At 36.5% G+C, this 72089-nt stretch overlaps 4 protein-coding genes and 1 pseudogene across 5 annotated transcripts in view; all 5 read right to left on the reverse strand.

Annotated features, from left to right (window-relative positions):
- Window positions 1-23707: 23707 nt before the first annotated feature.
- Window positions 23708-27225, reverse strand: LOC143550545 (aspartyl protease family protein At5g10770-like). Its single transcript, XM_077041171.1, has 2 exons — window positions 26902-27225; window positions 23708-25052 (listed from the first exon to the last, which is right to left on the reverse strand). The coding sequence occupies exons 1-2, from the start codon at window positions 27083-27085 to the stop codon at window positions 23794-23796; spliced, it is 1443 nt and encodes a 480-aa protein (XP_076897286.1). The 5' UTR covers window positions 27086-27225; the 3' UTR covers window positions 23708-23793.
- A 6465-nt stretch (window positions 27226-33690) lies between these two features.
- On the reverse strand, window positions 33691-37101 carry LOC143550525 (U-box domain-containing protein 14-like). The gene is made up of 4 exons (XM_077041156.1): window positions 36826-37101; window positions 35988-36104; window positions 35499-35915; window positions 33691-34822 (listed from the first exon to the last, which is right to left on the reverse strand). The coding sequence occupies exons 1-4, from the start codon at window positions 37099-37101 to the stop codon at window positions 33746-33748; spliced, it is 1887 nt and encodes a 628-aa protein (XP_076897271.1). The 3' UTR covers window positions 33691-33745.
- Window positions 37102-38415: 1314 nt separating this feature from the next.
- Window positions 38416-39213, reverse strand: LOC143550537 (F-box/kelch-repeat protein At3g06240-like). The gene has a single exon (XM_077041164.1). It carries the CDS (start codon window positions 39211-39213, stop codon window positions 38416-38418), a length of 798 nt encoding a protein of 265 aa, XP_076897279.1.
- An 8973-nt stretch (window positions 39214-48186) lies between these two features.
- Window positions 48187-54268, reverse strand: LOC143550546 (vacuolar protein-sorting-associated protein 33 homolog). The gene is made up of 22 exons (XM_077041172.1): window positions 54187-54268; window positions 54036-54075; window positions 53880-53960; window positions 53619-53813; window positions 53437-53547; window positions 52885-52950; window positions 52696-52803; window positions 52566-52610; window positions 52406-52462; window positions 51701-51798; window positions 51076-51127; window positions 50888-50944; window positions 50219-50281; window positions 50037-50143; window positions 49822-49944; window positions 49657-49738; window positions 49499-49569; window positions 49138-49218; window positions 48996-49053; window positions 48854-48912; window positions 48670-48763; window positions 48187-48562 (listed from the first exon to the last, which is right to left on the reverse strand). Exons 1-22 carry the CDS (start codon window positions 54237-54239, stop codon window positions 48473-48475), a joined length of 1791 nt encoding a protein of 596 aa, XP_076897287.1. The 5' UTR covers window positions 54240-54268; the 3' UTR covers window positions 48187-48472.
- A 14351-nt stretch (window positions 54269-68619) lies between these two features.
- The window catches only part of LOC143550548 (serine carboxypeptidase-like), a 5916-nt pseudogene continuing 2446 nt past the window's right edge, over window positions 68620-72089 (reverse strand). Inside the window, exons 2-8 of the transcript XR_013138338.1 lie at window positions 70893-71061; window positions 70392-70511; window positions 70163-70306; window positions 69928-70072; window positions 69296-69384; window positions 68968-69226; window positions 68620-68883 (exon numbers count right to left, since the gene is read on the reverse strand). The product of XR_013138338.1 is annotated as a serine carboxypeptidase-like (transcript). The remainder of the gene's footprint in view (window positions 68884-68967; window positions 69227-69295; window positions 69385-69927; window positions 70073-70162; window positions 70307-70391; window positions 70512-70892; window positions 71062-72089) is intronic.

The raw sequence follows: 72089 nt of genomic DNA on the forward strand, positions 1-72089 counted from the left end.
TCCCCATGCCTCTTGGAAGCTTTGATGTCATTATTGGTATGGACTGGCTTACGCATAATCGCGCCGAAGTTATTTGCGCCAAGAAGATGATTCGCATACCTCGAGAAAATGGTGATCTTCATATCTACGGCGAAAAACCCTCCAGTGGTCTTAAACTTATGTCTTGCGCCGAAGCCCAAAGACTCATGCGGAAGAAGTGTGTTGCATTCTTAGCCCATGTGGTTAAACCTGCTGAAGAGAAGAAGCTTCGCGATATCCCTGTTGTGCGTGATTTCCCTGAAGTTTTTCCTGATGATCTTCCTGGTATCCCTCCCGCTCGTGAAGTCGAGTTCCGTATTGATCTTGTCCCTGGTGCTTCCCCCGTGGCTAAATCTCCTTACCGTCTTGCGCCCGCTGAGATGCAAGAATTGGCAAGTCAACTTCAAGAGTTGACCGCTAAAGGATTCATTCGCCCTAGCTCTTCGCCCTGGGGTGCTCCGGTGTTGTTCGTTAAAAAAGAAAGATGGATCGTTTCGCATGTGTATTGATTACCGCGAGTTGAACAAACTCACCATTAAAAACCGGTATCCTTTACCGCGTATTGACGACCTCTTTGATCAACTCCAAGGTGCCTCTTGTTTTTCCAAGATCGATCTCCGCTCTGGCTATCACCAGTTGCGCATCCGCGATGAAGATGTTCCGAAGACTGCTTTTCGAACTCGTTATGGCCATTTTGAATTCTTGGTCATGTCCTTCGGTCTAACCAATGCACCCGCCGTTTTCATGGATCTAATGAATCGGGTGTGTAGGCCTTTCTTGGATAAATTCGTGATTGTGTTTATCGATGATGTTCTGGTGTATTCTAAGACCAAGGCCGAGCATGAGCAACATCTCCGATTGGTATTGCAAAAGCTCCGAACCGAGCAGCTCTATGCTAAGCTTTCCAAGTGTAATTCTGGTCTGATGAAGTACAGTTTCTTGGTCATGTTGTAAACAAGATGGGTATTCATGTCGACCCATCCAAGATTGAAGCAATCAAGAACTGGATTACGCCATCCTCTCCTTCTGAGATCCGTTCCTTTCTGGGCTTAGCTGGTTACTACCGGCGATTCATTTCGAACTTCTCGAAGATCGCTTTGCCTTTAACAGCTCTAACGCACAAAGGTAAACCGTATATTTGGGGCTCGAAGCAAGAAGAAGCCTTTCTAACGCTCAAGCGTTTGTTGTGTGAAGCTCCTGTTCTTGCGCTACCTGAGGGTAATGATGATTTTGTCGTGTATTGCGATGCATCCAACCAAGGTCTCGGTTGTGTTCTTATGCAACGAGGCAAGGTTATCGCTTACGCATCAAGGCAACTCAAGGTTCATGAAAAGAATTATACAACTCACGATCTCGAACTTGGTGCAGTTGTATTTGCCTTGAAGATCTGGAGACACTACCTTTATGGTACTAAGTGTATCCTCTACACTGACCATAAAAGCCTTCAGCATATCTTTGATCAAAAGGAACTTAACATGAGACAACGCCGATGGAACGAACTCATCAGCGATTACGATTGTGAGATCCGGTATCATCCTGGTAAGGCTAATGTGGTAGCCGATGCGCTCAGCCGAAAACCCTGCCAGCTTAACTGTATTTTGCCGCGCACGCAGCTTCACTTCGCGCCGATTCAAAGCAACCTTGAATCGCGTATTCGTGACGCGCAGCGCGCATCCATCAGTAATGGTAACCTTCGCGCCGAGTTAGCGTGTGGCGCGGAAGCACTTTTTGTCCCTAATCTGAGTGGAATTCTCTGCTATCTCAATCGCATCTGGATTCCCTTTGATAAGAATCTTCGCGCTGATATCCTGAGTGAAGCGCACAAATCTCGGTATTCTATTCATCCTGGCGCTGATAAGATGTACAAGGATTTGCGCATAACTTATTGGTGGCCCGGTATGAAGAAGGATATTGCTGTGTTCGTAGCTAGATGTCTGACTTGTTCTAAAGTGAAAGCTGAACACCAACGCCCATCTGGTTTGCTCGAACAACCAGAAATTCCTACGTGGAAATGGGAATGTGTAGCAATGGACTTTATTACCAAGTTACCTTTGACAACAAGTAAACATGATAGCATTTGGGTAATAGTGGATCGTTTGACTAAGTCTGCTCACTTCCTGCCCATTCGTGAAAACTACCGTGTTGAGCAACTCGCGCAGCTGTATGTCAAGGAAATTGTTTGCCGTCATGGTACTCCTTTGAGCATCATATCCGATCGCGATGGCCGTTTTATATCTCGCTTTTGGAAATCTCTCCAATCTGCGCTAGGAACTCGCTTGGACATGAGTACGGCATATCATCCTCAGACTGACGGTCAGTCTGAGCGAACTATTCAAACTCTTGAGGATATGCTCCGATCTTGTGTTCTTGATTTTGGAGGTAATTGGGATTCGCACCTGCCTTTGATCGAGTTCTCTTATAATAACAGCTATCATTCCAGTATCGGTATGGCCCCATTTGAAGCACTTTACGGTCGTAAGTGCCGCTCCCCGATTTGTTGGAGCGGAGTGGGTGAAACTCAAATCACAGGACCCGAACTTGTTCAAGAGACAACAGATAAAATCGCCAAGATCCGTGATCATCTGCTGACTGCCAGAAGCCGACAGAAGAGTTACGCAGATCGCAGGCGAAAGCCTCTCGAATTTCAAGTTGGTGATCTTGTTCTCCTCAAAGTGTCGCCCTGGAAAGGTGTTGTCCGCTTTGGGAAGAAAGGTAAGCTTGCTCCTCGATATGTTGGACCATTCAAGATTCTCGCGCGTGTGGGAAAAGTTGCCTACAGACTTGACCTGCCGCCCGCGCTCAGTAATGTGCATCCAACGTTCCATGTATCCAATCTCAAGAAGTGTTTAGCCGACGAGAACCTTCACATTCCACTTGATGAAGTTCAAGTTGATGAATCTATGCATTTCGTTGAGAAGCCTGTTGAGATTATGGATCGCGAGGTAAAGCAAACCAAGCGCAGTCGTATCCCTATCGTGAAAATTCGCTGGGAGTCCAAGCGCGGAGCCGAGTTTACATGGGAAAGGGAAGATCAAATGAAGATCAAGTACCCGCACCTGTTCTCTGCGCAACCTACTTCGAGATAAATTTCGGGACGAAATTTCTTAAAGTAGGGGAGACTGTGACATCTGCCCCGATCCGACCCGACCCAGGTACCCGTTTCTCTTATCCGATCTCTTTCTTTTATGATTTAATATTTATTTATACTTATATTTTACTTTTAATAATAATAATATACTTTTTCCTTCCCGCCTCTCTCTCTTTCTTTCCGCCCTTACGCCTTGTTTCCCTCTTTTTCTTCTAACTCTTTGCTTGTCCTTTGTTCCTTCCCGCCTAAGGTTGTCTGCGCAGCTCCACGCGCCAGACTCCCTTACAAGGAATCCTGCGTGAAGACCACCTGTTTCAGCGATACGCGAGACGAACTCTTCTCGCAGCGCGTTAAGAATTGAAATTCTTCTCGCAGCGCGCTAAGAACGGAAGTTCTTCCCGCGACGCGCTAAGGATTTGTAGTTCTCGCAGCGCGCTAAGAATCGTAGTTCATCCCTCGACGCGCGAAGAATTATAGTTCTTCCCGCGGCGCGCTAGGAATTTTAGTTCCTCCCGCGGCGCGCTAAGAAATGTGATTCTTCCCGCGGCACGCTTAGAAATGTAGTTCTTTCCGCGACGCGTTAAGGTTGGTTCTGTCTGCCTTCGCGCTCGCGCTCTCTTGACCTTCTGTGTCAGCCTTCGCGCCTTAGCCTTCTCGCGCTGAATCCTTCGAGTTTTCTGTTTAAATCTAGCCGTTTGCTTTTGTGTTGTCTTATCTTTTGAGCTGTTGACCTAATCTGCTTTATGTCTGAAAAGTTACTTTCGGAGCAGCATGCGCACCAACCCCATTGGTTGACAGAAAAAGTGACTGACATAATCTTTTGAGAATCTGCTTTTGCCATGCTTGACCAGTACTTTATCTGTCCTCTCCCATGCCTTTTTCTGAATCCTGTCAGCCTTTTTCTCTTTTTCCCTGCTACCATATCTTTTGATATCTTTACTTTTCAGAACTTTTTACTGTTGATATCTTTTCTTTTACTTTTGGAGATCTTTTCTAGGGTTTGTGTCCCCTAGGGTTTACCTATATATAGTACTATTTTCATAACACTACACACACAAAACACTTACACTCTCCTGTTCTCTCTTGCTCCTTGCCGTTGTTTTTCCTCTGCCGCCTCCTCTCTTGCCTCCGTCTTCCTCCCTGTTCTGCTCTGTTTTCTGGTAATATATATATATAAAATAATTTACTTATTAATTATGCTAACTTATAATCAAGACTTGAAACAAATCATTAAAACAATAATCTTATTTATAGGTTAACTTGTGCTTGTTTAAAGTTGGTTCTTGCTTTATCTTACACCGCATCGTTTATCAAGTGAGTAATCTCGTACCTAATCCCTTTTTGCTTTTAATGTTTTGGGATGTTCATGTGTTCATACAAACTTAGAGTCTTAAACTTGTTTATGAACTTTAGTCGCGCAGTATCCCATGTGTTGAGGACGTAGACTTGGCTGTTATTTGTATGTGTGGATCATTAACCGTCTTGTCGGTCTATTCCGCAGTTTTCATGGTACCATTAGATGAACACGGGAGAACATTCGTTTATGATTTTCTCTTTTGTTTACACATGCACAGTTAGTCTTGTTTGTGAGCTCAATTGTGAGCACTGGCAGTCTTATGAATCTTAGAGTTGGTCCCAATCAGATTACACCCTTGTTGAAAACCAGACATACACATGTTGCGCGCAGATTTATGATTATCTATGTATTGTATTAAACTTGATTTCTCACCAACACGCAAGTGTTTGACGTTTATTTTAACACATGTTCAGGTTTGCAGTAGCTGTTTTGGAGATTGTGGACACATAGGACGTTTTTACTTTTGGACCTAGATTAAAATGTATCAAGACAAGTTATTGCTGTTCGAATATTTTGATTTATAATATATTGATTTATGTTGGTTTATTTATATCTTATGTATACGTTGCGCATGCGTGAATGAATATATTTATTAAATATTGACACCCAATAGTGTCACGAGTAATGAAACAATATGTGGCGCCCCGATGTATAATCCGCCTTTGGTCGGGGTGTTACAATTGAAGACTGATAATCACTTGTTGGAGGATATGGAAAAAAAATGCATAATTTATTTATTATTTAAAGTTGAAATAATCTAAAGCAACCAAACGATTTACAATGAAGCGGCAGGTAAGGGGCAACAAGCTGCGTCGCAACCCCCTTTTGGATAGCAAACCCAATCCTACTAAAAATAAAGTTTTGATTCTTATGGTCCAATAAATTGGGAAAATCCCCAAAATAGCCCATCTACAAAATGATATTCCAACTTTGTCCCCTAAATTTAATATTTTCAAAAATGGCCCTCTCTAACTCATCTTTGACCATGTATTAGGAAATCTAACGCATCTTTGACGACATGTTAGCATAACACGTCGTCAAAGACGCGTTGGATTTCCTAACACATAGTTAAAGACGCCAACACGTCGTCAAAGACGCATTAGATTTCCTAACAATTGGTTAAAGATGAGTTAGGCCTCCAAACACGTAGTCAAAGATATATTAGCATCAAACGCGTAGTCAAAGATATGTTAGCTTTTTTGTTTGTTTTTTTAATATTATATTTTTATAACTAGTTTTACTTATATTTGTTTTTCTTTTATAACTTTTAATATATAAAATTTTATATTATTTCGAATATACCGACGAGAAATGGTTACTTTTATCTACGGACCGACATAAATTTTATTTAAAACCGAGCGGGGTCAAATTTTATTGAATATTTCGATATTGATTTGGCACGGCTCGAGTTTGAGTTAGTTTATGTCGGTCAGTAGGTAAAACTAAGCATGTCTTGTCGGTATATTCGAAATAATATAAAATTTTATATATTAAAAGTTATAAAAGAAAAACACATATAAGTTAAACTAGTTATAAAAATATAATATTAAAAAAACAAACAAAAAAGCTAACATATCTTCGACTACGCGTTTGATGCTAACATATCTTTGACTACGTGTTTAGAGGCCTAACTTGTCTTTAACCATGTGTTAGGAAATCTAACGCGTCTTTGACGACGTGTTAGCATCTTTAACCATGTGTTAGGAAATCCAACGCGTCTTTGACGACGTGTTATGCTAACATGTCGTCAAAGACGCACTAGATTTCCTAATACATGGTCAAAGATGAGTTATAGAGGGCCATTTTTGGAAATATTAAATTTAGGGGACAAAATTGGAATCACATTTTGTAGATTGGCTATTTTGGGGATTTTCCCCGATAAATTGCTATGCATGACTTTCAGAACTCTGTTCAGAAGGTCCACGGCATCTGGAGCTAAGTAACCAAAAGTGTCAAAGGCAAAGGGGATAAACATGTATTGATTCTCCAAACAAGCTTTCTCGTGTTTAACAATCTTCCGTCTTCAATGCTGCCTGACAAGCTACAAACCCATTGTTCCTTAACCCAACAAGAGAGGACACTCCTGCGAGATCCACACAAGCGTGGAAAGCAAGGAACGAGAAACTTTTTGATGATAAATAAGTCAAAACTGAAGAGATAATCAACGACATTAGGCGTTGGGGGGTTTTGTGGTATAAAAATAGGTCGAAGAATTGATCAATTGAGTGGTCGAATTTGTGTAACTTTTGCCTAATGTAAGCATTGTGGGTGTTGACTGTCTCCTCTTGTCCTAGTTTGTTTTTTTTTTGTATATGGTAATAAAATTCACTGTTCAAATAATTTAAAAAAAAAAGTTAAAACTTAATGTTGTGACTAGCCGGCGTCTTTTACAAGCATTTCTAACCGTGGTAGTATTAACATATAATATTATTATACATCATTAATATTTTGGAAATTTTTATCTTGAGTTCAATCAGTTGCTATAAGAAAAAAAAAAGCAAAAATGATATGGTTATGATTGAGGTGAATTTAAACGTAACAAAAGAAGCAAAACGCTAATCCAAGTTAATGTGACATCAATTCTAAAAAATGAAAATTGATTATATGCCACGGGTTTATGAAGAGCTTGGGATATTGATGATCCCTCTAGATCTTGATTTCAAGCTCGTTTTTATGGTTGTGACTTGTGAGCCAAACAATCAAACACAAACGACAAAATAGACAGATAATAATAATAATAGATCGAAAGCTAATTCCCCTACGAACCAAATTTAAATCAAGTCGTATCACCTAAAAAGCTATAAGAAATACATTAGTAACTAAACAACAAACTTTGGGGTTTCTTCAGTATCATTTTCAAATCCTATCTAAATCCCTTGTGATTTTGGCTATCTTTTTAAAGGAGTAGCTTTCTGATTGTGACTAACTACAGTTTAAAGATTGGGTTTGATTGAAGTTAATAATGCAATAACAAAAGGTTTAGACTTTAAAACCAAGACATGACTCAAAGCTAGGGCCATTCAGGGGTAAGGTTCATGTGGGTTTGTCCCACTACAAGAGAAAGAGAAAGTTTGTTAGTCCAATCTATTAAACCAAATCCAACCTAAATGTGTCGGTATTACCAAATGCAATATCATATTTGCTTTGCTATTTATATAATATGAGAATAATAAAATATCTTGTTTACATACATCTCCTTTTTTTTTAAATTAATAAAGGACGTATACAACTGAATGATTTGATTTATCATAACTCAGGTAGTATAGTAACTGTCTTAACTAGGAATGCAAGCAAACTGAACGATTAACAAACAGTTCGTAAACCGTTTACTGAGAAATTTGTTTATGTTCATTCGTTTAATAAACGAACAAACATGAACAAGAAATTTTATTCATTTTGTTATATGGACGAATATGAATAGAGGTTGTGTTGGTAGACGCTCGGTGTTGTGTTCATTTATGTTCGTTTACTTTCATTTGGTTATGTTTGTTAGTTAAAAGAATTGTTTTATATTTTTATAATCTTTTATTTCTAATAGCCAGCCTAACATTTAAATTTTATAATTGTATTGTTTGTGTTAAGTTTGTTTCGTTATTAGTTTGTTTTATAAAGTTTTGCTTTAACTAACATCAAATTTAACTCGTGTTTCATTGATTTTATCAGAATAAACCGTCGATTGTAGGATGATTTTGTTTTTATTTCTTATTTTATCTTTTATTTTTTTAACAACCAAATGAAGATATAATTAACACCAAAACATGTCCAAAAGAAGCTAGAGCTACACCCACACAAAAACAAGACACCAAAACAAAAAACACCTCAAACAATATTATATATAGAATAGAATATATGCATGGATCCATAACTCTCACATGTATGATCATAGGACCTAACTCTCACATTAGAAACACGAAAAGGCCCCAATTACTTCGTATTCATTCTGTTTCACGTGAGTTTGGGACCATCCTTATTAGTTCAAAATTGGCCACGTAACCTACTTCCACGTTCACATGTATCTTTTCAAAATAGGCTGTGGTCTATCTACACACTTTATGTTTGTTATGCACATTATTGACAAGATGATGATTTTTGTTTGTGAATTTATTAAAATAACCGAGTGATGCATGCTATTATATTAATCATACCTACCCAAGTACTTTAATTTACATATTGATCTCTTTAATCACAAATCCATATACGCAAAATACTTACATTTGTACTTTACTAAATCGTTTACACGCTTAGATATACGTTCGAAACAACAAAGTCGTATGTTCTTCTCCATGATACATATAGATAGTTGAGTTTGTAGGCATATACTTGTCCATTTATAAAATTTGACAAGAGCAAAAGAGTCGACACACATTAGACTTGTTAACAAATCACATCTCCCACAAGGGTACAATGACGTATTCTTGAAGTTGTTTAATTAAAATAAATGTTTTAAGTAAAAATATGATTATGTATTTTACTTAATTGTTGTAATGCTTTTATAGAATCTAATTTTTAGTTTATAAAGTTGTTTGGGACAATAATAAACTTTAGTTTGTTAGTATCAAGATTTAAAAGTACGGAATCGCGCCTTGAGGCGTTTTCCCATAGCCTATCGAGGCGTAAGCCTCGGGGCGACACGAGGCGTAAGCTCGAGGCGGAACTTAAAAATGATATATCTTATTAAAAAATATATTTAACATCAAACAAAGAACTTTCCAAAATAATTTCATCATCAGATTCACTAGTCATGAGAAACACGCGAAGTCTAAACCATAATAAAAGACATAAGTTTGAAACTGACACCAAAAGTCTAAAATATTAAAACACACAAAAAAAGTTAAGGTTTCCCGCCTCTTTAACGCCTCAGCCGTTTTTTTTCCGCCTCGGCCATGAAGAGGCGTACGTTTATTTCTATCCCCTGAGGCGCCACCTCAAATTTGCTTTGCAACCTCCTCGTACCGAGGCGCGCCTCGAGGCACCGCCTCACAACGTTTTTTTAAACCATGGTTAGCATCAAAAACAAAGCTTAAGTCTAGTACGTTTTAGTTTATAAAATATGAAACTACAAGGGCTAAACTGAAAATATATTAAAAGGCCTATTTCTGTATCGTTTAGACTGTACCAATTTCTTTTCTTCCATTTAATTTCTTTTCTATCCTCAAATGAACTCGGAGCACAGTATAAATGAGGTGGAAGAGATCAGGTAATAACATGTATGTTGCGGAAAAACCTCTATGAGTGTGTGTGTGTGTGGGTGATGCGATTTGGACGATAAAAGAAGAGAAAGGAGAAGAATTGGGATGAACCACTTCAAATTGAAATTGCAAATAAAATGTATAACCTTTAATCATATTCCCGTTAACAAGAAGAATTTGGTAAGCTCTTCTTTTGTCTAAGAAGCCTAAAATATGTTGCTTAAACTTAGACCATGTGTAGCGGAGCGTGTTTTCTTCAAAACTTCCCTTACCCACCTACCCCCAAGAGTTTTGGGCCAAGTTTTGGGTTGGAGAATTTTGTACCCAACGCTCGTTTGTGAGAGAGGAGAAAGAGTTTTGAGGTTTTTTATCACTACACAAATTTTTGGAAAAACTCTCGATTGCTGATTGAGACGTTACATGTCGCACATGCCCTAGGTGGATAGTTTTGACTACAAATGGTTTTATAAACCTCCATTGTTGATGAATGGGTTTGTATGTATGTTGGGGTTTTTAAGTTTTGTGTAAGTTACTCATTAAATCTAGATTTTATGGTTTTAAGATGACGAATGAACTTGTTATGGCTTTCATATTTTGTCAATTGTTGTTTACATTCCTGAGTGATGAAATAGGTCACAATGTGTAAGATGATGCATTAGAGGCTTTTAGTCTAGCTTGACAACATGAGGTTTTTGCTTGAAATTATTAGAAATTACATGAAAACTTATGACCTATTTTAAATTCAAATGAAAATTTATACGAATTATTCTAAAACTTATTTGAAATAAACCGTTACAATAATATTCAATCTTTCATTTTGTTCCAGCTAATTGTGGGTTCACAAATAGGATATAAAAATGTTCATATGATCCCCTTTAGGTGGCAACCCAACATTTTTAACTATGATAAGTTAGTGGTTTTGCAACACCATTGCTGTTTGGATGGCCCAAATTTGCTTCAATATAGCTCCATGTTCTCCAAGGGAATATATTAAATTCTAAGTTATTAATTTATTATTATTGTTGTTGAAAATATCAACGAAAATGCCAAATAGAACATGAATGTAATTAGAGGTGATAATATAAATGGGTTGGTTGGATTTGGGTGATAAGTTAGAATAGGTTTGGGTCAGGATAAATTTTTAAAATAGAGGATTATGATGGGTATGGGTCAAGATGGATAAAGTTAATCCATCTTGACCCAAATAAATGTTAAAATACAAAGGGTTTCAAAAACCACTTAAAAAAATATACAAAAAAAATTAATAACTCAAAATATAAATCGAAAACGCAAAAAATAAAATAACTAAAATGTTTCCCTCGTAGTCCTCATTCATAAAAGAATAATAACAAAAACTCGGTTTTGTCTCGGTTCAGGTTCAGTTTTTTCGGTTCAGTTTTGCTTTTTTCTGTTTCGGTATTTATTCGGATTCAATGTTTCGGTTTCGATTTCTCGGTTTTTATTCGGTTTCGTGGGTTTTGTTTGAAATGAAATTGGATGGAGGTTTTTTAATATAGTCCATTCTAACCCATAAACAAACCCATTCTAACATATAACCAAAAAGTCACTGGCATTTTCTCAACTCATCTTGTAAAATTCTTTTGATCCATACTGACTCATTTCAATTTTAAAGTTATCCAAATTGACCCAAAACAACCCATTTGTATTTGTTTTGCCACCCTTAAGTGTAATGAAATATTTCGAGCGATATAAATATGGAAACATGATCGAATACATTTTATTCTTAACGTGAAAACAGTGAGAACCAATTTGTTGTTATTAATAGGTTTATTTTTATAAGTGTTTGTTGTTATTTTTTGTTCGTATTTGCTAATTTTCGATTATGACACGTTATAAGTATTTGCTTATTTATATTTTATTGTTATTATTAGATTTTTTCTTTTGCTGATATAAGTATTTGCTAGTATTTGCTGTTATTATTTTGTTCTTTATTTTGATTCTTTTGTTGTAATTTTTAGGTTTTTTTCTTTGTTATTATAAATAATTGTTTATATAGATTGATATTGTAGTTGGTATTGTTTCTTACGTTCTCATTTTTTATAAATTGGTATTATTTTTTACGTTCTCATGTTAAGACTAAAATGTATATGAACCTTCCCCTATAAATATGAATATAATTATATTCACATGTTATTACACTACATCAACTCTTTGGTAAGCACGTATCTATTTATCCATGATTCCTATCAAGTCTGGACCTTAAATTTCAGAAAGTTATTAGACGTTTTTTATCACTAGATCTGTCTCTGTCATGCTGAACCCGAAAAAATCCAACTGGACTAGCCCGTGAAACCCATAATAACGAAATGTTTGAATACAAAACATTTCGGATCAAAGAATATTACTATGTACTATGTGTATGTTTAACATTAGATCAGTCAACGGGGTTGAACACGAGTGATAAATTATTAAAAAAGCGATTCGTGTTAAACATAATATAGCAACTAATAACTTAATTTTGACAAACATTATATATAACGAGTAAATTAGAGAAAGATTCACACTATGAGAAGTACGATCATAAGAAAATAGAATTGTCAACTTAAACAACACGTTGAGCGACGAGTCATGATATGAAGTACCAGTAGATAATAAAACAAGTAAAATAATTAAACAGATAAGCTGACTGACCTATGTTCTCATAAAAACAAATTTTGCACCATCTTAAGAACTCCCATTGATGTGTAATCTCACATGGACTGTCTCTTAGTTAGTCAAATCATTGCTACATCAAACATGGACTCAAATAAAATCAACTTTTTATCCATTATCCAACCATGCATATTATGTATGTGACAGTTTTATTTTGCTAAAAAATAATTACAATATTATGATTCATATATACAATATATATACATCTCTAACATATAATTTAACATAAGATAACACCATTAATCATATACATATGTTGGTAGTGGATACATCATTTCCTAAGTAAGCATTAAACATGTATATTTCAAAGATTAATGTTGAATTAACCCAATTACCACTTGTTACTATTTTATAAAATAAGTCATTTAGTTTTTAGTAGTTTGATCACGATAATTTTTATTTTATTTTAAGTTATACCGAAACTATTAAAATATTTTAATTTGGCACATGAACTTGAATAGGCTAATCACAAAATTAAATTTAAAAAAATATATATTTTTGTTTTACGTTAGAATTAAAAAAACAAGAGTTCATAAGTAAAGCATGCTCGACCTTTAAAAAACAGCATGATATATCATGCATAAAACATGATTTACTAATTTAACCTATTTTTGATTATGCAAATATCATTTTATTTCTAAATATCAATTTCATAAAAAAAATCCGATAAATTGATGTATACTAGCATATCCAGCATCTTTGAAACCAATCGGGGCCTTTCGAGGTAAAAAGAAGAAAATGTATATTGCTTTTGATCCTAAATTGTGCCTTTAATTCTAAAAACTAGTTACAATATTGTAAGAGTGAGAGAGATGGTGATATGTAGTAAACGAACAATTAAGTTAGAATTAAGATGATGAGTATTACAGTAAAATAAAACATTTTTTTATATGAATGATACATGTAAAATGTAAATATGATAGTGAACAAGTGGTGTATCCACAACATAAGTTCAGTTGCTCTAGTTTTGAGCTCAACATGGTGTATCCACGACGCAAAATCAAGGGTAACGTAAATGTTACTATGAACTCATATTAATTTGAGCTTGTTAAAAAAAAATTAAGATACAACCATAGAAGCATGTAGTTATAACTTGCTAAACAAGGCCCATTTGTTTGCCTAAGTTCTTATGCATATGATGATTCATGTAACATCAACAACTTAAACATATGATAGATTCAACAATTTCAATTCATAAGTTGGTTTCAAATAAGTATAAAGATTCATGAGCAAACTGACATAAATAAGACAAGTATTTTTAATTTTTATACTAATGAAAAATAAAGATACGCCTAAAGAAAAACTTACACCATTTAATCAGGCAACACATTTCATTGAGATGTTCATACAAGTTACAAAGTGCTTATGGACTTTCGATATTGAATCGGAATGATGATGAATATTTAGTGATGTCAGTTTCATTGAGATCGGGCTTCATGGACTCAGTTAATGTCTTAACTCCTAAGCCCTGTTTAGCACATGTGTAAACATTTGGGCCATAGAAAAATAGGGACCCAAAGGCCGAAGCAATGGCTTTAATTGTCCTGCTATTTGTTATTGGGCCGGCCCTGAAATTAGGTCATGATTTTAGCGTAGATATGCCAGTGGCCTAGAGGTAGAGGTGTACAAAACCGGTTTTAAACCCAAACCGAACCGGTTTGGTCAATGGCTGGTCAAAACCGGTTTGACTCAAACCGGTTCGGTTTATAAACCGGTTTAGACACAAGTTAGGCCGACCTGGTCACGTCGGTTCGGTTCTGTTTATCAACCGGTTTTAGCCGGTTTTTCTCAAACCGGTTCGGTTTTAAAACTGGTTTGGTAGATCTTAAGGGGAACCGGTCCCGAAACTGACGGTTTGGGTCGGGTTGGGAACCGGTTTGGGTGAAACCGGTTTAAACCAAAACCGGTTCGGTTCGGTTTGCCTAGAACCGGTCCCAAACCGGTTTTTTTGTACACCTCTACCTAGAGGTGCACAAAAATACCCGGAACTGGTTTTTTTGTACCCGGGTTTTTAATATCCGAATCCGTACCCGACCCTACCCGTAGGGTACGGATAGGGTATGCATTTTAGTACCAATACCCGGTAATACCTGAAAACCGGAACCGGTTCCATACCAGGAACCGGGTTTTTCCAATACCCGAAACCGGTTTTTTCAAATACCCGAAATTACCCCAAAAATACCTTAAAAATACCCCTAAAAATTGTAACCCCTTAAAAAAATCCAATCTATACCTGAAAAAAGCCCGAAAAAGCCCAAAAAAAACCCAAAAATAGGGTTTTTTCAATACCCGAAGATAGGGTATTCAAATACCTGGTTTTAGAATACGGTTCGATACCCGACCCGAACCCGATTCATAGGGTATGGTTTTTAGAGAGAATACCCAGACCCGAACCCGACCCGGGTATTACCAATACCCGATTTTCCAATACCCGGTTATACCCGTATCAGGTTCCATACCCGAATCCGGGTATTTGAAAAACCCGATTTGTGCACCTCTAAGTATGCCACCGGTGCTTTACTATAGGTTGGAATGGGTGAATACTTTGAATTTGATTCGTACTTATAAATTTGGACACTCAGATTTACAACATAATGGAACAAATATATTCCAATTTGCAGCATTAGTTAACCTCACCTGTAAGCAAACATGGTTTAAGAATTGGATTAAGTGTAATTTTTATAAACTATGTGAAATTACCACTCAAGTGGCGAGGTCGACGATTACCAAGATGGCAGTGGCATGCGCAACTATTGAGGTGGCCAGTGGAGCAATGGCGGGGTGGCAAGGTGAATGCATAGACCATGGTGGCGGTGCATGGTGGTCAAGGCGGCAACAACGTGGGCCGTGGCAGTGATGAGGCGGGAGTGGTGGTGGTACATGGTAGATGTGACGACAATTAGTCATTCGTTAAAGTGATGCATGAGCATCAGATCCATTAAGTCGGCCCGGCCCAAATATTTATTTACATTTATAAATAAGGTTGTTAGGTTTTTTTAGTCAGCTTTTGAATTTTGAATAAACAATTTTACTTTAGAACCTATTGGTTTCAAGCTTTTGACTAGTAATCATACGAGTTTCTTAATTGCCATTTGATTAGGAATGGCAACGGGGCGGGTTTGGGGCGGGTTTTGCTTAACCCGAACCCGAACCCGAAACCAAAAACCATCCCCGTACCCGCCCCATTACCCGTCGGGTTTAATTCGGGGATTCCCCGTTTGGTTTTCCCCCCCCCCCCCGACCCGCCCCGTCCCCGAACCCCGTCCCCGAACCCGAAACCCGAAATAGCTAGCTAGCAGAAATCAATAAGAGAATTAGGGATCTTACAGGTGGTAGGATGAGAACGAGGAGGAGGAGGGTGGTCCGGTGGTGCAGACGGTGGTGCAGTCTGCAGACGGCGGTGCAGTCTGCAGACGGCGAGGCGATTGACCGATTGTGTGGCTGCGGTGGCGGAGTCTGCAGACGGCGAGGCGATTGTGTGGCTGCGGTGGTAGTCTGGATGAAAGATTGAGATTGTAAACCTACACTGCAGACGGCGAGGCGATTGTGTGGCTGCGGCGGCCGCCGGCGGTGGTAGTCTGGATGAAAGATTCAATCTTTCAGTAGGTTTAGGTTTGAGACTTTCAGTAGGTTTAGGTTTTTAATAATATATATATATATATATATATTATTTATATTTATATTTATATATTATATCGGGGCGGGTCGGGGCGGGGGTACCCAAACCCGAACCCGAACCCGAACCCGAAACAATCCCCGAAACAATCTCCGAAACCCGACCCGAAACCGAAAAAACAAAACCCGACCCGACCCGAAATAAGCCGGTTTTCGGGTTTCCCCGTCGGATTCGGGGATTTTTGCCATCCCTACATTTGATATGATGATGCAGTTAGAAACCAAAAGGTTCTAAACTTCAAGGTTTACAATGTTTATTCAAAATCTAAAAAGTGACTAAACAAAAAACTTAACAACCTTATCTATAAATGAAAATAAATATTTGGGTCGGGCCGACTTAATGAACCAGACGCTCCTGCATCACAGAGATTCATTTACTTTAGTTGAATCCTTCACATTCTAGAAGGATTGTTTGTAACACCTATGCATTTTCATGCATGAAATCACTAGTCTTTTATACTCGTATTTAATAAGGTCCGTGTATTAGTTCACCATCTATATTCTTATGGAATCATATATTATTTATTTCTAGTTATTAACATTATTTTCATATGCACAATTACATGTTTCTATGTACATTTAGTTATACATGGTTAATTGTTAACGTGACACGTTTAACCGGGAATGCCTAGATTTAATATTTGTCATTGTCAATTTTATCCTAAAGTAATTTTATTTATATCCTTAAATTCAAATTAAGAATAACCTTCTAGAATATTCTATTCTTGATCTCCAAGATTAGCCTTATCCAAATTTGAATTCAAGTCCTAGTCAAATTCTATCTCTAATTCATCATAATCTCTTCTCTAAACACCCCTATAAATAGAACTCCCTAGCACCCCTAAAATTCATTCCAAACCTGCATATTCCAAAGCCCCAAGGTTGAAAATTCGTGATCATCATCCTCTCAAAGATTCACAACTCGTTTCCTTCCTAGTAAGTTCTATTTTCCGTTTAATGTTTTGTTCTTTCATTCTGCAGAAAAACCTTTTATTTCAACGCTTAGATCTCGGTCATACTATAACCAAATCACGAATTTCAAAAGCCTAAATTGGTTCTTTATGTGTCTAGTATCTCTGTAATTTTTGGTGTAAAATTTTATAAACTTTAAAACGTTTTTATTATTTTTCTTTAACAAAGGGTCTTGCTGAAAATCCTAACAGATAACTTTAGCCTCAAAACAAATGTCATAACTCACTCATGTTTACGAATTATGACCCAATTTTTGGATATATTGTAGACCTTCTAATTATAAAAATTATCCAACTGGAATCTCCTCAATTTGTTAAATTATCGATTTGTAGTTATTTTTCTACTAAACTGACTCAGAATCAGACCCCTCGGTAGTCTATGAATTTTATATTTTTTTTTATAAACACTTAAATCTTATAAAAAATATCCAAGTTAAAAAACTCATTCGGTTACAAGATATAAAATTTTCGTAATCTAACTCAAAAGTTTACTATTTTTAAAAATTCGTGTCTTGAACAGTAAACAACCTATTCTTTTATAGAAAAGATAATCTAAAACCCTAAACCATAAAGTATCACTTGAAACCCTAAAATCCAATTGTACTTCCAAACAAACACCAAGTCTATAGATATTCAACCAAGGGTTCTGTCACCAAGGCTACGGCCTAAGGAAAAACCAAGTGGCGTGTCCGGGCGTGAATGGACCCACTTACCTTTTCCTGGGAACCTGAGGTCGGAGATTCTATTCCACCGAAATAGGGTCACATTCTAACAACTTTCTTGATCATTAGGGCTCTAAACAAAAGCGTTACAAGTCTCAATTCATCAACGAAGGTGAGTTCATAGCCCCTTTTACATGCTTTTAAACGTTTTATACTTCGGGGTGGAAACATGCATAATCAATTTGTTTTACATGTTATTGGATTCAAGCTTTATTCATGATATTCATTGTGTGATTATTACAAGTGTATACTTAATCGCATGTACAACCATTAACTTGTTAAAGCCCGTGGTAGTATGATGATAGATCTATTGGCCCGACCCGCCCACGCAGGCCTTAGGTAGAGGCTTGTGTGTTCAGAATCCGACGATCGTTAAACATTAAACATAATAGTCTAATCGTGGATTAGACGACTCGCTAAACGTGTCAGAGGTTTGGTTGTAATCACAAAGTATACAGAGTAACTTAACACATATGGATTGCTTTCAACTTAAAACTTATTTTATTAAAACATATGTTCTCACCAACTATTTTTAGTTGACACTCTCGCATGTTTTTCAGGTATTGGAAATTTGTTCGTTGAAGATTACTTGATGCAAGATATAGGATTGCATGATTGGACCTAGATGACTATAAAACAATTCATTGTATCTCTGTATTGCTTGATATTAAATTAAATTTAACGACTATTGTAACACGTAGTATCATGTGCTATGAACAATCACCGTCTCACCTCGACGTATTCCGCCGTCGGTTGGGGTGTGACATTGTTGAATTCATTTAAATCGCATGCAAGAATTTGGTAGAATAAATTTCAACTGGGACTCATATGCCAATTGAACAAACTATCAAGGACAATGAGGTTGCTTCGAAGATACCCCGTCCAAATCCCAACAATTATCATCGCAACAAACACATTAACAAGAATTAAAATTCCCATTACATTAAATTCAATTGAATTCCGCAAACTAAATGACCCAAGAATTTATTTTAGTACATCTGTATTAAATATTATGGTTTAAGTTTGATTTATAATTTCAGAAAGTGTTGATTAGCAAAGGATCATAAAATTAGGATAGACTATCCAAGATGGAACACACTTGAAAGATGCAAAGATCATTAAACTTAGGCTCCTCATATGTTTTCAAACTTCCTATCAAAATTTTGGTATTTTATTCTATTGTTTTTTTTTCAAAGCTTGCATACTTTTATGAATTGTAGAAAATTTAAGTTTGACCGGTTAATTTTGTATTTTATGAAGGGCAAATAACATAAAAGGCTAATGTTTTCGCAAACCAATTAAAAATCAAGTCGTCAAAATCAATTTTTTATGAATCGCGGTTGAAAATGGACCACAAATGGCTGGTTATCTAACAGCGGGACTGTATTTAAAGTTCTCCTCTATTGTAACAGTGATAGCCTAATTGGTACTATTAAGTGCTCATGGAGGTTTAGGTTTTGTTTTATTTAATAAATATTTGACATAAAGAAGGTTTACAATAATTGTAATTGACATAAAGAAGGTTTTGGTTGGCTCATGATGTAACATGATTGAGGATTTGGATGCATATAAAAATCAATGATGGAAGTAGAGGTTAAAGATAACGTGTCAACGATTTAAAACACAATGAAATGTCATGCATGTCACATTACTTATAGGTATAATTTAAATAGGATACAAACAAGTAGGTAATATATCAAATACCATCATATCAAAAACTTAAATCTACTTTCTAGAGCATTTTATTATATAAGTTTTAAAAAATTAGCATGTCAATTCTCATATCATTATCCGTTAATCTTTTTACATTTACACCATTTTATTATATACATTAAAAGCAAATAAATAAATAAATGAACACGTGTTAAATTAATATTAATATTTCTCTTATTATATTGCTTTTCTAGCTAGCCACATATACAAACCCAATTCGTATGGATGAATACCTTACAACGTTCTTTACAAAACTTTAATTGTGTCGGTTGGGTGTTTAATATTTCAATCAGACTCGAAAACACTAAATTGAAACTGAAATGACCCGAATAACCAGAATTAGAATAATAAACGTTTTCCTTTGTAATAAATTTTAAGTATTTCTTGTTTTTTCTATTCTTGTCAAATTCCAAGTAACCCAAATTAGAATAATTATTCTTTTTATAACTTTGAAGCTTTTCAAAATTTTCTAATTTTGTATTATTTTTCCTTATTGGATTTGTTAGAATGAGTTTGAATCAAATACAACTTAAATTAGTGTGCTAATTGTGTAAATTAAGTAGTGCAATTAAATAATTACAACATAGTGTAATTATAGGTAGCGTAATTTAGAGGTGGTCAAAAAAACCGGTCCTCGAACCGGTTTGACGGTTTAAACCGGAAACCGGTTTTTAAGAAAACCGGTTTTTTGTAAACCGGTTTGACCGGTTTACAAACCGGCGGTTTATATATCGGTTACACAATTTGGAGCCAAAACCGGTTTTATAACCGGTTATAAAAAAAACCGGTTTTTTTTAATAACCGGTTATTAAAAAACCGGTTTTTTTAATAACCGGTTTTTTTAAAAACCGGTTAACCGGTTTTTTTATAAACCGGTTTTTGACCGTTATAAAAAAACCGGTTAACCGGTTAAAAACCGGTTTTTTCCCGTTGATTAACGGCCATATAGCCGTTTTTTATAAGTTTTGACCGTTTTTTTTTCCCCCATTTTACCCCCACAAACATCTATATATAGCTTAGGTTGGGTATTGGTTAGATCACACTCGATTATACAACTCCAAACGCTCTAAACGTTTATTACATACGCGATTATTTTGTTATCTCACGCTCAATTATACCACATTACCACTCCATACGCTCTTATTTCGTAGTCGATTATCATGGTCTCCCAAAGTGCTGCTTCATCCGTCAACATGGGTGCCTCGAACACGGGAGAAACGGTCGTTCGGGTCATCCCCACGAAACGAAACCAAGATGTTTGGCAACATTTCGACCTACGCGAAATGTCTAACGGTACCCAAAAAGCTCGATGCAAACATTGTTTGAAGTTTTATGGCAAAGATGCAAACTCCACTTTAAGAGCGCATGTACAAAGGCCCTTTTGCAAGGCCTTGAAGGACGAATCGGGAAGTAGTTCGCAGCCGGAGATGACGAATCAAGGAACGGTGTTTACGTACGACCTTGAAGCGGTACGTCAAAAGTTTTCAAACTTTGTGATTCAAAATACACTTCCTTTCAACCACTTCGACAACCCTCAATTCACGGAGATGATGCAAAAGTATGTTCAACCACGCTACCAACACGTAAGTCGTTCGACCCTTAGAAGAGATTGTCTTAAAGCTTGGAAAAACGCTAAATCCGAACTAATTTCATACTTTTCAAACTTACAAACTGGTGTAAACTTAACAACGGATGTGTGGTCGGTACCTAATGGTTCGCCCGACTCATACATTTGTGTGACGGCTCATTGGGTTGACCCCGGGTCGTGGCAAATGATGAAACGAACCGTTGCGTTTCAATTGTTTGATTACCCGCACACGGGTAGAAATATTTTTAAACTCTTGGATAAAGTCATTCGACAATACAAGATTGAAGATAAAATCTTTTCAATTTCGTTTGATAACGCGTCCAACAATACGGCCGCGGTTGGCCATTTAAAATTAAAGTATAAACCTATTTGTGATGGAGCGTTTTTTCATAGCCGATGCATTGCACATATTATCAACTTGGCCGTGCAAGATGGGTTAAACGTGATCGAAACGCAAAGAAACAATTTTAAAAGAATGTTACGAGATGTTTTTAGCAACAATAAAACATTTTCAAGATACAAAAAATTTTGTGATGAAGCTAATTGTCAATGGTTGGGGCCCAATTGGGATTGTCCAACAAGATGGAACTCGACTTGTGATATGTTTGAGAAAGCCATCCAACAAAAGGAATCACTAATTGCGTTTCATCAAATAATGTCAAGTAGGGGTAAATGTGCACCGTACGATCCTAGAAACTGGTTATTGATTGAGATCGTTACGGAGGTCCTTCAAATTTTTAAATCTTGCACAACTAGTTTATCCGGGGTTTACTATCCAACAAGCCCCATTGCTTTACCAAAAATTGCTGTCATGTGCACAAAGTTGAGTGAACTTCATTGTAGGGGTGCACCTTATTTTGATATGGGTGTAAAAATGAAAGAAAAATTTAGAAAATATTTTCAACAACTACCCGCTGTTTTGACATGTGCTGCTGCGTTAAACCCTTGCATAAATGTTGGTGGTGTTGAAGCTTTAATAGAAAAAATTTGTGATGAGCTAGAGTTAAACGACGATCAAAACCCCTATTATAACCAAACTTTAAAGAATGCTTTCAACACCACCTTGTCTAACATGTATGATGTTTACCTTACAAAATACGGGTCGTCTTCCCAAATTCATGACTCGTTAAGAGCTGTTGCCCAATCCCAATCCCAAACCGACCTTGAAATGGGGATGTACTACATGATTTGGGAAGACGCCGGTAAACGTCAAAAGGTAAACACCCCAAGCAGTGAACTTGGAAGGTATGGTGGTACCAACTTTGTGAAACACATGACTCCAGATGAATTTAGAAGTCTTGATTTGCTGGCTTGGTGGAGAGGTAAGGAGGATGAGTTTCCGATCCTCGCCGCCATGGCCAAAGATTTACTAACGGTCCAAGCTTCCACGGTAGCTTCGGAGTCTGCTTTTTCTGTTTCTGGCAGGGTTATATCGATTAGGAGGACTCGACTCACTCCACCAGCTGTAGAGATGTCTATTTGCTACAAGGATTACTTGGACGCTTTAGATAGGGCACAACATCAACGCTCACTCGAGGGGGAAATGGACTATGAGGCGGGCTTGTATGAAGACGAGGTCAATCAAGGACACACTCAACCAATGACCGATGAAGAAGCCGCGTACGACGATTACCTAAGGAATAGCTCGGGATCGGGTAGCGATGAAAATAATGAGTAAGAAACAGCAAGTTGTTAATGTAATCGTGTCTAAGCATTCTTTAATGTTTGTATTTTTGAGTTACGAATATGCGATAACGATTTAATGTTTGTATTTTTAATGTAAAAGCTATAAATGAAAGTTATGTATTTTTGAGTTACGAATATGCGATAACGATTTAATACTTGTAGTTACCGGTTTGCCTTGTAGTTACCGGTTTGTTTATACTGTGAAAAAATAATGGTTATTTTAAAAAAAAAAAAAAAAAAAAACCGGTTAACCGGTTAGACCGGTTATTAAAAAACCGGTTAATAAAAAAACCGGTTTATTAACCGGTTCTAACCGGTTCACAAACCGGTCGTAACCGGTTTGACCGGTTATGGTTTTCATGCACAAAAACCGGTTATTAACCGGTCCGGTTATTAACCGAACCGGTTTTTTTCCAGGACGAAAAAAACCGGTCCGGTTAATAACCGAACCGGTTTTTTTAAAAAAACCGATTTGTGCACCTCTAGCGTAATTACAGCATAGTGTAATTACATTGCTTATATATATAATTACACTATTTTATTCGCATAATTAACATGTTAATTTAATTTGTACATTAACTTTCATATATTAGAATAGACACATATTCATATAAGCTTATTCAAATTCGAATTCAGTTTTAAAACTTTTAAATTTAAATAACCCAATTTGAATCACAAGAATACACCGAAAACCGAACCGACAAACCTCATTTGAGGTTGTTGTTTTTTTCTCACACAAGTTCAATCTAATATCATTCTCGGGTAAGATAGAACTTCGTGAATTGAAATTTTTTGGTTGTATTGTTCAAAACAAAATTTTGCTACGGAAGGTGTTTGATGTTACAAATTACAATTTTGCAATCTTTCTATGTGGACAAAATACCTTTGTCATCATGCATTGAATTTAAAAGCAATCAAATTTACATTTTGTTGCATATATATAAATATAAATCCCAATATCAAACAATGCAGGTAATCAATATTAATAACCAAAACCTGCATCAACATTCAACACATTATTCAAGCAATCTTTTTTTCTAAAGTGATCCTATAAAGCCTTTAAATATAACATTGTATCACTGTGACATTATCCTTCAAATGGTATATATTCATTCAAGCACACCCTCCGGGACCGAACCCTACCTTCCCGCCCGCCACGTCATACACGACCGCCAACGTCTTCTGTTGAACATTCCCAAATATCCCAATATCCGAATCGTCCCCATTGGCGGCAAACGCTAAGCACACTTGACTAAGTCCATTTGCATAAAGAATACCTTGTGGTGCAATATTCACAATTGTATTCCCACCCCACACCACACTTATTTTTGGTATTGCAACTGTTTGATATTTACTCAAATCGTAACACGTGTCAAGTATAGATAGCGGTTTGGTTAACGGGTATTTCGACATTTGTGCTCTAAACGCCTTACTTAGAGCTGAGTAGGCGGTAGGAGGGAGCCGAGTGATCACGGTTCCCGAGTCTATAATAATCCCTGATGTCTTAAACAATGTTGGACTTATAGGTAGTTTGGCCCCACCAACGGTTATAGCCGTTAGTGTAAGCCCATAGAACGAACCGCCTCGTGAGCTAGTTGAGAGTGGCGTGTATTTAATATTGCGAGCCAGACTACTTCCAAAACTTAAGTAACCCGTTGAGCTAGACCGCGACGGGAGACAATAAGAGAAAACCTTTCTATACTTGTTTGCGGTTTGTGAGATGATAGATAGCTTCTCGCGGCCAAGCCCAAGTAGGCCCGCGGATTGACCAAAGAGCCCTTGGTTGTTTTGACCGCACCCGAAATAGAAGTCATTGACTACATCTTTTGGAGTCAATGTGAGTTTCTCTTTTCCCAAGAAACCAACCGAGTATGACGAGTCACCGTATTGGATACCGTACACGCACGTGGACACACTGCAACCGGGGGTGTTCCCGGTTGCAGGAATGAGGTCAGAACACGTGGTTGCACCACATGAAATGTTGGTGTATGTGGTGGACCCGGAGGGGGTGAATATGGGGTCTAGTTGGTCATAACATGATCTTGCACAAGGTTGGCATTGGGTCCATGTTAGGTCGCTACCCGTGTCGAATATGAGTGAGAGTTTCTTGGGTGGCGTGCCTAGCCCGACTGTGACAAAGTAGTTACCCGAGCCGATGGTGGTACCGGATTTTGCGGGGATGGTGGCCTTGGAGCCAAGTATGTCTTTGTTTCCATTGTTGATGGCTAGCCTAGCTCTTATTGAGTTTACTCTAGATTGGTCATGGGTTAATATTTCTTCCACTGTTAAGAGTTTAGCCGTGTCTTCACTTAATGTAGAGCATGGTCCATGTTTGTGAACCACTTCCAGTGACCCCTTTGCTCTCTTGTTACCTAGTTCATAGAGTTAGACAAGAAAGTTTGAGAATTTATGTGTTTCATATGTTACGTTATTACGTTACATGACCTGGCCATAAACCTTAAACCCTATGCCCCTGTCAGTATAGTCGCACTTGTGTAAAACTAGCTTAGGCACCGAAACAACCCCGAAAGTTGATTATTTTCATGTCATGGTCGTGTCATATCGGACATTGACACTCATAACATAATTTGATGTTGATTATAAGCTAAACCTAATTAGATTCCAAACAAAACCAACCCAACAAAAACCATATTATATGAATAAAAGGAAGGCCCCCTTTCCATGTGAATCTTCAATAAAACTAGCATACAAAACAAAAAACATTTTTGTCATACTTTAGTGGTGACAATATATTATTGTCCATGTGCTTATGATATTTTTATGCTATATAATTTATTAAAAAAACTTAAATTTTATGCATCGTAGACTAATTTAGTTAAATTGTATTTTAAGTATAGAAAACATTTTCAAATTAGAATTAGACGGTTGATGAATCATGGTTAAAATCTTATCATTTACGCTTAAAAAATCATCTTTAATCATTAAAACCCTAAATAATCTATTACTATACATTATTTAAGAAGGAAGATCTATAATAGCCATAAAATTTTGACTCAACTTTTGAGAATTTATATCATTTTCATACTGGTTGGGACTCATGTATCTTAAGCTACAAGTATCGCACTGTATAATAACTACACACTCTATATATGATTAGTCATTCGTAATCAGTTAACACTTCAATATATATATAATATACATGATAAATCAACATTTTTTGGTCCATTAAAATAAGATATATGACCGTAAATAATAAAAATAAATAAAACATTATTATTTTGTATGTATTTTTTAAAATAAAAAAAGTATATTTATTAACATTTATTTCTCAATCTCTCACCAAATAATAATATTAATAATATTAACAACAATAATAATGAAGAAATAATAATAAACTTGATAATAATGGTGGTTCATGAAAGTGTGTTGGCAAAGAATTAGTGATGATCGAATAATCTACTAGTGGTGGTTGTTTAATTACCTATCTAGGGGTCCATTTCTTTCTTTCATTTCGTGCAAAAAGGTTACATTGAAAGAGACTAATAATATTTTATAGAAAAATAAAGTCATATTCATCGATGTTTAGAAAAGTAAGTAATTTTTACTAGCCATGTTTTTTATTTTGTTAGATACAACAAAACAGAAGCTACATAAGTGGATAAAAATGGAGGCCTTCCATGGTTGTTATGTGCCTTTTATTTGACCATTGGGCAATTTTTAGTTAAATCAAGCGATCTTTTTTCCCCCTCAAATTTATGTTTATAAAATTTACATAAACATCTTCAAATTACAAAATGAAAAAATAAAGTTACATCTTAATAACTTTAACATGTTTCAAGTTTTCCAAATTACAACATGGTATTAGCAAGGGCATATATGAGGTAATTCATAAACCTAGAAGTATGTTAAACGATATACATAATTAATAATTAATAAACGATAATTATAGACAGTGGGACACGGATCAATGCACTGTGTCATATCTGTCTTCTATACCACATTCAAACCCATACGCACAAATACATTATGCCGTTCTTGTGGTTCTAAAAATATACTTGGTTTCGAATCAGCGTACGCGTGTCTATATATATATATCCAAGTGGTATTTGCTAACAAAACATAGATGGCTTACATTAATTATGTCTGATATCACTAGGTTCATGTACTTACAAAGTCACTAAAATTGTCACTACTAAATCTATTTAACTTTGGAAAAGATTCTCATATATTCATAACATATTTAAAGAAACTAAAACCAACCTGCAGGAGATGAGTTACAAACAGATGATGGTAAAAGAGAGGTTAGTTTGAGGGTATGATAATGGTGGCCGGCTTCGTCTTCTTCGCTTGTCTTCAAAGCAGATTCTGTTGTTGCTGCAGGGAAAACAAAGTAGAGGTAGCAAAAAGAAAGAAGTAAGATGAGAGATAAGTGGGATGACGCCATTTCTACTCTCTCAATAATGCCTTCTCATACTCCTTTGCTCACCTTTATTTATAACCATTTAATACCACCTCATATTTTTAAACTTCCAACCTCTTTTAATTTGCAAGATTTAATATTTTTAAAAACTTATAATTCACGTCATATAATAAATAAAATACGTAAAGAGGACACTTTTTATAATCTTCCACACTAATATTCATTACTGTGAAAAAATCCTCTTAAGTTAGGTTGAGACTATAAGATTTATAGTTTTAACTATAACCCTTATGCCATTAAACTAGGAGCTCAGTCGCACGTAAAGGTGATACTATATTAGGTACATAAGGATTGAATTAAAACACCTTCAAGATTAATGTTTTGGGCTATTATAGTAGGTATCAAAAAATAGTAAATTTTAAAAATAAAAGCAAATTACATGTAGATGTGCCTAACTCATAGTGGTGCATCTTTATGCGAACAACATTTGGTTGTCTTTCAACCATCCACATCACATCCACTAGGATAAACCCATCATTTGGATATTTACATTCTTTATCATATATATGTAAACAAAAATAAATGTAATAAAAAGACCTAATTTCATGTGAAGTGTGAAAAGCATATTGGGATTGGCATGCGATGCATACATGTATACAAAAACATAAGTGATGAAAGAAACAAGAAGTTTTTTAATGAGAGTAATTATTATGTTTATTATGTTATTGATTTCGACCACGAATATGTTTTTCTTCTTTGTTTTCTTAATCCTTGCATATTGTTTCGTATCTTCTCTATTGTTGTTTGGTGTTGTTTGTTATTACATGAGTTTATACTTTTATCGTTTCAATGTTACATCGTTATAATATGATGTATTATTGTGAGTACAACGTTGCTTTAGGCAAGCATTATTATCATGTGTTTAGTTATCGTATTATGTGTGGATTAATTGGCTATAATTGAGTGTAAATGTTAGGATTTCAATGAGTGAAACTATGTTTTTTTTTGGCAAGCATGCTTGGTCATTTGTTTAATTATAACTTATAATACGCGTGGGTTCAATCGGCAACACTTGCCTATATTTGTGTGGGTTAGGATTTCAATTAAAGCGTTAGGCTTAAAATTGTTTTTCAATATGTTTTGTTCCCTATGAAGGTTTTTATGTGTGTGATTGTTGTTGTATCATTGGTTTGTTTGTTTACAAGATATGTGAAATGTTGTTAATTAAACACACGTATGATGCTACACTCGCCCGTCGGACTATTAGGAAGTGAATACTGATGTACCAAGTAGGTAAATACCGAAAATAAAGATTGTTACCGAAGAAAGCAAGTATGTTGGAGTTATTTTGTGTGCATTTATTAAGAATATTGACTAGTTATCAAATAGTCATATTTTATATATCCTAGCTTATAAATAAGTTCTAACATTTGTATGTGATTCTCACTAGGTTAACTAAGTCCGAAAGGTCCGATAAGTTAGTCAATTAATTGCAACAACCGTAGAGCTTTGGAGCTCAATTTGGAAGTTGCAATCACATTATTGTGAATCATCTTGGTCAATGGTCGATCCTAACAAGTAGTTGCAGAGCTTTGATGCTCAGTTTGATGATCTAACATATCACTAATCTTCGTGTGTGGTTCAAAGATAGGTGTGAGATTTATTTTGCAATCTTAAATCTATCATCATGTCTGGATTTGACCACATCAGCCTGCTAGAAATATGATGTGGGAATGCGGTTCGAACTTAATAAGCTGTTATCTTCTCATACTTGTTTGATTCTACTAATTAGTCAACTGTTCAGACCATTTCATACCTTTTTCTCTCACAAAACTTACCTTTTATTTGGTTGGTGTGTATGAGTGGTTGACTCATGAGTACGTGATGGGTGTGTTTTCTTATTTATAGAAACACGGTTGTGCATAGACTAGCATTAATAATTGCCTCGCTAGTGCAACACAACCCCTACCTACTAAAAGTATTCCCAAAGGAAGGGCTTGCCTAGCCTTTGACTTTCATAAATGTACGGTTTAAGACCGGTGTCTAACTTGCATTACATTACAGGGACGAGCAAATTTGGTACCGGCACCGATTTAATACCATTGGTACCGAATTAGTACCAAAGTTTTAAGTTTCGAGATACCGGTACCGATACGGTACTGATTTCCCAAATTTTAACCTTCAATACTAAACCGAATATTTCGGTACCAGTATCGATACCAAGAATTTGTGCTTTTCAGGATCGGTATTTTCGGTACCGGTACGGTACCGAGCTTATCCCTATTACATACCTATAAATTTTTGTAAATTACTTGTAACGAGACTTAAAAATTAATCACTTAAGAAGTTTACCGAACAACTTGACACGGTCAAACTATAAGCCAAAATGTGTAAAATAATTATTTTGGCATGTTTTAGCAACTATGTTGCATATGTAATTAAAGTGAGATTTGGGGAAAATTTATTTTTAGTTTTAAAAAAAAGTATTAAGGGATTATATTTTTAAACTTTTATTTCTTAAATACAATGTATATCTTTATCTTTGTAAAATTCATCAAACTAGTTTGTAGTTTATATGTTTTTATTCTTTTAATAGTTTATCTACATATATAATTTACATATTACTTACACATCTATCTATTCTAATAAAGTGAAATAATTGTGACACGTGTCAGTTTGTAGTTAAACCTTATAACTTTTTTCCCTCCAAACTAATAACTATGTTATAGATCAATAATTATTCACTTTCCTTTTACACTCCATTTATATTATATCTATAACATGATTAATTATTCACTTTTCTTTAAACTCTATTTTATTATATATGCTATACATTTTTATAAAAATAAATATTCTTATAAACTATAAATATATGCTTTAAATGATATTTATTTTTCAGTTAATTTACTAAACTATATATATTTTAAAATGTAATAATATATACGTTTCACTTTCATATATAATAAAGTTTATCATAGTCAGTTTCTCGGTTTTTTTACCAATGATTGTTTCAAGTTTATTGTGAAACTTAAATTTGATTGTTATGGGTTAAAATTTGGTAAATCTATTGTGCGGTATAAGTTAACTATATTTGGCTCAAAATTTATTACGGGTCAAAAAAGAGTCGTATGAGTATTTTTAAAAGTTTGAGAATGCAAGTAGATTTATCATCAAATTTGTTACGGGTTTAAAGTTTTGACTTGAAAATGTCAAACAAATGAAAGTTAGAATTTTAAACGTGATTTAGGTTTCGAATTTATTTTCAATGAAATTTTTGGAAATAATAAAAAGATTCAGTGTTTGGCTAATTGACTATTTTTCCCACAACTATTAAAATTTAAGAAAAGACGACGAACACTTTCGACATTCTACCTTCAGGCATATCAGTGCTTCTAACTTTTATCAAATTTGAAACATTTGTTTCAGCATTGACTTTTCCTTTAATGGTGATTAAATTGTAGTGTGTGAAACATGTCATACAAAATTATGCTCAATAGAAGCAAAACATTCACAAAATTGAGCAGGTTAACGTGCTATTTTTATGTGTTGTCATTATGAAAAGTCAAGAATCCCTCTCAAATTTATAAAAGTCATTTTCATGGTGTAGCTCAGAACTATTATTGTATGAAAAGTTTTTTTTTTTTAAATTGGTTCATAACCAGAATTGTTTCAATTATATATATATATATGATAATTAGAATCAAATTTTCAATACTGATGTATGTTTTTGCACTTGCGTTATTATTATTATTATTATTATTTTTTATTAAGTTCATTCTTTAAAAAAAAAATCATTTTCTGATATAAATAAAATTAATTTATACACACATAGTATAGATATAAGCATAAATGTAATCATTTTTCTATATACAGTATGTACTTATTTTTTTTATTTATAACTTTATTATTTGGATCATCTCGTGTGTTACACGGGCTCTAAAGCTAGTGTTATATAATTAAACAAAATTTGTTAATTTTCTTCAATTTCACCATAGGCAAGAAAACAATGCGACTTTATTATTGCTAAAACCTTAAGTTTGCAAAACATATGATATATTTTGTTACATGTGTTTTCGCAATAGTAAATTTTACTTATATATTGAACGATTCATTGAATTGATCAATCATATAGGAATAGTTTTATAATTATATGATTATATTATTAATGTTATAATTATTATCGATCTTTGGAGAAAAGATTATATATAAGGGCCTATTAATCTAAATTCTCGGAGACGGTTTTGGTTCACTTAAATTTCAAAAATATTTACGTCGTGTTTACTTTTAGCTACGTTACCATGTAAATTCATTGAAAATTAACACCTCACAAATTGCACTATTGCATATTTATACATTTTCTAAAATTGTCGGTACTTGCTAGATGACTCAATCGATGAGTTCCTTCCCAAAAAAGGCACTCATTTTCATTTGTGAAATATGAAAACACGTATAGTCATCTCCTAATCAATTTAAATTAACGGACATCAATTAATGAGATAAAGATTGACTGCTAGAGATGCTTATACGCATTACGCAACACATGTGTATTCATTTTCATTCATAATTCATGGATATCATTTCTCTTTTGTTTTAAATTAGTTAAGAAACAACACTTGTCCTATATTAGAAACGTCTATATCATTAGTTTCTTAATTTTGTATTATAAATTTCTATGTAATGTTTTGAAGATGGGACCTAGATCATGTTGTCGGTTCAGTTTCTTAACCAGATAACATGTAATTTGTAAGTTTCGAAATTTGTATCGATTCAAGTTAAAAGATTAGAAGGATATTTTGAAGCGGTCCAAAACCGCTTCAAAAGAACATGTTCATCGCTATAAAAGATATGTACTTGTGTGAAATAACAATAGTAAAACTATTTATGGTGTACTAATCTATACATGCATATCCTTATTCACCAACATTTAAGAGAGTGGGTGTGAATTCTGGCTCTGATCTTAATCATCTTGTGTATGTGCTCATGGGCAGAACATAGTGGGGGCGGGGAGGGGCTATGGCTCCCCTGGTTTTGCGTCCATAAGTAGGGTATGTAGCTCATATCTTTGTATACGTTTATATGTAAGAACATGTTATTTTTTTGGATTTTATGGTCTTTATTTGATAAAAAAAATTAGTTGCTTTATATGTATGAACTTATGATTAATCTAAAATATCCGGCCCCTCCAATGAAATTATTCAAGTTCCACTGCTGTTTGTGCTTCGTGTTTACTTGTTTGTTATCTGCTTTTTAGATAATATGGCTGGCATTGGACATGCTATTATGAATGAACCATAATAAGCAAACTTAAGTGATCCATTGCATCTCATGCTAATGACTCAAGTACCATGACCATTGTGACTATGAGATTAAAAGGAACATAAAATTATTCGGTTTGGTGGAGTGTTATGAGTTAGTTCGATATCTATCAAAATCAAAAAACGAAACCTTATTCTATCAATTAATTCTGGCGTGTCAAGTAATTATGTTAATAATGCTAACAAGTCTAGTGTAGCATTGGTGTCTTCTCTTCTAGTATGTCTAATTTGATGGTTAACAATGGTTGGTGGTTTGAGTCGGGTGTCAATTAACATATGGCTAGAAATGATAACGCCTTATTAAACTGTATGGATGTTTCTGAACTCAATATGTTTGTTGGGCACCTGAATGGTACGAGTACTAAGGCTACCAAAATTGGTGACTTAGAGCTATTCAATAACATTGCGTTATCCGGTGTCTTTCTTATTCCTGACTACTGTGCGAATCTGCTGTATGTGTGTAAACATGCTAGGGAAAATAAATTACAAGTATTGTTTAATGAAAATAATTTTATATTCATGATTTGAAGTAAAAAAAACCTAGTGACCAATAGACAAAGAGATGGTTTATACTTCTTTGGAAGAAAAAATGGCAACTCTATTAAGCAGAGGTGTATAAAACCGGTTTTAAACCAATCGGTTTGGTCAACAGCTGGTCAATACCGGTTTGACTCAAACCGGATCGGTTTATAAACCGGTTTAGAATCAAGATAGGCCGGCAGTCTAGGTCGGTTCGGTCCGGTTTAGAATAGGTTTTAAACCGGTTTTCCTCAAACCGGTTTAGTAGATATTAAGGGAACCAATCCTGGAACTAGCGGTTTGGGAACCGGTTTGAGTGAAACCGGTTTTTGTACACCTATACTGAGACTTAAAAGGTGTTTTCAGGTTGGGCCGGTGGCAGTCTTGGATGAATAGTGGGCCTAAAGCAGCAGTCAAGAGGTATTCGACTTGAAGCTATTCGTGTTAAAGTAAAGACAGGCCCAGGTCCAGCCCATTCAGCCTTTAGTCCATTGAGCTCCGGCTTTGAGTTTGTTGAAGACTCTCCATACATGGACCATGTTGTTGACCGTTTTTTGGTTAATCAATAACCGCTTTCGTAAAAAGCAAACTTTATTTGTAACGGATCTCACCCATGTGTTATATTGGTATCTAATATTACTGTATATTTTTAGACGAAACCAAAAATAAAAAGAAGTGTGTGAGTATTTTATATGTTTTTTTTAGCTTTTTACTACTTATTTATTTATATCAAACTTCATTAAAAATTGATTTTCAAAAACAAAAAAAAACAGAGATGAGAAATATAACTATATACATATGTAAGGAATTGTGATATACAATTTTCACAAATGTATGTAAATACAATATATCATACTACATTAACCGCGGGTTCACCAAACTCGACTCGTTGAACCAGCTCCAATAAACCTCGAGCCTTCCGTTTGGCCCGATCGGTCCCATGCTCACTCAACTCCCGCAACACCTCCTCTCCTCCAACCCGCTTCAAAATCATCAACCGGTCAACATCACCCGCACACACGCACCACAAAACCGCTACCCCATTCTCCCGGTTTCGTGGGGACCCGGTCCTAACCACCTCCACTAAAACTGGGACCGGGTCCACTTCACCAATGGCCACTTTCCCTTCATTGTGGCCCGCAAGTATCGCCAAAACCGCCAACGCCTCGTCCACCATCCCACCACTCGCATCCTTAACCAACCTCATCAACGGGCCCACGATCCCGGCCCGTATGGCCCGCACCTTGTTTCCTTGATATATACAAAGGTTAAATATCGCGGTTGCCGCGTCTTTCTTCCCTCGCGGCGTCCCGTGTTGCAACAACTCGATTAGTGGTGGCATTGCACCTGCGGCACCGATCGCAACCTTATTTTCGTCCACCACCGAGAGGCTAAAAAGCGCGGCAGCCGCATTTTCCCGAGCCTCCACGGTTCCATTTTTCAACACGCTGACTATCTCCGGTATCGCACCGATGCTAACAATAATCTGTTTATTATCTTCGTTTATCGATAAGTTTAAAAGCGCGGTGACCGCGTGTTCTTGAGTCCGGTTATCTTTAGAAGATAATAACTGGACTAAAATGGGAATGGTGCCATTATCGGCTATGCATACTCGGTTATCAGCATTTCGTTTTGTGAGCAGCCTGATTTCACCGGCTGCGGCTCGTTGCTCACTTAAGTTACCATTTGTGAGTTTTGTGAGTAATGTTGTGATGGTGGTTTGGTTGCATTCGGAACCAGGTGTTATGGGTTTGGAGTTTGGTTGTGATTTTGGTAGCTCTATGCTGTTGCTGTCACACCATAAAGTGATCAGGCTCTTTAACACGTAGTTGGGCGTTAATGATGTGTGTTGTAACGTTTGTTGGGTTTTCGGGCAGGTTTTGTGGCCCGCGTCTAGCCATTTTTGGATGCAAGATCTTTCATATGTCTGCAAGATAGTATAAAACAGTTGTGTGAGTTTCTGACACGAAACTTATGTGTTTAGGACTTGGTGTTAGTCTAAATGGGCCGGGTCAGTTTTGGGTTGAACTCACGACCATGTTTTATTAAACGGTTGTATTTGGATTGACCTGGATGGGTTCGTAGGTTGACCTGTTTTCGGATGCAAGACCTTTAATATGCTAGTTGCCTATAGAGGCCAAGTAGGTCCGGCCTGGCAGGCCGAACCGGTCCTAATTTTGATTTTTTTTTTCCTAATTTTTCTGGTATAATTGTATATTTTTAGGAGATAAGTATAACTAGAATTACAAACATGTTTCAACTTAAAATAAGATTTTAAATATAGATGGGTGGTGAGTCATAATAAATGGGCTAAACGGGCCATAAACGGGTCGAAGGTTCAACCTTTTTAACTAAACAACTTGGCGTGTTTAATTAAACAGGTTAGACAAGTTAACACGAAAACGGCCCGTTTAATCAAAAAAGTCAACTGGACAAAGACCCGTTTAGTAAACTGCCTACATATGACAACCCAAAACCTGATCGTTCCATGCCATTATATTGGCCTGTAAAAAAGTCCAATTATACAACTTTCAAGCCCGACCTAAAGTAACCGGGCTTCCGAAGCCCGGCTCAGACCGGTTTCAAAATTAAGTATTACATACCTGCCCAGTAGAAACAATCACAGGATCTTTCATCAACTCAAGCGATATCGGGCATCGAAAATCATCTGGAATAACCGGCGACCGATGCCTCAAAAGCCCCTTCTCACGGCCCGAATCATCAACACCAGGATTTCCCAACATCACATAATCATTAATCTTCTTAAGAACAAAAGACATCGTATCAAAACAACTTTCAAACTCACCGCCTTCATTCATTATAACCATCTCATGAATCGCAAGTGATTCCTTCCTCAAATCATCAATGGTGATCAAATGCAGCTTCTCCGAAAGCCTTCTAACGGTTTCTATGTCCGGTTCGATCCCCATTTTCAATATTGATAGGTCTGTTTGAAGCTGTATGTCAGGGGACTCTGTTTGTGAGTTTGCTCTTTTGAGCTGTGAATGTACTAGTTGTATCTGCAAGATTGTAAGTAGAGATGTGTTAGTGTAGAAGTGTGTAAAGGTTGATGTTTGAAAGATCATGCTCACCTGTTCTTTAACTTCTTCGGGTATATTAAATCGGTTGTAATGAATCTTGCACAATGCTTCTTCAATCTTTATTGTTGCTTCATGAAATTTGCTGGTGGTTGTATTAATTTGCAGTGCCTGTTTGATGATCATGTTATAACTTGAATCGGTATGACCTTTTTTAGTCATGTCATACAGGTTGTATGATGGGCCTTGTCCGTGGTCACTCAGTTATTTCTTTGTCAATCAGAAAAATATACAACTTGTATGATTTGGCCCTCATACGATCCGTATGACCTATTTCTCCCTATCATACAACATGAATGACTATCAAAACGACATGTTTGACTATTTCTCCCTATCATACAACATGAATGACTATCAAAACGACATGTTTGACTACTTTCTGCACTCCCAATCTACCATACGGCTCGTTTGACTATATGGGCCGTATGACAAATAGGGGTATAAACAAGTCAAGCCGCCTGCTAGCTACTCAAGATCGGCACGCTAAAAGCTCAAACCGAGCCGAGCTTAAACGAACTCGAGCCTTAACAATAAGCTTGTCTAGTAAACGAGCCCGGGCCCAAGTTAAGCCCACTTAGGAGCTTATTATTTATATTACTCAACATATATTTATATCATAATTAATATATTTATAAATTATGATTAAAATAACTAAATAATATATATCATATATAAATATTATTATAGCTAACATACATACAAAATAAATATAAATAACAAACGAGCTAAGCTACTCAACTTTAAAAAAACTCATGAGCTGAGCTCGAGCTTTAGAATCACAATTCGAGCCGAGCCAAACTCCAGCGCGTTACTAATCAAATGAAATAAGTACCTGAAAGGTTTTGCTTCCTTGATTGACTGATTTCAAAAGATCCAAACCAAAATCCAAAGCAACTTTCAACAACTTAAACCCTTCAACATCATCATTAGCAACATGTTTTTCATTCTCTTTCAACTCCTCAAACAATGGAGTCAAAAGCTTCACTCTTCTCACCAAACTCCCATACATATCTCTTGCAGCGTTTCTACACTCGGGCAACCCTGAAAACTCCCTCACTGAGTCAACGAGTTGACTCACCAAGACACCACCTGACTCGTTATTGGACATTGGGTTGGACCACAAATTCACACGCAGACGCAGCAAAGAGGTTTGAAAACCAGTGGTTGTATGAATATAGAATATGGCTAATTGTTTGATGGGTATTTAACTATTTATGTATGAGTTTTATTATTGTTGACTTTTTCAGGATTTGTTTATTAACCAGTGAAGAAGAAAAGGTCTTTCTAGTTGAATATTGAGAGAGTCAACGATGACGTCAACTGAGAATTGGTCGTCTTATACTGATGTACTTATACTTGTGTTTTTCTTTTATTGTTTTTTTCAAGAATATGGGAAAAAAATATATTTAAAGCAATATTCAAGTTAGTCGAATTCGAATCTATTTGAGCGACTTCGAATTTATTTGAGCGAAACAAATTAGAACATATACAGTTAAATAATCAAGCGTTCAACTAAGATTAGCGACTTAGCGATTAGGTTACACACTAAAGTAAAATTCACAATGAATTGATTTAGGCTTTTAGCGTAGTTCTGCTTTAGCTGGATAAAACCTAGCATGTCATATTATTTTAACGCCTTACTATAAACCATAAGTATATTATACCAATGCACACACATATATATTCGGGTTATTCGAATCGAATCAATTTCGGAAACCTAGACTTAAAATTCGAGCTGCATTCGAATTAAGAAAGGGAAATTCGAATAACCTAGAAATCAAATTCGGTTCAATTTAAATTTGGGGTTATTCTAGTCATCTAATTCCATTAATGAACACCACTAAACACAACCGGCTGGATTGATTTGATCATTAACAGCGTTTATAATGGTAAATTGAAAAAATTTTGCAAGAAATTACAACTGAACATGTAAAAGTTGGGGTTGTTGAATCTGCAAAGTAACAAGCAATGATATACTAATATTTGGAAGAAGGTAAAATGATAAAATCCACCTATGGTTTAATGGATGTAATAAAAACACAACTGTTTTGTCACATTCTGTGTTAAAACTTGATTTGATCATCATTTTAATAGAGACTGCTACATGCTTCTTCTAAAGTCTTCATTGCTTTCTAGTCATCAACAGAACATACATCTTCTTTATAATTCAAACAAATACTTGCAATCAAAGATTCAAATGTTAAGATTGAAATCCACACCGACTACTTGCAATAAAAAATACAAAGTCGGCTACATGTTTAGAAGATATATTTTCGATATTTAGCACTATACTTGCAGAAAAATACAAGGACTCAAAGATTGTTTGTATGCATTGCATAGCAAAAGTTATTTCTTTCGAAAACAGAAACAAAACAGGTAATAAAGATTGAATGGAGAGTGACTATCATCATCGTTATCGTTGTCACTGAATGATAGAATCCGAGTGATTAAGCAGAAGTAGAGATTCTGTATAGTTGACCATGTCGCATAACGAACTATAAATCCCAATACCATTCATTTGCTCGGAGCTAGGTTCATAAACTTGAAGTTCATTTTCCAGAGAGCCATCGCGTAGATTAACTATCGGTTGGCCATTCTTCCTAAATCCAATTACAATATAACAAAACGAGTTATTCTTAACAGTGAACAGTTTTGTAAACGAGGATTTCGAAACACCATTTTTCAACATCACCCATACGTCACAAACTATTTTCCCCGCATCATCTTCATGATGGACCATCACAGCAAGAGACTCCTTGAACCTAGATATCTCCCAACTACTAACGTCGTCGCCTATTAAACAATCTGGAAGAGCTGCTTCTCCAAACTCTTCACTTGTCAAATCAAATTTAATAATGCTTTGATTGCTTTCATTAAAGTCCACATTCAGATTCATATAGTAACCACGCCAATGAATAGCCCCATCTATAACTACCGGATTATCCGAAAATGCAACTGATCTACTAACCATATTCAACAGAACACTTCTCCACGCCCTAGTGCTTAATGTAAAAACCTCCGCCTTCAAGTCATGCTTGAAAGCGACAATCTTAGGGTCACTAGAGTTGGGACAAACTCCAAAACCAGCAATATACGTATCAACCGGCGACACTATACGAACACATTTCCTAATGGACGGATTCCAAACAGAAAATAGTATATTCGGTAGTTCGGGAGCAGAACCGAACAAACACACCAATCCGTGAGAGGAACCGAGCATTTTAGCGTCGGAAATGGGAGGAACAGGATAAAACTTGTTTTGGGGAAAAGAATGATCGCCAACAACTGAAACATATTTTATGTCAGAATCGAGTGGGTACCTTATCAGCAGATGATGCGGGTGACTGTTGTTGACGGTGTGATGAGCGATGAATTCAGAGCTATCAATCAACGACTTCCATTTTTTAGAAACGGATCTGAACCGAAGCACAGATTTGACAGGAAGAAGACACTTGATGATTTCAGCTTGGATTTCGAAAGGAATGTGGTCAGACTCTTATATTTCTTCTTTTTTTTTTTTTTGGCAAAGTATGAAATAAAAATGGGTATTTAATGGAAATATAGCCGTTAGAAATACCGTTAGAAATATAGCCGTTGAACGGCTATATTTTTTTTTTGTGGCTGATGGGTTCTACCACCCGGAAAAAAGTACATGGCAGGCTTAATTGTGGGGGTGCAGGCGGTGTTCCCATGAACCCGGGATACCCGGAAGCCTTTACCCACTTCCACCCCCACCGCCCTAAGACACCAGATCATCATTTTAATAGAGGCTGTTATAAGTTCTTCTAAGGTCTTCATTGCTTTCTAGTCATCAACAGAACATACATCACCTTTAAACTTCAAACAAATATTTGCAATCAAAGATGCAAAAGTTTAAAATTGAAACAGACAGAGGCAGATGCTTGCAATCATAAATGCAAACTGCAAAGTCACCTACCATGTTTAGAAGATATATTCTCGATATAGAAGCTAGCATCTTAGTGACACTTGAAGGTAAATATAATTACTCAAGATTGTCTGTATGCATTGCATAACAAAACTTACGTCTTTCTAAAACAAAAACAAAACACGTAATAAGATTGAACGGAGAGTGGCTATCATCATCGTTATCGTGGTCACTGAATGATAGAACCAGGTTGATTAAGCAGCAGCAGAGATTCTGTGTAGTTGACCATGTTAAAGAACGGACTATAAATCCCAAGGCCGCTCACGTGTTCCGAGCTGGGTTCATAAACTTGAAGTTCTTTTTCCATAGAATCATCGCTTAATACTACTATCGGTTGGCCATTCTTCCTAAATCCAATTACTCTATAACAAAATGGCTCATTCATAATAGTGAACAGTTTTGTAAACAAGGATTCCTGAACACCATTTTTCATCAGCATCACCCATACGTCACAAACTAGTTTCCCCGCATCATCTTCACGATAGTCAATCACAGCAAGAGAGTCCTTGAATCTCGATATGTCAACACGTCCAAAGCCTACAAAACCCTCTGGAAGAGCTACTTCTCCAAACTCCTCAGTTGCCAAATCAAATTTAATAATCCTTTTACGAGTCACAAGCAAGCCAATGAATAACCCCATCTATAACCACCTGATTATACGTAAATGTAGTCGTACTAAACAGATTCATGGGAATACTCCTCCAAATCCCAATGCTTAACATAAAAAACTCGGCCGTAAAGTCACTCATAATGGCGACAATCTTAATGTCAGGCCAGACTCCAAAACCAACAATAAGCGTACGATAGCGACTGATTTCCTCATGGAAGGATTCCAGAGAACAATGAGTTTAGTGGGTAGTCGTAAGCAAACAGACTAATCCGTGAGCATTAATTTAGCGGTGGCAGTGGGAGGAACAGTGTGATAGGACTTGTGTTGTGGAACGTTTGAAACGTATTTTATTATGTCAGAAGCACTTTTGTACCTTATGAGCAGATGATGCAGCGGTTGAGTGTTGTTATTATTAAGTAGGTGATGAGTGACGAATTGTGAGCTTTATGATTTCCGACGGAATGTGATCCGACATTTGATTTTAGGGTTTCAAATTTTGAGAATTGAAGTTCGGATGAATAATACTGGTATGATATGCCAACACTCAACAGGACTCTTATTTTGGGCACTAAACCGACGAAATGTTTGGTTCGTCAATCGTTTCACGAGAAGTTCGTTTATACATAGAACAAAAAATTTACATTTGTTTAATTAAACAAGCGGACACGAAAACATGTTCCGTTCGTTCATTTATGTCCGTTTATGTATGTATATTTATGTTCGTTTATGTGTTAACTGAAAATACTTAAATATTATCTGGATAAGTTATTTATTTAAAGGTTTTATATTTTGTTAATTTGTGTTCGTTTATATTCATTTTTCTTTGTTTAATTATGCTCGTTTTGATTTTAAACAAACGAACATAAACGAGCACAAATGCTCATTCTTTAAAGAAATGGATATAAAAATAGATATTGGTTCGATTAGTGTCCATTTTTGTTTAAAGTTAAATAAACGAACACGAACATGCACTTGTTTATGTTCGTCTGATTCGTTACAGGCTTTCATTATTCACGTTGATAAATACATCGGCCTCAATCTCTAGGTTCTGCCGATTTTATTTGTGTTCATTAACCGTTCGTGAACACATTCATTTCCTTAATAAACGAGCACAAACATAAAATCTCGTTCGGTAAGTGTTCGTGAACCGTTTGTGAACACATTATTTCCTTAACGAACGAACATGAACAAGGTCTTATTCGCATTCGTTCGGTTTGTTTACAGCCCTAGGGCCACTAGCTAACTTGGTAAAGTTTGGACTTGCGGAGTTTTTTTTAACGGTGGCTTTCTTGTGTGTTAGGTCATCGCACTTTCCAATTTTAGAAAGCATCGTTGCCCAACACTGGTCAAACACTCAGACTATGTTGTCTTAAACGGGCTCACGCTAGCTTCAGAGTTTCGTTTTGGCATTCTCCGGAAAACCATACCATCAGCTGCCACTTGACAGTCATTGTGCCACCAAAAGAGCAGAACTCTCGGGTGTAAGTAGTGCGTAACACATGGTGGGACGAAAACCCAAGTGGGCTCAGGATTCAACGCAAGGCCTAGCTTTGGTCTTCACCGAAGAACCCATGTCTCCTACTACTAAGCCACATGTGACTGAGTGAGGGATTGCCTTGGAGTGTGTTATTTTAATTATTACTAGGTTAGAGCCCGTGTTATACACGGTATAAAATATAATAAAGTAACAAAAAAATTATATGTAATACGTAAATTCAGTTATTTTATATAATAGTTTATATTTATAAGTTTTTGATATGTTTAATTATTTATATAGTATTAATTTTAAGTTGCAAACCAAACCTTTATGTTTGATTTATTTTAGAAATAAAAACATTCATATCATATTCTAGTGGAATGTTTATAATTCCATCACATATTGGAAGGAAAGTGAATTCATTTAATTGAAGGAAAGATTTCTCATTTAAGTACCTTCACTTACCAATCAAACACAATTGTAGATGGAATGTTTATCAATTCCGTTTCCAATTCTCATAAAATACATGAACCAAACCTGCCCTAACACTATATAATTTCAAATTTATATAAATAATTTCCAAACATTATTTAACAAAAAACATTAAAGGAAATTAAAAAAAGTTATCAAAATATTAAACATGTAAACTTGTGGTTAGGAGTTTAAACTCATAATAACCATTTAACTACTAAATAATTTCCATTTATTAAACGTTTAAAGTTTAGGGATTACAATTTTAAAGTCATAATAACCATTTATTTAGACTTTTAATATTAGGGGTTAAAAGATTAGCGTTACACTAAGTTGTGACAATATTGAACCAAAAGTTGTTTTTCTATCAAAAGATTATTAACAAACTTATAAAAGCTATAAATGAAAACAAACAACGGTAAAAAATATCATTTTTTATTTAATCTTAGTAATATATTAAAGCAATACAATGTGTACATATGGCATCAACCTAGAAAAACAAAAAAGAAACTCTCAAATTCAAAAACACAACAAAAAAACAAAGTATTGTCTTTATTTTTCACTAAATGGTGATTAACCACTAATTTTCAAATTTCTTCAACTTGGTGTGATTCAAAGTATGTTCATTTCATTAAGCACTTTGATGTTTTTGATTCTCCATTTACCCGTTAAAATGATGAAACGATTACTATAACAATTAATGGTATTTCATATTGAATAACTAATCATTAAATACTTGAAAGATTGGCTGAAGAACTTACGTACTTACACATAGTAGCTTCTGACATCGATAGAAATGATGGAATTGATGAAGAATGTGTCTAATCGTGTAATCTTATATAGTGATGTAATTAGCGGTTTATTTTTGTTAAACTTGGTAAACATAGAAATTACTTGAAACATAATTTGATTTTAAGACTAATAAGTAATAAGCATAAATTAAGTAAAAATAAGAGTCAACGGTTTCAATTTATGAGTAATATGCATAAGTTAAGGACTTAAGGCAAAACGTATTTTTATTTTAGCAACCATTATTTGTTTGCAAGTATGTTAATTTAATTGTTAAAAGTATAACAATTTAGTTATTTTTGTAATTATATATAAAAATGATACCTTATTATAGAATATAGACTAATTCGAGATTTCAACACACACACACATATATATATACTAGAATCATTTATAAGTTACATTTAGGTGTTTTCAAATATAAGAAGATAATTAAATAATGATATAAAGTCTCAAGTTAAAAATTGATTTGATTTCAATAATATTTTGTGAATTTAGAATTTAATTTAAATATTAATGAGATGGATAAAATATAAAAGACAATTGATTTTGTGGCATCCTATGTGAACAACCTAGATGAATACAAGGTTTTCACTTGTCATTCAACTAACATGTCCACATAAACTTCCAACTCATCAATTTTTCATTTATATAATTTTCACATGTTAATTTGAACATTAATTTAAATATTAACTCCTAAGTAAGAAAGTTTCAAAATAAATTGTTATAATTATCATTTATGGAGTAATAAAGACAATGAATTGTTTTCATTTTTATTTTTTTAAACTTTGAGACTTTGTTATTTATTTATTTACTTTTTTATGGATTTAGGAAATTATTTATGAACGTTTGGACTGGGTGTATAGATGTTTGAATTGAAATGGTGGTTTAAGTCACGAGTTTTGGATTATATTTTTGCTTTATTAAACGCGTAGTTTAATAAAAATTATAATTATATCTCATTGTTATATTCATATTTTTAACATTTTTTATGTTGTGTACTTAAATGTTTAATTATTTCAATAAAAATAGTTTTTGTAACACACAACTTATGTTACAACATCTACATGTTTACGCTTCATAGTTTACAACATGTGACTTAAGTAGATGATGATGTTTTAATTAATTTGTCTTTTTTGTTTCATGATATAAGTTATAAATATGTGATATAACTTAGAATTATGTTTTAAATTGTTATTTTTCTTTATTTGTCTTTTATGTTGGGTTGTTTTAATTAAAATAACAATGTGATACCTTATAATAATAATAATAATACATTATATTACATTTATAATTCATTAAAACGTATATAACACACACGCGCGTGCGCGCGCGCACACACACACATATATATATATATGAAGTTTTATGTATTTTATGTCTGTGTGTAACACGGGATCTAACCTAGTATATTAGTAAGATTACCTTTTTTCATTTTCCTTTTTTTAAAGAAAATAGTAAAAAATATATATTTTTTTTACTTTTGAGGAGTGACATTTAGCCTGAAAAATAAGATTAAAAATAGGTTTGGCTCAACTTCAAACATATTCTGATCTCAAATTGGAATCTGGTGGTTAAAGCGTTTGAAGTTCGGTTATCTATATGGAAGGCTAAAACATTATCGATTGGTGGGTGTTTGCCCCTATTAAAGTCGGTTCAGCAGTTAGCAGCCTTTCTTTATATTACTTCTTTATTTATAATAAGGCTCTGGTTAAAATCATTGATGATCTCGAAAAAATTAGAAAGTTTTGTGGGGAGGCAACTCGAAAAAAAAAATAAAAACAAAAAACAAAAAAACAATCAATTGGGTGATTTGGCATTGGCCGATGAAACCTCTCAGCCTCTATAGACTCACCAAATAAAAGCGTTTGTTGCATAAATGATTATTAAAAGTAAAAATTCTAAATATTGGCAAAGTTTATAAAACCACTTTGATTATTAAATGGTGTTTAATGGCCCAGATCGAATTCAACACGAACTAAACTCGGAAAATACTTTGGCACAACTCACCAGTTTTATTAATTAAGAAAATAACTTAAAACTTGATCACTTCTCCAATAACCCTTACATGAATTCTTTGGGTTTATATAGAGGCTCGATTACAATTAAAGTAAAACACAAACTCCTATTTATCTATTAAATAAAATTCCATCTCTATCTAATAAATAAAATAGATAATTATCTCTAATTATAATAATTAATTAATTAATGAGATCGGTCAATTAGCTCGAACCGGCCCCACCTTCCTGACCCATAACTCGGTTCGGGAATTAACTTCAACAGTGTTGATATACCAGTCTCAATGTTATCCCTGCCCAGTCAAATGCAACTATAAGGCTTTTCTAATATCTCTAAGCAGACCAAAAGGGCATGAGCACGGCTCGCTATGTTCATGTCTTAAAATTTAACTGAAAAGATGAACAAACACAAACACCTAAATGAATTATTTGTCGGCCTAATTACAGTAACCGAACCAGTGGCAGAAACTCATCACACAATGACATAACAGTGAAATTACAGTATGCGATATTTTAAATAATTAAAATTAGTAAGCTACGCTTCATCACTTCTCCTCACTGGTATATGAAATTTAAAATTGTGTTATAGCATGAGATATAAAGTAATTAAATGAGTCGTATTTATGTTAGATATATGTGTTAATCGCGTCATCTGTAACATGTTTAACACGGTAAGACCTGGTTTGTCAGCCTTGTTTCAGCCTCTAAAATAATGTGTTCCATGTCAAGTCGCCCAAAGATATCTTTTAACTCGTTTTCGTTTACTGCACAAAGATATCTTTTATCAAAATCAGCTAAAGGACACCACGAGAAACTTTTAACCACCTCACTAATATGAAAAAAACATAAAACATGGTTTAAAGATATTATACTCATTATAACTAGTTGTAACTATTTATCATTTTTTAGAACATTAATTTCTTCTGTATTCTCTTATTATTAAAATAATTTACGAAAAATTGGGTTATTCAAATTTGAAAAGTTTAAAACTATATTCGAATTTGTCTGACAATAAATAAGTTTATTCAAATCAGGGTCGAATTAAAATAAACCGAATGGAGCATATATAACTAAATCATCAAACTGTAAACTAAGATTAGCGAGTTAGCAGTTAGGTTAAACATTAAAGAAAACTGAATGATGAATTGATTTAGGCTTTTAGTGTAGTTCTTTTTTTAACCCAAAAAAACCTAGCATGTCATGTTATTTTTAAAGCCTAGAGGTGCACAAATCGGGTTCAAATGGAAAACCCGAACCGGTTCCAAACCGGTTTTTTCACACCGGGTTGTAAAATGGCACCGGTTCCAATCAAGAACCGGTTCGGTTCCCGACCCGAACTGATGCCCAGATATGCGAACTTTTAAGAACCGGGTAGGGTATGAACCGGAACCGGTTTTTACGTAAAAACCGGTTCCACCGGTTTTTTTTTAAATTTAAATATTAGAGCCGTTAGGAACCGGTTCCAACGGCTATATAGCCGTTTTTGACCGTTGGAACCGGTTTTTTAACTATAAATAGGTTATTTTCTTACTATAAATAGCAAGGTTTGTTTGTTTACTTGTTAAACCACTTCCAAAACTATAAAACACACTCCAAACCACAGTTAACCTTAAACTGACAACAAATGGCAACCAATGATGACGTTGTTATGGTGATCGAAACAACAAGATGCCCCGATGTTTGGGTTCATTACGATTTGTGTCTCATGACCGACTCACATGAGTTGGCACGTTGCAAATATTGCTCGAAGTTTCTTAAAGCAGGGTCCAACTCGACATTACGAAAACATACGAATAAGTATTGTCGAGAGAAAAGAAGATTGGAAGCTAAAAAAACGGAAGTGGGAGAGTCGTCCGGCTCTACAACCCAAAAATAAGTATTCCCGAATTAAAACGACGGACTTTGTTTTTTATGTTTTAGTTATGTTTAGTATCGTTTATGTTTTAATAATGTTTGTAATAGTTAGTTTTTAAATATAGGAAACAAGTTATATATAGGTTTGTAATAGTTAGTTTTTAATGGAAACAAGTTATATATAGGTTTGGGCATCAAAAACCGGTTCCAACGGCTATATTACCGTTGGAACCGGTTCCAACGGCTAATTGGTGTCTAAAAAACCGGTTCCAACGGCTATATTACCGTTGGAACCGGTTCCAACGGCTAGTTTGACTTTTGTTTGACCCATCAAAAAAAACCCGTCGGAACCGGTTTTTCCGGGTACGAACCGAACCGGTTCCAATTAAGAACCGGGTAGGAACCGGGTTGGAACTGGTACTGACATACAAATAGGAGAACCGGGTACGATTTTCGGGTACAAAAATACCCAAACCGGGTATTGTTCCAACCGGGTTGGAACTGGAACCGGTTCCGGTTCGGTTCCACCAGTTAGGTTCCGGAACCGGTTTTTTTGTGCACGTCTATTAAAGCCTAGCTATAAACCGTAAGTATGTTATAACACACACGCATGCATATAATGCAAGTTCGGGTTTGAGGTGGGCAAATAGGGTAGTTTCAGGAACTGGTTCCAGGTTTGGTCAACAAAAATCAAGAACCAGGTTGGGTAGGAACCGGTTCTAAGTATGATCAGGTTTTGACTGTTTTGCGGAACTTTTTTCGGGTATTGAGCATGGATCACTCGAAACTATGATCACTCGAAACAAGAGAGAAGATAATAGGTACATTAAAGGAGCGATAGGGAATGGAGCACGGATCAGATTGTAGTTAGTATGGAGCACTGCAAGAGAGGTTTCCGGCCCAGTTCTTATTGGCTGCTAATAATGAAATTACAGTTACATATCAATGTATCTGTAACAAACCAAAAGAACATGAACACGGCTCGTCCGTTCATTTATTAATTTAACTGAAAAAACAAACACGGGCACTTAAATGAATAATTTGCCGGCAGAATTTACAGTAACCGAACCAGTGGCAGAAAATCATCACACAGTGACATAACAGTGAAATTACAAACATATAAAGCAAAAGACAAATAAGCTCAAAAATCAAAATCAAAAGGTATAAACAAATAACAAAAAGAGAGCAGAAAATAAATAAAACCAAATGCAAAAATAACGGTAATACGAATCAACGGTCATGATCCAATAATCCCACTTCATGCGAATTACAAACCTGAATGCTCCTAGTACAAGTAGAAGATGCAGGCCCGAGTCAACCCAAGTTGTCCATGAAGGCTTCGATCAACGTATTACCATTTATAATCTTTGTTGTCCCTATGATAATATCATATGCCATCCCTTCCTGCAAGTAACAACAAACCGTAACATTAAATCTTTGAATAAAAATAACTGTCAACCCGTTTGACCCAAATTGGCCAGTTCATAAAAAAAGCGGACATTATAAAGTACCTGAGAACTGAGAAAGCGGAGGGCGGATATCTCTGCAAATGTTACCCCGCCCACAAAAACAACTAGAACGAGAGAACGCCTCCCATCTTGAGCTCTGAAATAAATAAAATTGTGAATAAATTAAAACTAATTAATCTCATTGGCATATGTAATAACTAAACATGACGTGTTACAGAAAATGTACTTGTCCATTTGTGCACCCCCTGGTAGTATATCGAATGATGGACTGTTTGCAAATACGCTCTGTAACAAACACTAATAATATATTAAAACATAAAAATATATATTTTAAAGTAATATCAAGAATATGCTAAATACTTACTAACCCTTTTTGATTCTGTGTGAGTTCCCGGTAACAGCTTCAATATTTCTTCAAGGGGGCGCCTGAAAGACAATGTTTTACAAGTTGATAATATTTCAATGTTTAATGAATAAAAAAGAAAAATAAATAAATAAAAGTTAGCTCACCATCCGGATCGAATTGCGTGTTGAATTAAACGGATACTCAAAGGCGCATATCCAGAAAAAACATATGACACGTCTTTCGGACTGCCATAAAAAAATTAAAATTAAAATATGCATAGAAAACTATTTCATAATATCATATTACCCGATCAAAAAATTAAATATAATATCAAATGTGCCCGTTCAAAATACTAATAAGATCATTATGCCCTTCTAATTCTTGTTACATTGTTAAACTCTCATAGACTAATGCATATTTTAAGAGAAGGTATAAATTTCGAAATTTTAATAATGGATATATTTGATATTATGATTTTTTGTTAGATAAATATGATATTATACCACATTCATATAAATATATTACTTGGTTGTATCAGTATCCTCAACCACGAGTTGAAGAGCGCGCTTGATAGTCAACCAATTGCTTTTTCCTTCCTGCACGTAATTAAAATTGTGAACTTTATTCAAATTTTCAACAAATAAGAGGTTATAAAAATGGCAGAAAATAAAAAATATAAGAACCTGTTTCTTGACCAACCCGGCTTTTTCCAAATTATTAAGAGTGGATATGTGTTCAAAACCATAGCTGTGAAGAATCTCTCTCCTAAATCAAGAAGTAAAAAAAAATTAATTATGTATTGATATATTGAAAATGAAAAATAGTACATATAATTTTGTTAGTTTGACCTTAAATAGTCAAAGTGCCTTTTTTGTAAGCCAGCGTTGGTAACTGAAAGTAAGATAAGAAGCCGTAGGACACTAACGAGTGGCTCCTGCTTATGAATCATTTCTTCAATGTGCTCAAAGCATCTGTAAACAAAATATGATAAAACCTCAAAATAAAAAAATAAAAAAAATGTTATTCTATATTACCGGAAAAAGATATAAAATGTAAAGCTTACATATCATAGCTTTCAGCCTCTATAATAGTGTGTTCCATGTCAAGTCGCCCAAGAAACGAAGGTTTGGAAGTAAGTGTGGATAGATGTTGAGCAAGATTTATGTGCCTCTAAAAAAATTTGAATAAACTTAAAAGATAAATAAATAACTAAAAAGTCAGCAATAGATCAAAGAAGTCACATACAGTCATTTCTGGCAGTGAGTTGAGCTTTTTGACAAAATCCTTCAACTCAGAGACGGTTTGATTCTGAAATCACATATCATTAGTTGCATAAGTTAGATCATAGATGACACTTTTAAACCTGTAAACGAACTAAGCGTTCGTGAATAATTCGACGAGAAGTTGGTTTATGTACAAGTATCTAATAAACATATGAAGGTGAACAAAAGATTGTGGCCATTTAGTCAAATAACTGAACATGAGTCACGTTCGTTCATTTATGTTAGTTGGTTTACGTTCATTTATGTTCGTTAGTTTATGTTTGTTTGTTTAAGTCTGTTTGTTAATATATTCATATAAACTTTTAGGCCGACTACAATTAGTCAATTAGTCTAGTTTTAATAACCTTTTAGGCCCAAGTCCCAACACATTCTTGTTCGCATTTAACTTTAATTGGTTTATCTCAGTTATGTTCGTTAGTTTATGCTTGTTTGTTTACGTTCGTGATCTGTTCATTATACTGTTAACAAATGTTCATAAACGAACACGAACAGCAAACCCCCGTTCCTTTAACTGTTCAAGTCCGATCGTTTGTTCGGTTAAAGTTAAACAAACAAGCTACGTTCGTGTTTATTTCATTTGCAAGCCTAGACAGTAGACATCTATATCATTTGTTTAAAAGAACCGACTTACGGTCGTTGTCATCTCCGTGTAGTCCTGTTTCATGGAAGTTGCTTTTTGTCGAAGAACCTGCAAACATACTGCAAATGGCAACTAAGAGATGATCTCTAAAAGTTTATAAACATGTTTATATAAAAATATAAAAAAAAGGTTTTTGAATAGTATTCAAAGACGTATAGAATTGGTTATTATAGATCAACCTGGACAACAACTTCAAAGTTAAGATCTCGGGTTTCTCTGAACAGTTTGTCACTGAAATAAAATCAACTTAAAAGATTAAACAAATATGTACAATAAGTTCATAATAATAGACCTGTAAACGAACCGGAAGTTCAGTGAACCAATTGGCAGGAAGTTTGTTTACATTCGTTTTATTTTGTAAACATACAAGCATGAACAAAAAAAAAATTACTCATTTAGCTAGACAAACAAACATGAATACACGCGCTCATTAATGTTCGTAAACTTTTGTTCATTTGAATTATTTTATGTTTGTTGGTTTAAGTTCATTTGTTAATATTAAATATTGTAGACCAATACAACCTAGTCTAATTTAATAACTGTTTAGACACAGCATCTATGTTCAGTTATGTTCGTTTATTTTGTGAACCGTTTGCTTATATTGTCAACAAACGGACATAAACAAACCCGAACACATGCATTTTCTTAACGAACGAACACAAACAAGAAAACATCGTTCTTTTAATGGTTCATGTCCAATCGTTTGTTCGGTAAAAGTTCAACGAACCCGCACATGCCCTGTTCATGTCCGCTCAGTTCGTTCACAAGCCTACTTAACAATAAACAAACATAAAGAACACATACGTTGAATTAAGAGGAACCTTCATTTTTTTCCCGTCTTGTTGGTTATCACCCATGATTGACGCATCTACTTCCACGGCACCATTATTGATATGTAAAAGCTGCACAATTAATAAATGTCTTTTAAGACAAAAAAATAATGTGTTTTTTTCTTGCAAGTCCCTAGAATTTTTTTATTGTAGATTAGATCCTTTGACTTGTTAAAATTACAAAAGGTCCTTTTTTACCTTTAGCTCTGGTTACATGCGGAAATAATAAAGTATCAAACCAAAATTAAAAAAATTAATAAAATAAACATGTAAAAAGTTTAAAAGTTAATTACTCGGATGGTCCCTGCGATGTTTGGTCCTTAAGTTTGAGAAATTACATGTATGCTCCCCATTGTTTCTAAAACGTAACATAGATGGTCCTTGTAAAGTTGTAATAGACAGGCGTTAGTTTGTCCAGTTAAGTGCATGTAAAATGACAATATTGCCATTTCACATGCACTTAACTGGAAAAACAAGTGGCCATCCATTCCAAGGACCATCTGTGCGACATTTTAGAGACAATGGGGAGCATACATGTAATTCCTCAAACTTAAGGACCAAACTTGCAATTTGGGTAAACCACAGGGACCACCCAAGTAATTAACTCAAACTTTAACCATCAGCATTTAAGATACAAAAAGCTTTTAATATTAGTATTGTAATATTATACTGTATTTACCTCATCCACAAGCCCTTCATATGTCAATTGAGTACACATTGGAGTAACCATATCCAACTGCAATTCAACAACAATAACACAACTTTAAACAAATATAGATATAAATACAATTAATTAGTTGTAACTTCTTAACCCTAATCCCAGAAATCAGATGAAGTACCTCTCTATCCAGAATGATCAGTGTGTTTATATCTGGGACACCCATCTAAATAAAAAATATAACATCAATACATTATTACTACAAATATATAAAAAGAATTAAAATATTATTGTGTATAATGCAGAATTACTTCAGTTGAATTAACGGGTTCTTCAGCTTGCATGCGGTTAAGCATGTCAGCAACACGTACAGATGCTTTCCCTTTTGCCCTAACATTTGGTATCAGACCGAAAGAAAACTGCAAAATACATAATCTAAAAAACTACAAAATATTTATATAAAAAGAAAAATAAGTAAATATAAATATTATAAGCTAAACCTCAAGCTTGTGAATGGCTTTAGCAATATGCCAAAGAGATGTTGTATCACCATCCGTAAGGCATTCCTGTTTAAATAAAAATAATCAACACAAAATTAACAAATATGGAGCCACAAAACTAAAAATTTAATAACAATATTCCCTAGAACTGTAAACAAACAGAACGTTCAGTGAATCGTTCGGTGGAAGTTCACTACGTTCGTGTATTTTATAAATAAATGAACATAAACAAAAGTTTTTGTTCATTTAGTTAAATAAACGAATATGAACACATTTCCCATTCCTTCATTTATGTCCGCGAACATTCGTTCATTTATGTTTGTTTAGGTTCACACATTTAAATTCGTTTATGATCGTTAGTTTAGGTTTGTTTTAAGTTTGTTTGCTGCCGGTTATATATTCATTTAAATTTGTTAGGCCCACTACAGTTTTGTCTAGTTTGATTGTTCATTTCCGATCGTGTGTTCGCTAAAGTTAAACGAACACGCATAAACACGCCCTGTGCAGTTCATTTATGGTCACCAAAAAACTTAATAATGTAAAGATACATACTTTAGAAGATAAATCGAGTTCAAATGATAATATATCTTCATCCAGTGGTACAGAATACAACGGAAACTCCCCAATAGTTAGTAAATTATGAACCTTTTCCTCTTCAAGAAGCTGCAAAGAAGATAAAATTCATAAATACCTAATAAAGTTTGTATTTTCAGGTGCTAAAATAAATAACTTACTTTTTCACACGCAACCGCGCGACGAGGAACAAAATAAACAAAATACTCTCTTTGAAGCCCTTTTGATGTGTCATTATGAATATGGGACGAAATAAACTTCATTAAATGAAGCTGTGTTTGTACAAGGTAGACAACTTTTGTGCAGTTGGTCTCGATTGGATCTGAATTAAGATGATGCAGTTCAGCCCCATGTTCCTGTTTGTGTATAAACATTGTAATTAGCACAGAGAAAATAACATAAATGAGTTGACTTTGGCTTGCCTTGAGAAGTGAAGTCTGCACGATCAATGATAGTGTACCACCTAGTTTTGGATCTATGACCAAACACTTCTTCCCTCGAATCTGTCAATATTTACCAAAATTAAAATTAAACAAACTTTCATTCAGTTTTATTGCATAGTAATGATTGAAGCTTACGTTTTTTAGGATTGCTAAGAGCTCCTTTTGAGACTGATCTCTGTGATTCAAACCAAACAAAATCAAAAAGTGATGCAAAGAAATACATATTCACACGGAAAATTAAGTAGATGAATTGTTGTAAAATAATAATAATAATAATAAAAGTAACCTTATTGAAGTGAAATTGATAGGTCCGTTCTGTAAATTGGGAATTTGAGCCATTATTTGAATCTATGAGTCTCTCCTGTCTGTGTGATCACATATAATCAATCAATCAATAAATAAATACTATACAGAATTGAACTTGTAATTTCAATAATAACTATTAAACTGCAATTATGACAACTGGACTGACTGCAAATTCAGCATAATTAACAATCATAAGGTAATCAAAGGTATTGGAAACTTTAGTGGTGGCATAATTTTGGGGATCCAATAAATCTGAGGAGATGATGCATACATTCATTCATGAACTTGCAAACACTGAAGAAGCAATTGGTGTAATAAATAAAATGTGTTGTTAACAAAGAGAATGAATAGGTTAACGGAATCAATAGTAAAAAAGAAAAAGTAAACCCTAGAAATCAATTAATCAATCAGGTGGTTTTAAATTACGAGGCCTAACAATAAGCAGGTAGGTGAGAGTGTAAAGGTTATATATAATAACCTGAATTTGATTGTGATTAGCGGTTGAACGTGGCGTGCAAGATCGACGGGGATCGGAGGTCCGGTGGAGGATTTTGTTAACGGGAAGGAAAGAAAAAAAGACCAAGGTGAAAAAACAAACAGATAGATAAAAACTTAACTGGACCTTTTCCTTGTGTCTAATTTTATTTTATTTTATATTTTACAAATAAATTATAAAGATATGAAGTTATAAAGTAAATATTATACGGGAGAGAAAATGGTTAGATGGGTTCTATGAAGATACGTATACTTGAGATTTGATGATAAAATGGTTTCACAAATAAATGATGTGTTATAATCCGATTTAAAAGATATCTGGGTTTGATGATACTCATTACCCGTTTATTTTCTTTATTTTAAAATTGTTCCTTAATTATAGATAATATCCGCCAGAATTACAAATTTTGTTCTTTAAAAAAAGCCAAATTACGGTTCGTGTCCTTTTCTAATTTTCCTTGCAGGCGGTGTACTTTAAACTTTTTTTTTCTACACGTTATGTCCTTTACGCTAACTGGGTTAGAAAAACTCAGTTAAATGCCCTCACGTGAGGCGCATGTGAGGGCATTTTTGTCTTTTTTCCTACCCCGCAACTTCTTCTTCTTCTTCTTCATTTTCACTACTTCTGTTTCTGTATCTATTAACACACACACTTTGGATTCATCAATTAACAATCTAGGGTTTCACCAATGGATCCCACCATCCCAATTTCATCACCATACCTCCCACTCTTCTTCTCCATCTTCTTAACCATCTACTCCTCCGCCCACTTCCTCCTCTTCCGCCACTGGACCACCACCCTCCGCCCAATCGCCGCCAGCTGCCTCATCTCACTGACATAAACGGACTCAATATACACGGGATTCGATTGAATCTAATAACAGTAACAATAGCAAGAGAGTTTGGCCAAAAGAAAACTAAATAATACAAATAATAGTATAAAATGCAAACGAAATTCCGGCGAGTTGGAAACCCGTTTCCGGTTAACAGTGGTCAGTCACGAAACCCGAGGTGCGACCCACTAAACAAGATCTAAACCATGTGAACCATAAATGGGCTGGTGAATCTCGTATCCGAACCCGTCGGCTGGCTAGTTAACCCGCAAGACCGAACCATTAAGAACCCAGATCCAAACCCCACATGAACCTATCGAGCCATATTTGGAAACCCATTTCGCGCGAATCCCGGCACGCGAATCATCGGGAAGCGAAACTCCCAAGCGAAACCCCATGCGAAACTGGGGATTTCGCATCCCATGTGCGAAGCTTGTATGCGAAATCCTCGGATGTGTGGCCGAAATTGGAAGGGGCGACGGTGGTGGAGCCGTGAAGTGAGAAAAAGGGGGCCGGCGATGGGGTGTGGCATGTGGTATCAATGCAGCAAGATCTACACAAAACAATATATGCAAGAACAAAAATGAAGAAGAAAGAGGAAGAAGAAGTTGCAGGGTAGGCAAAAAGACAAAAATGCCCTCACATGCGCCTCACGTGAGGGCATTTAACTGAGTTTTTCTAACCCAGTTAGCGTAAAGGACATAACTGTAACACCCCGACCAAAGGCGGATTATACATCGGGGCGCCACATATTGTTTCATTACTCGTGACACTATTGGTGTCAATATTTATTAATACACATTTTATCGCGCACGCGCAGCGGGGAAAATAAAATACATAAATCAAACATAAATCAATATATTATAAATTATAACATTCAAACAACATTAACTAGTCTTGATACATTTTAATTCTAGGTCCAAAAGTAAAAACGTCCTACGTGTCCACAAGCTCCAAAACAGCTACTGCAAACCTGAACATGTGTTAAAATAAACGTCAAACACTTGCGTGTTGGTGAGAAATCAAGTTTAGTACAATACATAGATAACAATAAATCTGCGCGCAACATGTGTATGTCTGGTTTTCAACAAGGGTGTAATCTGATCGGGACCAACTCTAAGAGACAAGACTGCCAGTGCTCACAATTGAGCTCACAAACAAGACTAACTGTGCAAGTGTAACAAAAGAGAAAATCATAAACGATAGTTCTCCCGTGTTCATCTAATGGTACCATGAAAACTGCGGAATAGACCGTCAATACGGTTAATGATCCACACATACAAATAAACAGCCAAGTCTACGTCCTCAACACATGGGATACTGCGCGACTAAAGTTCATAAACAGTTTAAGACTCAAGTTTTGTATGAACACATGAACATCCCAAAGCATTTAAAATAAAAAGGGATTAGATACGAGATAACTCACTTGATAAACGATGCGGTGTAAGATAAAGCAAGAACCAACTTTAAACAAGCACAAGTTAACCTATAAATAAGATTATTGTTTTAATGATCTGTTTTAAGTCTTGATAATAAGTTAGCATAATTAATAAGTAAATTATTATATAATATATATATATTACCGGAAAAGCAGGGCAGAACAGGGAGGAAGACGGAGGCAGAGAGGAAGACGGCAGAGAGAGCAAGGAGCAAGAGAACAGGAGAGATTAAGTGTTTTGTGTGTGTAGTGTTAGGAAAAATAATGTTATTATTTATAGAGAAACCCTAGGGAACACAATCCCTAGGAAAAGGGGAAAAGATCTCAAAAAGCAAAAGATTCCAAAAGCAAAAGATATCAAAAGATATGGCAGCTGCAGGGGCAAGATAAAGCTGACAGCGAACAGTAAAAAGGCATGGGCAGGTCAGATAAAGGTACTGGTCAAGCATGGCAAAAGCAGATCTCAAAAGATAATGTCAGTCACTTTATCTGTCAACCAATGGGGTTGGTGCGCATGCTGCGCCGAAAGTAACTATTCAGACATTAGATGGGTTAGGTCAACGGCTCAAAAGATAAGACAACACAAAAGCAAACGGCTAGATTAAACAGAAGAAAACTCAAAAGGGGTTTAGCGCGAGAAGGCTAAGTGCGCGAGCGCGAAGGCTGGCACAACAATCCTTAGCGTACTGCGGGAAGAATCACAAATCCTTAGCGTGCTGCGTGAAGAACAAGAATTCTAAGCGCATCGCGGGAAGAACATACATTCTTAGCGCATTGCGGGAAGAACATGCATTCTTAGCGCGCTGCGAGAAGAGTTCTCTTCACGCATCGCAGGAACAAGATGTCTTCACGCAGGCTTCCTATGTAAGGAGTCTGGCGCGTGGAGCTGCAGACATCCTTAGGCGGGAAGAACCAAAGGACAAGCAAAGAGTTAGAAGAAAAAGAGGAAACAAGGCTTAAGGGCGGGACAGCGACAAGAGGGAACAGAAGGCGGAAAGAGAGAAGAGGGATGGGACGGCGGAAAGAAAGAGAGAGAGAGGCGGGAAGGAAAATATATATATATTATTATTAAAAGTAAAATATAAGTATAAATAAATATTAAATCATAAAAGAAAGAGATCGGATAAGAGAAACGGGTACCTGGGTCGGGTCGGATCAGGGCAGATGTCACAGTCTCCCCTACTTTAAGAAATTTCGTCCCGAAATTTATCTCGAAGTAGGTTGCGCAGAGAACAGGTGCGGGTACTTGATCTTCATTTGATCTTCCCTTTCCCATGTAAACTCGGCTCCGCGCTTGGACTCCCAGCGAACTTTCACGATAGGGATACGACTGCGCTTGGTTTGCTTAACCTCGCGATCCATAATCTCAACAGGCTTCTCAACGAAATGCATAGATTCATCAATTTGAACTTCATCAAGTGGAATGTGAAGGTTCTCGTCAGCTAAACACTTCTTGAGATTGGATACATGGAACGTTGGATGCACATTACTGAGCGCGGGCGGCAGGTCAAGTCTGTAGGCAACTTTTCCCACACGCGCGAGAATCTTGAATGGACCAACATAACGAGGAGCAAGCTTACCCTTCTTCCCAAAGCGGACAACACCTTTCCAAGGCGACACCTTGAGGAGAACAAGATCACCAACTTGAAATTCGAGAGGCTTTCGCCTACGATCTGCGTAACTCTTCTGTCGGCTTCGGGCAGTCAGCAGATGATCACGGATCTTGGCGATTTTATCGGTTGTCTCTTGAACAAGTTCGGGTCCTGTGATTTGAGTTTCACCCACTTCGCTCCAACAGATCGGGGAGCGGCACTTACGACCGTAAAGTGCTTCAAATGGGGCCATACCAATACTGGAATGATAGCTGTTATTATAAGAGAACTCGATCAAAGGCAGGTGCGAATCCCAATTACCTCCAAAATCAAGAACACAAGATCGGAGCATATCCTCAAGGGTTTGAATAGTTCGCTCAGACTGACCGTCAGTCTGAGGATGATATGCCGTACTCATGTCCAAGCGAGTTCCTAGCGCAGATTGGAGAGATTTCCAAAAGCGAGATATAAAACGGCCATCGCGATCGGATATGATGCTCAAAGGAGTACCATGGCGGCAGACAATATCCTTGACATAAAGCTGCGCGAGCTGCTCAACACGGTAGTTTTCACGAATGGGCAGGAAGTGAGCAGACTTAGTCAATCGATCCACTATTACCCAAATGCTATCATGCTTGCTTGCTGTCAAAGGTAACTTGGTAATAAAGTCCATCGCTACACATTCCCATTTCCACGTAGGAATTTCTGGTTGTTCGAGCAAACCAGATGGACGTTGGTGTTCAGCTTTAACTTTAGAACAAGTCAGGCACTTAGCTACGAACACAGCAATATCCTTTTTCATACCGGGCCACCAATAAGTTATGCGCAAATCCTTGTACATCTTATCAGCGCCGGGATGAATAGAATACCGAGATTTGTGCGCTTCACTCAGGATATCTGCGCGAAGATTCTCATCAAAGGGAATCCAGATGCGATTGAGATAGCAGAGAATTCCACTCAGATTAGGGACAAAGTGCGCTTCCGCGCCACACGCTAACTCGGCGCGAAGGTTACCATTACTGATGGATGCGCGCTGCGCGTCACGAATACGCGATTCAAGGTTGCTTTGAATCGGCGCGAAGTGAAGATGCGTGCGCGGCAAAATACAGTTAAGCTGGCAGGGTTTTCGGCTGAGCGCATCGGCTACCACATTAGCCTTACCAGGATGATACCGGATCTCACAATCGTAATCGCTGATGAGTTCGCTCCATCGGCGTTGTCTCATGTTAAGTTCCTTTTGATCAAAGATATGCTGAAGGCTTTTATGGTCAGTGTAGAGGATACACTTAGTACCATAAAGGTAGTGTCTCCAGATCTTCAAGGCAAAAACAACTGCACCAAGTTCGAGGTCGTGAGTTGTATAATTCTTCTCGTGAACCTTGAGTTGCCTCGATGCGTAAGCGATAACCTTGCCTCGTTGCATAAGAACACAACCGAGACCTTGGTTGGAGGCATCGCAGTACACGACAAAATCATCATTACCCTCAGGTAGTGCAAGAACAGGAGCTTCACACAACAAACGCTTGAGCGTCAGAAAGGCTTCTTCTTGCTTCGAGCCCCAAATATACGGTTTACCTTTGTGCGTAAGAGCTGTTAAAGGCAAAGCGATCTTTGAAAAGTTCGAAATAAAGCGCCGGTAATAACCAGCTAAGCCTAAAAAGGAACGGATCTCAGAAGGAGAGGATGGCGTAATCCAGTTCTTGATTGCTTCAATCTTGGATGGGTCGACATGAATACCCATCTTGTTTACAACATGACCAAGAAACTGTACTTCATCAGACCAGAATTCACACTTGGAAAGCTTAGCATAGAGCTGCTCGGTTCGAAGCTTCTGCAACACTAACCGAAGATGTTGCTCATGCTCGGCCTTGGTCTTAGAATACACCAGAACATCATCGATAAACACGATCACGAATTTATCCAAGAAAGGCCTACACACCCGATTCATTAGATCCATGAAAACGGCGGGTGCGTTGGTTAGACCGAAGGACATGACCAAGAATTCAAAATGGCCATAACGAGTTCGAAAAGCAGTCTTCGGAACATCTTCATCGCGGATGCGCAACTGGTGATAGCCAGAGCGGAGATCAATCTTCGAGAAACAAGAGGCACCTTGGAGTTGATCAAAGAGGTCGTCAATACGCGGTAAGGGATACCGGTTTTTAATGGTGAGTTTGTTCAACTCGCGGTAATCAATACACATGCGAAACGATCCATCTTTCTTTTTAACGAACAACACCGGAGCACCCCAGGGCGAAGAGCTAGGGCGAATGAATCCTTTAGCAGTCAACTCTTGAAGTTGGCTTGCCAATTCTTGCATCTCAGCGGGTGCAAGACGATAAGGAGATTTAGCCACGGGGGAAGCGCCAGGGACAAGATCAATACGAAACTCGACTTCACGAGCGGGAGGGATACCAGGAAGATCATCAGGAAAAACTTCAGGGAAATCACGCACAACAGGGATATCGCGAAGCTTCTTCTCTTCAACAGGTTTAACCACATGGGCTAGAAATGCAATACACTTCTTCCGCATGAGTCTTTGGGCTTCGGCGCAAGACATAAGTTTAAGACCACTGGAGGGTTTTTCGCCGTAAATGTAAAGATCACCATTTTCTCGAGGTATGCGAATCAATTTCTTGGCGCAAATAACTTCGGCGCGATTCTTCGAGAGCCAGTCCATACCAATGATAACATCAAAGCTTCCAAGAGGCATAGGGATGAGGTCAATCAGAAAATCGTTTTCGTTAAGGTTAAGCGTACAATCTTTAATCACCGAGTTAATTAAAACAGTTTCACCGTTAGCCAATTCAACTGAAAAATCTTCTTTTAAATCGTTGCGCGGTCGCGCAAGCTTCTGCTCGAAGGCGCGAGAGATAAAGCTTCGATCGGCGCCAGTATCAAAAAGTACAGAAGCATAAAATCCGTTAAGCAAAAATGTACCATTAACTACGTCATTATTCGCTTGCGCTTGGTGCGCGGTTATGTTAAAAGCTCGTCCACGCGTCACTTGGTTCGAAATCTGGTTCACCGGATTCGCTTGTGTGATTTGCACTTGCAGTCTCGGGCACGCGTTCCGGAAATGACTGGGATCACCGCAGTTAAAGCACGATCTGGGTCGTGGGTTTTGGTAGATTGATTGTGGGTTCTGCGGGTAGACTGGTGGTGTTGGCGAAATTGGATTTGCGGGAAGGACTCTACAGTTTTCAGCAGTGTGACCAGTACGGCCACATCGGTTACAAAGTCGACACGGGGTTTGGGTTGGGTGGTGAAATCTACAGGTTGAGCAAAAGGGATGGTTTCCTGTGTAAGGTTTCTTAGGAGGCGGGGCAGGGAGTGCTGGATTGGTTAGGGCATAGTTGTGAACTACAGGGGGAGTTGGGTAAGCTGACAGAGGGTTAGGCGCGTAAACTGGGGGTTGGTATGCGGGTTGCTGGACAATGGGCGGGTTGGTAAGCGCATAGGCCTTGCGCCTGCGCTTGAGGTTGTTACGGTTTGAGGGTTCAGGTTTGGTTTCTGCGGGTTCAGGGGCAGTTTTGGTGGGTTTGGTCTTCTCAGATCCCCGCAGGAACAGGGTTCCTGCTCTGACATGGTTGTCGCTGAGCACAGCGGCCAACTCAATGGCGTCAGAGAGGGTAACTGGGTTTCTGGCCCATACAGAATCTTGAATTTCCATGGGGAGACCCCCAAGGAATTTCTCGATTGCTCGGCGTGAAGGGGTAACAAGGTGAGGGACCAGTAAGCTTAGCTCGTGGAAGCGCGTCGCGTACTCGCGCGCTTCACCGCTGTATTGCTTCAAGTTCCAGAATTCTTCCTCCAGGCGCTTAATTTCGTTGGGAGGGCAGAATTCTCGCGTAAGAATTTCCTTGAATTCCTCCCATGTCATGCTAGAAGCAGCTTCTGCGCCACGCGCATGGGCTACTCCATTCCACCATGTAAGCGCTCTGGATTCCAGGACACTGGAAGCATATAGGGTTCGTCTTTCTGAGGGGCATTGGGTGTGAAGGAAAGTGTTTTCAATCTTTTCGAGCCATTGGAGCATCACGGTGGCTCCTTCAAGACCTGTGAACTTTGGAGGGTTACCCGCATTAAAGGACTTAATGTTATAACTCGAGGTATTGGTATTGTTTTGGCTCAAAGCTTGGGCTATTGCGGCGGCCATTTCCTGGGAACGTTGCTGTCTACGCATGCGCGAGGCTTCTCTTCTCTGAAATCGGCGAGATAGCGGAGGCATTCTATAAAAGTTTTAATTTTAGTTAATATCTTGGTTTTATCGCAAAGTATAACTTTATAAAGCTTGGTTTCACGGAGTTAGATGCTATCAAAAGTTAAAGTAAAATAAATGACCCAAAATGCAGACTTAATAAAGGTAACAAATTCGAATCAAAAATCGACAATTCATGTATCACCATGACTTTCCGAATTCCCAATTTAAAATATACGAGTAAACGAGTATTGGAGATTGACGATTCATGTATCACCATGACTTTCCAATCTTCAATATAAAATATACAAGAAAATGAGTATTGGAGGTTGACAATTCATGTATCACCATGACTTTTCAAGTCTCCAACCTCAGAACATAATCGTAAATGGAAATTGAAAATCAACTATTCATGTATCACCATGACTTTTCGGATTTTCAATCCCAACAAACGAATATGTAAGTAAAATCAATAAAAATCGAAATTCACAAAAATCGAAATATCGCGGAATAAAACATAAAATCATATACTGCGCAAGTGCGAGCATATTCATAAATAACGAGTAATTAACAATAAGCGCGCAAACATGAGATTTCTCTCATGCGCGAGAAGGGACTCTTAGGTATTCTAGGCCGTTACGTCTAACCACCTATCCTAAAGTCAACGAGCTCTGATACCAATCTGTAACACCCCGACCAAAGGCGGATTATACATCGGGGCGCCACATATTGTTTCATTACTCGTGACACTATTGGTGTCAATATTTATTAATACACATTTTATCGCGCACGCGCAGCGGGGAAAATAAAATACATAAATCAAACATAAATCAATATATTATAAATTATAACATTCAAACAACATTAACTAGTCTTGATACATTTTAATTCTAGGTCCAAAAGTAAAAACGTCCTACGTGTCCACAAGCTCCAAAACATCTACTGCAAACCTGAACATGTGTTAAAATAAACGTCAAACACTTGCGTGTTGGTGAGAAATCAAGTTTAGTACAATACATAGATAACAATAAATCTGCGCGCAACATGTGTATGTCTGGTTTTCAACAAGGGTGTAATCTGATCGGGACCAACTCTAAGAGACAAGACTGCCAGTGCTCACAATTGAGCTCACAAACAAGACTAACTGTGCAAGTGTAACAAAAGAGAAAATCATAAACGATAGTTCTCCCGTGTTCATCTAATGGTACCATGAAAACTGCGGAATAGACCGTCAATACGGTTAATGATCCACACATACAAATAAACAGCCAAGTCTACGTCCTCAACACATGGGATACTGCGCGACTAAAGTTCATAAACAGTTTAAGACTCAAGTTTTGTATGAACACATGAACATCCCAAAGCATTTAAAATAAAAAGGGATTAGATACGAGATAACTCACTTGATAAACGATGCGGTGTAAGATAAAGCAAGAACCAACTTTAAACAAGCACAAGTTAACCTATAAATAAGATTATTGTTTTAATGATCTGTTTTAAGTCTTGATAATAAGTTAGCATAATTAATAAGTAAATTATTATATAATATATATATATATTACCGGAAAAGCAGGGCAGAACAGGGAGGAAGACGGAGGCAGAGAGGAAGACGGCAGAGAGAGCAAGGAGCAAGAGAACAGGAGAGATTAAGTGTTTTGTGTGTGTAGTGTTAGGAAAAATAATGTTATTATTTATAGAGAAACCCTAGGGAACACAATCCCTAGGAAAAGGGGAAAAGATCTCAAAAAGCAAAAGATTCCAAAAGCAAAAGATATCAAAAGATATGGCAGCTGCAGGGGCAAGATAAAGCTGACAGCGAACAGTAAAAAGGCATGGGCAGGTCAGATAAAGGTACTGGTCAAGCATAGCAAAAGCAGATCTCAAAAGATAATGTCAGTCACTTTATCTGTCAACCAATGGGGTTGGTGCGCATGCTGCGCCGAAAGTAACTATTCAGACATTAGATGGGTTAGGTCAACGGCTCAAAAGATAAGACAACACAAAAGCAAACGGCTAGATTAAACAGAAGAAAACTCAAAAGGGGTTTAGCGCGAGAAGGCTAAGTGCGCGAGCGCGAAGGCTGGCACAACAATCCTTAGCGTACTGCGGGAAGAATCACAAATCCTTAGCGTGCTGCGTGAAGAACAAGAATTCTAAGCGCATCGCGGGAAGAACATACATTCTTAGCGCATTGCGGGAAGAACATGCATTCTTAGCGCGCTGCGAGAAGAGTTCTCTTCACGCATCGCAGGAACAAGATGTCTTCACGCAGGCTTCCTATGTAAGGAGTCTGGCGCTTGGAGCTGCAGACATCCTTAGGCGGGAAGAACCAAAGGACAAGCAAAGAGTTAGAAGAAAAAGAGGAAACAAGGCTTAAGGGCGGGACAGCGACAAGAGGGAACAGAAGGCGGAAAGAGAGAAGAGGGATGGGACGGCGGAAAGAAAGAGAGAGAGAGGCGGGAAGGAAAATATATATATATTATTATTAAAAGTAAAATATAAGTATAAATAAATATTAAATCATAAAAGAAAGAGATCGGATAAGAGAAACGGGTACCTGGGTCGGGTCGGATCAGGGCAGATGTCACAATAACGTGTAGAAAAAAAAAGTTTAAAGTACACCGCCTGCAAGGAAACTTAGAAAAGGACACGAACCGTAATTTGGCTTTTTTTAAAGGACAAAATTTGTAATTCTGTCTTTTTTTTAAATAAAATAGGATATTAATTTTGAATATATCTCTATTTTATGAGATTTTCATATCAAATATTTTATGAGATTATTTTTTAATATAATGAGATGTTAAAACCCATTAAAGAGATATCTGGGTTTGGTGAGACCTTTACCCATGAATTCGGGTCAAATGCGTGAGAAACCTTCATTTACAAATAAAGCAATCTGATGACTTGAGAGAATGATATATTATACATATAATGTACCAGTCACATGTATATATATATATATGAGGATTGTCTTTTTAGCATCACCCTTAATAAGAGTTCAAAAAACAATACCTAATTTTTGTTGGAAATTAATTTATATTGAAGTCAAATAGTAAAAAATGTATTAAAATATTCCCAACATCGGACGTGCTAAATAAACGAGGGGTTTTAGAAGCAACAAATCTATGTCAGTTGTACCAAGTTACACTAGATAGAACACCTATTAGTGTCATGCTACGTGGCTTTTTTTTTTCGGGGTGGGGGGGGGGTGTTATGCTTTTGAGGTTATAAATCTTTTTAAAGAGCAGTTAAATATGAGGGCACAAGCCATAAAGACGAAAGTAATTCAATCAATTATCCTCATGACGTGCCAGTGTTTGTGGAAGACAAGAAATGAAGCTCTTTTCAATAAGACATGAGTGTCAATTGATAGGCTAAAGGAAACATCCAACGACTCACATTCTTATGAGTGAAAAATACCAAGAAATATCAAATGTGTGAAGCATAAACAACACTTGAAAATATAGGATGGTTCATTGGATAGCTTGGAAATTAATTATCATCATTATCCTTTATTTTATTTAAAATTGAAGTTTATCTTTTGTTTGTTTACTTATTTTCTAATTTGTTTGGAGTCAAAGTCATCTACGTTGAGTTTGTTAGGAAGCCGTATCCAAGGGTTATAAAGAGCCCGTTAGTTTTTGCTATTTGCTGTATTTGTTCCTTTTTCATATAACCAAGAAAAGTGTTGCATAAAAATTTTTATGTAAGTTTGTGATTTGTGTTCTTGATTCGTTTGTCAAAAGTTTAACAAAATGGTGTGCCTAGAATGAGAAGAATGATGTATATGTACTTATGCGAAGGCTAGCTGCCTGCTAGTCTCCTTTTGAATGTTTAATAAAAGATGGCCGCTCAAAAAAAATCATGGTGTCCTGCCTGTGTTTACTAACTTTAGTTACTGATATTAAAGTAATTTCTATGATTCTAAGTTGAGTTTAAGAAATTATTAATATATAGCAAATAACAAGTTTGGTACCGCAAGTGTCCTATTGGGCCACTTGGTGGCACCAAACTGGCCCATAAATTTTATTTTTGTTTTTTACTTCAGTAATCGTAACGAACGTAACGAAAACCGACTGAACGTCAATTATTTTATTTTTTAGTTCCGATATCATAACAAACGTGACAGAATCCGACCGAATTCTTGTAAACTCACCGCCTGGGATCGACAACAGTCGAGTTTTACCAACACTCGAGTTTACCGACCGGCGCCACCACATTGGTCCACCTCAATTTTTATATATTTTTTGTTTTATATTTGGTTTTAATTCTGGTACAATAACACACGCCACCGAAACCAACTGAATTTGTGTCGACTTACCAGCTCAATGCTTAAGTTTTGACACCGTGTGAGTTTTAACGACCCTTGCGCCGGATAAAAAAACTAGTTGAAGAAACACTAACCGGACCCCGGGCAGATTACGGGTAACCTGGGGGTTAGATAGCTGTTTCCCACGAGGGGTTAGACCCGGCAAAGATGGTTCTTCTGATAACCTGCAAAACAGACACCGTGAGCTTGTCACTGAGAAGGGGGGGTTCCTCCTTGTGACCACCCTCCGGCGTGAGAATCAGACTAGATTGCTCTTTAAATATAAATGTATATTAAGAGATTGCTAGAGCAGATATCAGGTATAATATGATAAGATATGTTAAGATGAGATGATCATACCATTTGTGGTATTTATAGCCGAAGGTAGGTTTCCAAGGAGGTGTGACCTGCTAAATAGTATTCCTGTTCCACCAACAGTGGCCTACGCACGTGCCATGCTGGTAGTTGGTGAGTAGGCAGCGGCTGATAGTGACCAGGCCTGCTGTGTACTATTCCTTTTTCACCAACTACAGGCTATGCACGTGGTATGTCAGGAGTTGGTGAGTAGGTAGCGGCCAATAGTGACATACAGTACAAGAGCATGCTGCTCGCCATACTGTTGTCAATGAGCTGTCGTATCTTTGGACAGATCTTTTGCCCATACCTCGTCAGGTACAGTAAAAGATCCTCAGTATCGTACGGACTGGCTCATTTGGGCGGGAGTATTCCCCCTCCCGCCTTTGTGCGGGAATGTTCCCGGCTTGCTCATTCCTTCTTCAGGTGACTGCTGAATTATTATGAGAGTTAAGCCTTGTGCGTGTAGCCATGCTGCGCGGGTGGCCTTCCCTGATGGCCGGTATCCGTAACTGCGGGAACAGGCGGAGTACCTGGAAACCATTGGGAGGCGTTTCCTGCGGGGACAGCTTGCGTACCGCACATGAGGACGTCACGTCTCTGAGCGTGGTGGGTCCTGCTGATCCAGTTGGTTTCTGCGCAGACGTTCCTTTAGTTTAGTCTTGCGGGTTCAACCGCGCAGACGTCCGTTAAGGAGTCTTGCGGGTTGAACTGCGCAGACGTCCCTTTTCAAGGTGAGTCTGTGGGTCCAACTGGGCTCTGCTGGGACCTACCTCTTCACTAGTTCAATACATACGTAAATGATGAAATATAGTGAGGCCATTCTTTGAATGAGCAAGAAATTAGCTGATCACAAAGATGTAAAATCAATGAACTACCTAACACTTGTGCACATATTGTGCTACCACACCTTGCCCTTAGGAGAAAATTGGCATGTTCTATTCATGCTTTTCATTAAGGGTTGTAATCATGAGTAACTTTTCAAGAACAATAAAACCAGGTTCATTTGGGCAACTGATGACTTATGTTTACTCGAGTTAAATTGCTGATCAAAATGTTCAACTTATAGAACTTATCATCATAAAACAGACACAAATAGGCGACCATCGACACGATTGCATCACTCCACCGCTACCATCAACACAATCGCCAATATTATTATCACTGCGTCCATCCCGGACACAACTCTAATCATATGGAGGAAACCAAAGATCCAGAGTCCCTTGCAGGTTCCTTAAGCGAACCTTTGGTCCACCTCTTTAACATCTCCAATGCAGCCCGGGGCTGATCCATTGGAACCATATGGCCCTCATCATGAACCTTTAGGAAGCTAAGCGGTCCATAGCTTTTAAGCAAACCCGCTTCGGTTCCATCAACTTCAAAAGGAACTTCCAAAGAAGCAATTAAACTTTTCTTTTCCTTTCCATTCCATAGCATGAACCCATCTCGAATTACCTATACCCAAAACAAACAAAAAAACAATAATAAGAATAATAATCAAGATTTTAATAGTCTAGTACACGGACAGTGAACACTAACCGAGCCAGTTGCAGACAAGGTCATATTCTCCAGCATACACAAGCAACTTAATTCCATCTTCTAAAAGATCAGGAATGCCAACTTCAAGATTCTTCATCCAATCCATTAGCAAAGCTTGATAAACGCTTGTGCTACAAGAAACGAACTCTATATCTCCGACTCCAAGAGCTTGACGAACTGATTTCTCGTTAAGAAGCGTTTCCACGTCTGAGAAATCATAGCATAAGCTCCCAATACACTCTTTTCTAATGTCATAATACTAAAAACCGAATACAATGTTAAAACTGGTATAAATTGTTAAATACTAGGAAAAACCAAGGTTTCTTACGTTGATCTTGCCGATTATAGAGATGATTGAACTGAAAATTCCGTTGCATACCAAGTATCCGGCCAAACAAGACACCGTTCCATTAGTGTCTATAATGAAAACTAAATTTCAGCAGGAGAAAGTGATCACAGGTGCGTATGGGTGTAAACAAGCAAACCGCTCGTGAGCTACTCGAGATCGGCTCGTTAAAAGCTTGAACCGAGGCAAGCTTAAACAAGCTCAAGCCCAAAAATAAGCTTGTTTATTAAACGTCCTCGATCCTAAGCTTCACCTACCAAGCTAAAGTCGGTTCGCGAGCCTAAACAAGCCTATTGCTTATATTAATTTTTATTATTTATATTCAATATATATTTATATAACAATTATTAATACATATAAAATTGTGATAAAAATAACTAAAAATATATATTATGTTATATATAAAAAATATAATTAAATCATTTATAAAAAAATAAATATAAACGTACAAAACTAATTAATAAATAATAAACAAGCCAAGCTAGAGCTTTGGAAATAATGCTCGAACTGATCCAAGCTCTCGCTCAAGTCTAGTCGAGCTCGGCTCGTTTACACCCCTGAGTGTGTGTGTGTGAGAGAGAGAGAGAGAGAGAGAGAGAGAGATGCAAGATTACCACACACTTTTATTGCAGCTTCACACACAGGCACGATCAAGTTAATGCGTTTATATTGGGATTCCTTGATAAGTCCCATATCCAATGCATAATCTGTATAAGCCTTGTTTGCTGGATCTGTGAGCCCATTTCCAATGGCAAAGCCCTATATAACAACTCATTCATAAGCACAGGCAAACCAACTCAATTCAGAAGCAAAAAAGTAAAGAAAATGAGTCGAAACACAAAATGAAACCTTTAGGTTTATGTGAATTCCTTCTTTAGCTTTGTTTCCTTGGTGGACCCGAGCAGCAACAGCAGGAATATAATGACCAGCATATGATTAACCAGTAATGTAAAATTCATTGTTTACAAGTTCAGGATGCTCTGCAAAGAACGCCTGAAATGTAACACCAGTAAATCAAATCTTTAATAGTTATCGTTATCATTATCATAAACACAAGCAATAAGAAAAAGCAGCATACCTGTAAGAAGTCATAAAGATCATCACTCACACCCTGTTCATCATGGCGAATGTCTCTTTTATCAGAGCTGTAACTAAACCCGGTCCCAGTAGGTTGATCAACATAAATCAGATTTGATGCCTGAAATTGCACAAAATTGAAGTAAAGCATTTTTTTAAAACAAAGGGTAAGTTATAAAGAGACAAAAATATCATCATTTCTTAAACATGATGATCAATATTCAACCGAGAAAGAGTTACCTTGTCCCAGCCATACTCGTTCCAGACAAGGGTTAAGTTATCACCAATCTTGAATGGACCATTTTCATAGAAAAGGGCTAGCTCACTGCTGCAACCTGGTCCTCCGGTCAGCCAAATAACTACAGGGTTACCTTGTCCCAGCCATACTCGTTCCAGACAAGGGTTAAGTTATCACCAATCTTGAATGGACCATTTTCATAGAAAAGGGCTAGCTCACTGCTGCAACCTGGTCCTCCGGTCAGCCAAATAACTACAGGGTTACCTTGTCCCAGCCATACTCGTTCCAGACAAGGGTTAAGTTATCACCAATCTTGAATGGACCATTTTCATAGAAAAGGGCTAGCTCACTGCTGCAACCTGGTCCTCCGGTCAGCCAAATAACTACAGGGTCATGTTGGTTGTTTCTTGACTGGAAGTAAAAGTAAAACATCCTGCACAATCCAAATACTGAGCATCATGTCCTTGTTCATTTGTTCAATCCTTTTTAAAAGTAACAAAGAGGTATAAGCAAGCGCATGTCTGTCAAAGAAAGCACAGAAGTGATAGAACAATATATGTGATCTGACAGTGTTGAAGGCATCATATACATAATGTTTTAGAGAATGTACTTGGCATTATGTGTAATACCCGTAAATTTTAGTTTTACAAAATATGATATAATAATAATAATAATAATAATAATAATAATTTAAAATTGAAACCTAGATGATTTCAAACTCATGACTGAGCATATGTTTATTATTTTATATTCCAATCATCATCTAGATCAACTTGTTTCAAATTCAAACGTGAGCAGCAAACAATCAACTTATTTAGGAATTTGATCACGCTTATAACTCGTTTAATATATATATACACAAACGCGATAAGACTCCAACATAAATCTCACAAAACCCTACCGCCATCATATTCGGTTCTGCCGTTACTTGAAAACCACCGCCGCCGCAACTGTTTTAAACCACCACCACTGGCCTCTCTCTCTCTACGTGACCCTACCTTGTTTCTGATTCAAGCGGTCGCCGGTGACTCCACTGCCGACGGACCGTCACGGACCTGTAGTAGTTCATCGCTGCTATCCTTGCAAATTTCATTGCTTCCGTGTCGCGAGACAAGTTCACTTCGTCACCACCGTCAAGTACCGTGCACCACCACCGCCCTGCAACTCACCGGAGAAACCGGGCACCGCAGCCACCGTTACACGAGTCCTCGCCGACGCTGCTGGTAGTCAGCCAACCACCGCTCACTTCCATTCCCTGCTCGTGCACGTGAGGTCTTCGCCACCACCGCAACCCGTTGCCGGAAATCCACGTCGTTGTAGCTACGATCCTTAGCTTCTGGTTTGTACATGATTTAACTTGTTCTAGTACATAAGTTGCTCTTGTTAGTTAATTTGTTCCCGCGACGAAAACTTGTGTAATCGGAATCAATGTTTTTAAATGATGATCTTAAACAAAGGAAT

The sequence above is a fragment of the Bidens hawaiensis genome, unplaced genomic scaffold (assembly GCF_021521415.1).
Source record: "Bidens hawaiensis isolate Kalapana, Puna unplaced genomic scaffold, B.hawaiensis_p1.1 tig00016045_1, whole genome shotgun sequence".
Lineage (NCBI taxonomy): Eukaryota > Viridiplantae > Streptophyta > Magnoliopsida > Asterales > Asteraceae > Bidens > Bidens hawaiensis.

Excerpts from the sequence above, each read along its gene's own strand:
- LOC143550545 (XM_077041171.1), bottom strand. The coding sequence starts at position 27,085 with ATGGCGTCATCCCACTTATCTCTCATCTTACTTCTTTCTTTTTGCTAC. Across the intron at positions 25,053-26,901 it reads TTGTAACTCATCTCCTGCAG|GTAACAAGAGAGCAAAGGGG; the intron begins GTTGGTTTTAGT and ends TCTATGAACTAG.
- LOC143550537 (XM_077041164.1), bottom strand. The coding sequence starts at position 39,213 with ATGCTCGGTTCCTCTCACGGATTGGTGTGTTTGTTCGGTTCTGCTCCC.
- LOC143550525 (XM_077041156.1), bottom strand. The coding sequence starts at position 37,101 with ATGTCCAATAACGAGTCAGGTGGTGTCTTGGTGAGTCAACTCGTTGAC. Across the intron at positions 35,916-35,987 it reads CCGAAGAAGTTAAAGAACAG|ATACAACTAGTACATTCACA; the intron begins GTGAGCATGATC and ends ACAATCTTGCAG. Across the intron at positions 34,823-35,498 it reads TGATTGTTTCTACTGGGCAG|ACATATGAAAGATCTTGCAT; the intron begins GTATGTAATACT and ends ACTATCTTGCAG.
- LOC143550546 (XM_077041172.1), bottom strand. The coding sequence starts at position 54,239 with ATGGCTCAAATTCCCAATTTACAGAACGGACCTATCAATTTCACTTCA. Across the intron at positions 49,739-49,821 it reads AGGCACTTTGACTATTTAAG|GAGAGAGATTCTTCACAGCT; the intron begins GTCAAACTAACA and ends TTCTTGATTTAG. Across the intron at positions 48,563-48,669 it reads TCCGCTTTCTCAGTTCTCAG|GAAGGGATGGCATATGATAT; the intron begins GTACTTTATAAT and ends TGTTACTTGCAG.